General features: G+C 37.8%; 3 protein-coding genes across 10 annotated transcripts in view; 2 read left to right on the top strand and 1 right to left on the bottom strand.

Moving 5' to 3' along the window:
- LOC107796896 (transcription initiation factor IIF subunit alpha-like) overlaps window positions 1–4,201 on the top strand; it is a 6,312-nt gene extending 2,111 nt beyond the window's left edge. Inside the window, exons 2-6 of the mRNA XM_016619723.2 lie at window positions 201–407; window positions 537–617; window positions 3,010–3,216; window positions 3,534–3,619; window positions 3,862–4,201. Of these exons, the coding sequence (XP_016475209.1) occupies window positions 201–407; window positions 537–617; window positions 3,010–3,216; window positions 3,534–3,619; window positions 3,862–3,928 (648 nt within the window). The 3' untranslated portion in view covers window positions 3,929–4,201. The remainder of the gene's footprint in view (window positions 1–200; window positions 408–536; window positions 618–3,009; window positions 3,217–3,533; window positions 3,620–3,861) is intronic.
- A 27,946-nt stretch (window positions 4,202–32,147) lies between these two features.
- LOC107782156 (uncharacterized) lies at window positions 32,148–52,822 on the bottom strand. Of its 8 annotated transcripts, none has more exons than XR_012710553.1 (14): window positions 52,523–52,822; window positions 52,133–52,297; window positions 50,775–50,873; window positions 50,565–50,699; window positions 50,381–50,449; window positions 50,147–50,243; window positions 49,941–50,043; window positions 43,935–44,145; window positions 43,661–43,774; window positions 42,931–43,062; window positions 41,640–41,720; window positions 41,218–41,334; window positions 40,879–41,047; window positions 32,148–32,166 (listed from the first exon to the last, which is right to left on the bottom strand). XR_012710553.1 is itself a non-coding variant. In XM_075255053.1 (13 exons), the coding sequence occupies exons 1-13, from the start codon at window positions 52,637–52,639 to the stop codon at window positions 40,946–40,948; spliced, it is 1,542 nt and encodes a 513-aa protein (XP_075111154.1). In that variant the 5' UTR covers window positions 52,640–52,822; the 3' UTR covers window positions 40,807–40,945. The 8 variants fall into 8 exon arrangements, 4 of the variants coding, with proteins under 4 accessions (XP_075111154.1, XP_075111155.1, XP_075111156.1 ...); XR_012710552.1 differs by lacking the exon at window positions 32,148–32,166 and adding an exon at window positions 39,965–40,374; XR_012710551.1 differs by lacking the exon at window positions 32,148–32,166 and adding an exon at window positions 40,352–40,489.
- LOC107782157 (uncharacterized) lies at window positions 37,850–39,744 on the top strand. The gene has a single exon (XM_016603004.2). It carries the CDS (start codon window positions 37,981–37,983, stop codon window positions 39,604–39,606), a length of 1,626 nt encoding a protein of 541 aa, XP_016458490.2. The 5' UTR covers window positions 37,850–37,980; the 3' UTR covers window positions 39,607–39,744.
- Window positions 52,823–72,089: the final 19,267 nt, after the last annotated feature.

Here is a 72,089-nt window from a genome sequence, read left to right as displayed (position 1 = left end):
GTCCTTTTAGTCTAAAGAATCTAAGAAAAGAAAACTCTAAATCAGGAAGTTGATTCTTACCTCCGTTGAAGCTGACTCACTTGTATTATTTAACAAAGCTATGATTTTGAGACGACTATTAACTAATTCCTTGATTTTCTAAGGAGTGATTCTTTCTCTTCTTATATTAATGCCGATCTCATTCTCTTCATATCGTGCAGGATGCAATACCTGTGAAAGATGAATATTCATCTACTGCCAATAACAGTGTGCTCATAAAATGTGCATCACCTTTTCCCAAAACTACTCAAAGTCCTGCGACAGGTCCTGTTACCGAAGATGAAATTAGAGCTTTTCTGATGCAGAGAAAACAAGTGACCAAACTGAGTCTTGTCAGCAAATTTAAATCTCGTTTAAAATGTAGAGAGGTATGACAAGACTGGTTTGTCAGCATAACTGCATGTCAGCCAAGTTTTTAAAATCCTTTTACTTCACTTCTTGTGATATGGTAGATTCCTCCTTCCCTTACCTGATTTTATTAATTAATTTTGATGCAGGATAAGATTGCTTTTGCTAATGTATTGAGGAGGATCTCCAAGATACAGAAAACCGGTACAGCTAGCTATGTTGTGTTACAGGTAGGTTTGTGCTGAGTATTCATATTCTCGATCCTAACTAGTTTGGGATTGAGACATATAATTGATAGATGCTAGTAGTTTCTCCCGAGTGTTCGTCAAATTTTGTGGAAATCTTTGGGTTTCTTGGTTTTTGAAGCATTATGTCCTTCATTCTGTTTGAGGCAATTGGTTAGGTGGACATATGGCTAGGTTTTTTGCTTCTGCAAAGATATCAGTGTGTTTGAGTTTGATGGTGCTGATTTGACAGTGCAGTACTAAGTAAATGCTAGTTTTTCGTTGTTGTAGTTGAGAAATTCAAGACTTCGTGGATATAGGCACCCAATCTGAGTGCTAAGTGATAAATAAAATTGTATGGCAGAAGCAAACAATTTTTTGTCCTGCAAGAACATTCGAATACTTTGTCACTCAACAATGTGGAGTTGCATTATAGTTTGGAGAATTGATTTTTAAAGGTGATATTTTATCCATTTTTGTTCCGTAGGACTCATTTTATAAAAATAAAGCCTTATCTTCTGTTGAATATAGACAGATTCACGTTTTGTTTTTCTATATACAATGGAGGATGTGATGGCTGGTAGAAGATGTTACGGTAGTATATTATCCTTCCCCTCATTTTGTCTTCATTTAACCCAACCACCTCCGTTTCTCCCACTGAGATCAAGAGCGTCTGCCGCCCTATAATTTCTTCACCTTCCTTTTTACACTTTTTTGTTATATTCATACAAGTAGCTTAAAATAATCACACATACGTTAGAAGGTGCAAGTAGCATGTCTTGAGGATAAAATGAGAGAAGGTCGATTGAGATAGTATGGTCATGTCCTGCATCGACCTACAGATGCACCAGTTCATAGGTGTGAAACTGTAGTGAGTGAAGGTGTTAAAAGGGGGCGAGGTAGACCTAAAATCACATGGAAAAAAGTTGTCTCGAAATTTATACAATTCCTTAAGGATTAATACAGATTTAGCTAAAGACAGGGAATAATGGAAGAATAAGATCCATATAGGTGATATCTTCTATTTGGTAATAGGTTTTAGTCTTTTTAATATAATCCTAGATTTATATGCCAGTAAAAATGATAGATAACTTTATTATTATTATTATTATTATTATTATTATTATGTTGTTAGTATTATTATTATTTGTATATATTCAACTTATTTTTCATTTTCATTTTTGTTTGATATGATGATGACATGAGTTTAAAAGTTATTCATGCTAGAGAGAAGCCTTTATAGGGCTGTCCGTGCACAATTTATATGATTGAGTGAAATTCATTAATTTTTGGGGAGTGCTCGAAAAGGAAGAAAGATACATATTTTTCTAAAAGAGATGAACGAAGTAGCGGGAACAAATGTGAGAATAGTGGAGGAGATATTGAGTTTTTTAGAACCTATGATTTGTATCGAGTATGTAGTTTATATCCTAATTATGGATGAGGTAACTAATAGTATACAAATTGAGCGTTCATGAATCATTCATTTTGCAGATGATATTATGTTAATTGACAGAAGTAGCTAATGTTAACAAAGAGTTGGAACCATGGAAAAGTACTATGGAGCATAAGAGTTTTACGATAAGTAGAAGCAGATTGGAGATGTTGCAAGTTTACTCTCTATGAGAAAAATGAGATTAGATCCGATTGTGGTTCTTAAATGTTGACACTTTAGATACTTGGCATAGTCTTTCTGGGGCAATGGCACGATAGGCAAAGATGTAACACACAGAATAAAAATTGAATGACCTAAATATAGGAGTGCTTCACGAGTACTAGGTGATGGGGAGTACAAAAGAATAATTGTAAAACTATTAATGTTTCACAAATAATGTCTTGAGGAGAGAATGTTGGACTTCTAAGACCCAACTTGTCCACAAAGAGAATGTAGTGGAAATGCAGAAACCGTATGAAATTACTATCCATGATATTTATTTGCTTTAGATGTGTCCTTTGCATGAAAATTAGATGCTGTCCAAGGCATCTTAAGTTTCACACCCATCTAGAAACCCACTTTTGGTCCTTGTAATTTAAAGAAAAAAGGGCAGCCCGGCGCATAGGGGTTCGGGGAAGGGTCGGACCACAAGGGTTTATCGTATGCAGCCTTTCCCTACATTTTTGCAAGGGGCTGTTTCCACGGCTTAGAACCCGTGACCTCCTGGTCACGTGGCAGCAACTTTACCAGTTATGCCAAAATTCCCCTTCAAATTAAAAGAATATAAGAAAAGAAAACTCTTAATTGGGAAGTTGATTCTTGCTTCTGTGTCAGCTGACTTACCTGTACTGTTTAACAAAGCTATGATTTTGAGACTACTATTAACTAACTCCTTGATTTTCTAAGGAGTGATTCTTTCCCTTCTTATATTAATGCCGATCTCCTTCTCTTCATATCATGCAGGATGCAATACCTGTGGAAGATGAATCTTCATCTACAGCGAATCACAGTTTTCTCATAAAGCGTGCATCACCCTTTCCCAAAACTGCTCAAAGTCTTGCCACAGGTCCTGTTACCGAAGATGAAATTAGAGCTTTTCTGTTGCAGAGAAAATCAGTGACCACACTGCATCTTGTCAGCAAATTTAAATCTCGTTTGCAACGTAGAGAGGTATGACAAGACTGGTTTGTCGAGACAGATTTGCCTGTTTGTTGCTCACTGACCTATAGATTAGGCTCGTAAATGCAGGGAGGCATTGCAATACAAATTTATCGACTTAAAATTTTGTTGCTGACCAAATGCATCATAGAGTCTGAGCCTCTTCATATTTGAGTTGATATTTTGAATAAGCACCCTAAAAATGTAAAGCAGAACTAGATGTCCTCAGCGTAAATGCATGTCAGCCAAGATTTGACACTGCTCTTACTTCTTGTGATATGGTAGATTCCTCCTTTCCTTGCGTGACTTCATTAATTAATTTGATGCAGGATAAGGCTGCTTTTGCTGATGTATTGAAGAGGATCACCAAGATACAGAAAACCGGTACAACTAGCTATGTTGTGTTACGAGAGAGGTGAATGTTGATTTTGATGTTGATGTTGATGTTGATGTTTTTCCTAGGATAACATGATATTGCAGTCTGTTTTAATGGAAGAACAATCCCTTTCCGTTCTTCTTTCTTTTTCTTTTGTGTTTGATTCCTTCGTGTTTCTGTCTCTGTTCTTTCTCTTGTTCTATATTTGAATGTTGAACGGTTCTGAAAAAGGTAGATTACTTTACTTGAGTTTTGTTGATTGGCTTTGCTTGTGCATGCAGGCTGGAGTCAAATACACAAGTACATGGTCTGGCAGCCAAGATTAATCGTTTGGGCATTAATGATTAGGAAGGATAATGGGGCAGTGCAGATGGATTTTCCTGGTTCTGTTATAAAATGAAACATTCGCACTTTGAATATCCAAAGTGAAGGTTTCGACCTTTTTTTTAATGAAGCGAATCTGTAATTTTGTTTTTGGATTTTCTTTTATTGGATTGTTTATTCGCTTCATTGAATTTTCAATTGAAATATATCCAAAGATCAGTACAGTATATTACATGCTTAATATGTTAAGAGGCACAGTACAGCATGTCAAATAAACTAGTAATTGAGAATTACCAATAACTATTATGCTTTAATTCCAAATTATTTAGGTCAGTTATATGAATCTTCTCTATTCATTGTGGTTCATTTTATTTCACTATTCAATAGTATATCGTGTAGAACAAGTTATGGATCTCTAGAACAATTCATTTTTCAAATGTCATAGCTATCTTTACGTTGTCATACGATCTCCAATCCAACTAAGAAAACACATGTTGAACACCAAAGTTTATGCAATTGTATTAATAACGAGTAACTATAGACTAACTAGTAGGTATATTTTTTATAGTTATTAGCTACGGCTCATTTTATGTTAAGTCTGCATAGATTTTAAGTTACAGTAGGACATTTTAAGACAAACTTCTTTTTACATGATTTTAGGTCAACCTCGTTCATTTTTTGACACATTCAATTACTGGAGTCGTATCCTTGCTGCAGTCTTAAGTTTTATTATGCAAATCTTTTTGTTTCTCCTCTATATTTGACAAGACGAATCAATAGGACAAACGAAGATGTCATTGGCTACATATCGGTGGAGAGTTGGAGAATGTAAGAAGTTGGGAAAGAAACTGAACTTATTTTGAGTTTTGTTGGACGTTCAAAACCTTGTACAATGATTCAAGCTTTGCTTTGTTTGTAATAGTCTCAAATGATTTTAATAGATAACTGAGCCAAAAAATGAGCAATAAATCTGTGCAAAGGGTTGGGTACACTCGCAAACAAATGTATTCCTCGGAGAAAATGTGGCGTGAATCAAGATTAGTGTGAAAGGATTTTATGTTGTATATACTAAAGAGCTTTTATATTGCTGTAGCTTAACCACATCTCATCTATCATATTTGCTCGGTTAACTGCCAATTAGTTGATCTTGTAGGCGCAGCATTGTTTGATGCGTTTAAGGGTATGGTCTTGCGGTTAGCTGAGTTCTTCTCATGCCTAATAATCTTTGATGGGTAGAGCTATTTAGTATCTGTATAAACTGATTATATTTCACTTAATACAGTAATCTTTAGTAGTGAACCATCAATTGGGTAGTCCGAAACTTAAATAGTGCCAAAAATGGCACAAAATACGTTTCTACTGTTAAAAAAAAAGTTACATAAATACATAAAACATAGCATAATATTGCGTTTTACTTTAACGAAAAGTTAGCCGTTAAAGTTAAACGCCGTATTATACTGCGTTTTATTAAAAAATTAATTTTTTTAGGAAAACGCAGTATTATACTGCGTTTTCCTTAATCGCAGTATAATACTGCGTTTTCCTTAAACGCAGTACTGTACTGCGTTTCCCTATAAAGAACTATAAAATTTGGGCCCACCTTAATAAACTCGTCTGCAGAGAATATTTATTTTTTGTGTAAAACGTAGTATAATACTGCATTTTACACTAAAACGTATTATTATACTGCGTTTTACACTAATTTTTGGGTCCACCAAGTGTTCTGCGGATAACTGACATAACAATAATTAAAATATATAAAACGTGGTAGTATACTGCGTTTTACATAAAAAAATTCTGCACCCCAAGCTCGGACTTGCCTTATTTAAAGGCGTTTAAATTTTATGAAAATCCATTCAAAACTTTCCTTCCGTTCATACTTCTCTCTTCTTCTTATCAATCATTTTTTTTATAATGTCTGAAGAGCTAAAAATAAGGGTTTCATTATATTGGGGGGGAGTGGGGGGGTGAGGTTGTGCTGGAGAATAACTCTGTAAGGTATAGCTCACCTCCACAGTGTAATGTTAAATTGCCGCTTACAATGGGGTACGATAAATTTGTATCGTTGTTACATAAAAATATGTGTGAGAAAACGTTCGGTTAACCTTAAAGTAGCCGGTAGATTTTCGTATTCAGTGACCCCGCAGGGGTTTGCTTATTATTCTGAGTTTAACATCGAAGATGATGAAACTCTTAGAGATTTTTTGCGGATTTCAGATGAATACAGGGAATTTATTGTAATAAAATTATTGGAAATGTACGTCAAGGTTGAAGACGTTCCTAATAATGAGGGCGTGCATAGTAGGGATAACCCTTAGTCATCGGGTGGTTATTCTGGAGCAGTTTTTGCCGGACAGATTGCTGATGAAAGAGCTTGCCTTGATTTAAACTTGACACCACCGGCGAATGAGCAGCCACAAAATAATTTTTCGACTTTATATAATCCACAAGACGACTGGTAAACTTTAATTTTTCTACGATTTAGCGATGTTTATTTTATGTTTTAATTGGATTTGTATTAACACTCATATTTTTCATAGGAGGTACCGTCCGGATATGAATTTTACAAGTTATGACCCCGCCCCTAGTTGGAATATGCGTAGTTCTGGCGTATTGGACCATGGTGGTCCATCCGGGAGTCATCACCAACAAGAAAATATACATCATAAAACGGCAAGATAGTACGACTTGTAAGTAAAGTGATATAGCTATATGTAAAGTATTTATCTAGTTGGGTAGCTTATCATTTTGTTCTTTTTGTGCAGTGAAAACGAGCATCTTGATGTTCCTGACCTCACACAGCTGCCCATAGACGACGTACTGACTCGTGATTTGGCAGATGCACAGAGTCAGGAAGATGATAGTGATTATGACAACAATGCGGATGGGTCTGGAGATGACACACCCTTCCATGATGAGGGTGATGACGAGGAGGAAGTGGATGCCGAACCTGAGCTGACGAGGGAGCATGCTCCTCCACCTCCCGCTAGACCAAGAGTGTACGAGTCCCACGTGCCATTTCATGAGCGGAATATTCCCTAACTTGATAATTTGCCAAGTATGCCGGATGTGGATGCCCTCACAAGGGATGATGACGAAATTCGATTAGCAATGTTAGATGAGTCTAGACCAGCGGTGCTGGCAAAGGGCATGAATTTCCCCGATAAAGCTCGTCTAATTAGGGCTGTAAAAATCTACAGTGTAAGAGAGTGTTGTGAGATGCCGCACCAAACTATCCTTAATTAGTAATTATCTATGGGTTCTAGGCTCGATATTTGAGGCCCATTAGCACCAAGTTATCCTTAATTATTGTGTGTGTCAATTTCAATAAGTTTAAAAATTTGTTAGTTTAATAAATTAAACAATTAATTATTGAATTGGACTGAGTGATTATCTATGGGTTCCAGGCTCGATATTTGAGGCCCGGTAGACCAAGTTTTCCTTAATTATTATGTGTGTCAATTTCAACATTTTTAGAATTTTGTTAGTTTAATAAATTAATAACTAATTATTGAATTGGACTGAGTAATTATCTATGGGTTCCAGGATCGATATTTGAGGTCCGGTTGCACCAAGTTATCCTTAATTATTATGTGTGTCAATTTCAACATTTTTAGAATTTTGTTAGTTTAATAAATTAAATAATTAATTATTTAATTGGACTAAGTAATTATCTATGGGTTCCAGGCTCGATATTTGAGGCCCGATCGCACCAAACTATCCTTAATTAGTAATTATTTATGGGTTCCAGGCTCGATATTGAGGCCTAGTAGCACCAAGTTATCCTTAATTATTATGTGTGTCAATTTCAATATGTTTAAAATTTTGTTAGTTTAATAAATTAAACAATTAATTATTGAATTAGACTGAGTAAGTATTTATGGGTTCCAGGCTCGATATTTGAGGCCCGATAGCACCAAGTTTTCCTTAATTATTATGTGTGTCAATTTCAACATTTTTAGAATTTTGTTAGTTTAATAAATCAAATAATTGAATTGGACTGAGTAATTATCTATGGGTTCCAGGATCAATATTTGAGGCCCGGTTGCACCAATTTATCCTTAATTATTATGCGTGTCAATTTCAACATTTTTAGAATTTTGTTAGTTTAATAAATTAAATAATTTATTATTTAATTGGACTGAGTAATTATCTATGGGTTCCAGGCTCGATATTTGAAGCCCGGTAGCACCAAGTTTTCCTTAATTATTATGTATGCCAATTTTAACATTTTTAGAATTTTGTTAGTTTAATAAATTAAATAATTAATTTTGTAAAGAGTAATTGGATAGAGTTTGTAGTTAGTACACACTTAAACTACAGAGACTCTACGCTAAAAGGCTCTATATTTTACTACGCTAAAAGGCCCCTATTACATATAAAAACAACAAACATAACATACATATGAACAACAAATTAAATAAATAATTCAAGGCTAATAATTAACTATTTTTTGTCCCAAGGCTAATAATTCAATCCGGGTAAAAATAACATACAAATTTAAACACAAATATAACACAAATCAACGTGAAAATACATTCAATAAAACAAATATGTATATGCTCTACGAGTTTCGACATAAACAAAATCGAAATACCTCGATTTAAGTTTTTTGAAATAGATCCAAATTGAACTTTTCAATCCGAAAGATGGAATCCAAGGCTTGTGATATGTGCGGGACCCACACTCTTCGCTTTTTGTGTACGGGTGAGGCCCAAGAATTTCTTTTTTCAAATCGCGGGAGGGGGGGACCAACAGTGGTGGGGAACGAGAATGGCTTCTGTCGTGAAGCCAAGGAAGAAGAAGGGTCCCTATAATTTATTATAGGGAAACGCAGTACAATACTGCATTTAAGGAAAATGCATTATTGTAATGCGTTTTCCTATAATAAATTATAGGGATTTAAATGTCCTGCAGAAGTGGGCCCAAATATTATAGGGAAACACAGTACAATACTACGTTCAAGTTAAATGCAATATTGTACTGCGTTTCCCTATAATATTTGGGCCCACTTCTGCAGGACATTTAAATCCCTATAATTTATTATAGGAAAACGCATTACAATAATGCATTTCCTATAATAAATTATAGGGATTTAAATGTCCTGCAGAAGTGGGCCCTAATATTATAGGAAAATACAGTATTATACTGCATTTTTCTTAAAAAAATTAATTTTTAATAAAACGCAGTATAATACGACATTTAACTTTAACAGCTAACTTTCCGTTAAAGTAAAATGCAGTATTATACTGCGTTTTATGTATTTATATAACTTCTTTTTTTTAACAGTACAAACGTATTTTGTGCCATTTTTGGCACTATTTAAGTTTCGGATTCATCAATTGGGTACCAATACCACACATGTAACGCTCCAAAATAATTACATGTACTTTTCCTTAACTTCCTTTTTCCCATTATTTACTCTTTGTCTTTTTGTGTTTTCTCTTTCTTGTTTTTACTTTTTCTTGACTTTACCTTTCTCCCATTAATCACTTTATGTCTTTTTGTATTTTCCCTCTCCTATTTATTGCTCATAGCAAGTTATTCATCTATTTCATCATATATGTTTTTGTTTGAATTTTGAAGGCTTCAAGAGCTTCTTTGTACTCTTTTTCCTGTATTCATATATCAAGATTCCCCGATCTGTGGACAAGTTATGTCTTCAATCACATACAGAGGCGGATCCAGAATTTAAATTTAATGGATTCAACTTCTAAGATTTTAACATTGAACTCATTATACTATTAAAATTATGGGTTCAAATCTAGTACTTGTTGAGATTTTATTAGGTTCTTACATATAAATTCATACTCTATATCGGAAGTTATGGATTCAATTGAACTCGTACCGAAAGGCTACATCCGCCCCTGACCACATACTGCGATTAACTAACTCGAGGATAATTTTTCTCTCCCTCGTCTTGACTGAGGGCTTTCTCTCTCTAGCATGAGAGCTATTTCCTCCTTGTGAGGTCTCAATCCTTGCTGCAAATTTAGTCTCCACCTCTCAAACCCCACTCTCTAACACTTTGTCAATAGGAAACATAATAACTACTGATTTCATCCTTTGCGGGTATCAATTTGTGCAAATTCCCTATTATCTACTAAATCCTAAATCAATTTGACCCAACATTCAAATCGATCAAATCGCAACGAAATCAACAGGAAAGATCCGGCGATTCACGAAATTCACGGGCGAACGCCGGTGGCTTAGCGACATCCAAATCAGGTTCTGCTTTTATTTAACTTCTACTGGGAACAGGTTCGGTTCCACTCTTCTCTTTAAACATTGGCTCCAGTGAGTTCTGTTCTGGCTCTACTTTTCTCTTAATTATTGGGGCTTTTCAATCTACTCAGTTAGATTTTGTTAGAACTTTAGCTAGCAGGGCAATTGAGGCAAGAAAACATCAGTAATTGTGCCCTAAGCAGCTGACAACAAAATAAGGGTTTTCATCAATAAATATATTCGATGCCTGTAGAGCTAGAAGCTCTGATTATTTCCTCTAAATTGAATAAGTAAAACTAAGTTAATCTGTTGTAAGTGTGCATAACTCTTTAAAAATTGTTATGCCATATATATGAGTCTATCGATCTATTTCTCTATAATTGCAAGTAATTTCAAAAAGGATATTGTTTCTAGTAATAACAAATGTTATGAAGTCGAATATTTAGTAGACAATATCTAATATTTTAAACACTTAAGAGTGCCTTTAGGCTAGCTTAAGCACTGAATCAGCCCATCAATCCAGTTACTGCACCAACAGAGAACAATACATATATTTGGAGGTAATGTTATCACTCTCGTATCTCATCTAATTAATTGAGAAATAGTGAGTACTAAATTTGATATTAATTAAAGAATGCCTAGTATAATATCCAATGGGTTGTATTATTACTAATTTTAATTGGAACACTCTGTTCAGAAGACTAAGATGTTTAAGAGAGAGGTTTGGATGTTAACTCTCTGAAGGCAAGTACTTAAGTTAAATACTAGAAGAACCCTATCTTTTGGTGCAAACAGGTTAAAAATACTACCGACTCAACTACATAGGGGCGGGAATCCTTCCATTGGAAAGATGGCTGATACAATTACTGACCGCCTAAATAAATTTATTCTTACAGAGGAAGAAAACGATGTTGTAGCAATTGAATATCCAGATATTCAGTCAAGTATGAAGGATTGTGAGGTAAGTCTTTTTGGCAAGGTGATTTATGATAAAAAGTGAATTTTCAGGGAGTCAAAAACACCATGTCATTGGTTTGGGGGCACCCAGTAGGGCTGCGGATAAAGGAAATTGGATGGAACTTTTTTCAATTTATTTTCAAAGATAAGGAAAGTAAGGATAAAATATGGTTTGCTACACCATGGTTGTATGACAAATACCTTCTTAATATCCATCCTTGGGAACCAGATTTGAAGAGTGATTCCCAGGTGTTTAATATTTGTAATTTGTGGGTTCAAGTTTGGATTATCCCATTACATTGGCTATCAAAGGATGTTGGGCGTAAAATAGGGCAAGCCTTGGGAGGTACCGTTGATATTGTAATCCCTGACAATGGAAGCAAAGAGGGGCGATATATGCGGATTAAAGTTACAATGAACATTAACAGGCCATTACCTAGGGGAGAATTGCTCAAGTTAGGCTTGGAAACAACTTGGGTTGAAATAAGATATGAAAACCTACCTTATGTTTGCTACTACTGTGGTATGCTAGGACACAATGATAGAACTTGTGTATAAAGAGAAAAGGATATAAGATCAGGAAACCTCAAAAGTGACCAGTTTAGGACATGGTTACGAGCTGAGAATCCTTTACTATCTTCAGATAATCAGTGTCGTCAAGGTGTAAATACTAATAACGATGGGTATACTGGGGTGAAAAATCATAACCTTGAACTAGTTGAGGGAAAAGGCGGTGCAGGAAGTAGTAAAAGTCTGCTAATTTTGGCAGATGATACTACCTTGGTTGAAATGCATCCTGACATAAGAAAAGAGGATCTTCAGAGTGACCAAATGCAACCTATGGAAGCAACAAATTATGAATCTAGAGCGAAGGAGAGTGTCGAGGTTTGGAATAACATCGGGGCTGGAACTTCAAATGGTATTAAAACTACCTCAATGCGAGGTTTGAATATTGGCTTGGAGAAGATAGATGTGCAGGAGCAGTTGCCAGCGGATGACAATGTCACACCTCCTTTTTCGCCCGTGCCACCGCAAAGGGGCGCGGAAGGGAGTTTTTTCCAATTAAAGGACAATCGAAACGGGGTTTATTTATTTATTTCAAAGTCGCCACTTGGGAGATTTATGGTGTCCCAAGTCACCTGTTGAATCCCGAATCAAGGAAAAGAATGACTTTTGTTTAACAGTCTGCGCACCAGAAATCCGGATAAGGAATTCTGTTAACCCGGGAGAAGGTGTTAGGCATTCCCGAGTTTCGTGGTTCTAGCACGGTCGCTCAACTGTCATATTCGGCTTAATTATTTGATTTTATACAATTATGAACCTACGTGCAAATTTTTACTGTTTACCGCTTTGTTATTATTTATTTTAACAGAGAATTACAACATTGTGAAGAAACGTATCTCGAACCACGTCACATCAATGTACCCGTGGTTATCGACACATTTCGACTCTGTTGAGATTTGGATTTGGCTCACATAAATGTGCACCCGAGTTTAAGAAAGTAAATTGTTAAAGGCACAACTAAACTGACTAGTGTATCATTATTTTGGGTAAGGCCGTGAAATTCGCTAAACGGCCGATCCCGAAGTCTATACAATTATTAACCAATTATTGAGGGCCCCGCGACTTATGCATTTTATTGGGCGAGGCTCATCCCGTTTATTTTAAAAGGATAATCCTAAAGTGACTACATTTTTTTTATTTAAGTTCGTCTCTAAAAAAAGAAAAATTCTAATTAATTACATGCTTGAAAAGGCCGCTACTTATTTATCGGATTAAGACAAATGCAAACTGAAAATTGCAATCGAGACAAAAGGAGATTGTTTCATGCCTTATTCTATAATTGAATATTACTAAAATTGAAATTATAAATAGAATACGGAATTTACAAATAATATTACCAAAATAAACTAATTATCCTCTAACTAATTTAGACCCACATTGTTAGATGAATTGAACCGTTGGAATTAATTGTTTACAACTATTTGAAACTGGAATTAACCTTAATCACTAATGCTTATTCGAAAGTTTGTTAAACTTAATCGTTAACTCGTCTTGTTTGAACTCAACTCATGCCTATTGGATTAATGATCTTAGCAATTACTACTATGAACCGAACTTAAAATATAGTGGGCCTACTGATTCTACGAAATTATTGGCCATTTTTGATTCTGCCTAATATTTACAGATCTCCATTACTAACATGATTAAAATTCACAAGCTTTGACTCATTTCTATTCCAGTTTGCATGAATTCAGAGTTATACTTCACTGATTAAACTAAATCAAAATAATCTCCAGTAATGACTATCTATCAATTCATGTATCTATAGGCATATAGAAAACAGTTCAAACTACTTAAAATAATTCTAAGTACAGTCCAATTTTCAGTATAGTTGTACAATGTAAATACATGTTTAAGATGAGCATAAACATATACAATATTTCCTAATGTACATTCTAATACATTAATTGAACACAATTTAATAGGCAAGCTGTTAAGCCTTTTAATTCAGCATTTTTTTGCAGTTTGAAGTCACCTCAGAACTAATCTCAGAAATGTACCTGGAAAGGGACCACAAGGAAAAGGAAGAAAAGGATCAGCAAAAGGATCAGCAGGAGCAGGAGCAACAACAACAGTAACGAAAACAGAACAGCCCAGTAATAGTGTTTAATAAAACCAGCAGAATTCCAGCAACACCCCAATGAAACAATAACAAATAACCAACTAAACTCAAGGAACAAACCAAATGAAAGCCCAGAAACACCAACAGCAATTAATGGGAAGAAACAAAGTGAACCGGGAATGCAATAGGACAATCGATTTCCGACACTCTATCTTTCAGACTATTAAGGAAAGAAACTCAGAACTTCAATTCAAAAAAAAAACAACACTAATTCTGATTTTTAGTAGTCAAAGCAATACCTCACTCTTTCAGTTTTTAGTTCTTAAATTACTCACCTTTTTTAAAACTTAAATTGAAAGACCAGTTAATGTGTAACCCTTCAAAATCTGATCCCTTAACTTGTGTCAACCCCCTTATTTATATCCAAACTTCAAGCACTCAAATTAATTCCCACCATCTTCTACCCATCCCCCTTTTGAATCCTACTACTTAATGTTTTGTCCCCAACTATATTAAACAAATATTAATTCCCACTAACACATATCTTTTCTTTACTTAATTCCATTATTCCCCACTACCGCATGCTTTGTCCCCCACTATAATAAACAAATATATTAATTCCCACTACCACTTGTCTTGTCCCCCACCATGTATTAAAAAATGTATTAATTTAATATTATTAGTACTTAGTGGACAGAACACTCAAATTAATTATTTTTTAAAACTTAAAATCCCGAAAATGCCCCTGAAACTACTGAAATTATCATTCTACCCCTGAAAATACTGCAATTTATCATTCTGCCCCCATCAGCTATAACCAATTCACCTAATCAATTAACCAAAATACAACATCTATAACCAATTCCTAATCAAATTTCATCAACAAATTTAAGCTAGAAACTCAGATTATGTCAAATATCATCAAAACAAAGACTAAGGATTCAGGGAACCAAACCATATGATGAACAATAAAGAAACAACTGAAATCATTTTGACTGAACAACATTTTTAACTACAAACATACTTTCAGATTCAATAACAGTAACAAATTGAACATAACAAACAAGTAGATTCAAATCACTAAACTCAATAATCAATTGAACTTCAAATTAAATCTAACAACATTACAACCAAGATAAAGGATTCAAGTGATTAAACTAACACACTTTTATATTAAAACTAAACAAGAACAAATGAATAAAAACAAACTGAAGAAATAATCAAGAAATGATAAACAACGTACAAGAAAAGAATCAATATATACTAATTTCAGATCCGAGAATATCAAACAAAATACGGACAGAAATGAAACTTAAACCAACTAACCGGAAATGACCGCAACGGAACAGAAACTCGGACAACAACCTCGACATACCGGATCTCGAAGAACAACGACGACCTCAACGGAAATGGAAAACTCGAACCAAGATTGCCAACGACCTCGGCGGAACCTCGACACACTGCCTCGATGTATGATTGAGCATGACCTCGGATGGCTGGTGTTTGGAGACGGCCTGGGAGACGACTATTTCAGGTCGTTGGGCTACTTGAGGTGACGAACTGGTGGAGAAGAGGAATGGTGGAGGGGCGACGCTACTGGTCGACGAGCGGCTGGTTGACGACTAGTGGTCGCTTGGGATGAGGAGATGAAGCAGCAGCAATGGCTGCTGGACATGGAGCGATGATGGTGGTCGTGGGACTGTTTGGTCGACGGGAGGGAGGTGGTCGTCTGGTGGATGTAACAGAAGCAATGACGGGTTTGGGTGGTGCTCGCAACTGGAGGGTGGTCACGACGGACTGTATGTGTGCGCGTTGAGCAGACCGACAAAGAAGAAGAAGAAGAAGAAGAAGAAGCTATGGCGTCGTCTGGTTGGCTGCGTCGCTGGTGGTTATGGAGGTTGGGCTGTTGGTTCGAAGAAGACGAGGAAGAACAGCCATGGACGACGAAGGAGCTGGAGGGGTCGTTTGGAGAAGATGACGACGCAGCAGGGGTGGTTGTGAGGACGTGAGCTGTGTGTGCGATGAAGAAGATGGTGGCTGTAGGAGCTGGAGCTGGAGCTTGGGGTCAGCCATGGGAGGGCAGCCATGGGAGCTGGAGCTTGGGGTCGTTTGGAGAAGATGGAGAGAAGAGGGGGGAGGATGTTTTTAGGGTTTGGGGAAAATGAAGAATGAAAAATGGGAAGAGGGGGTAACTCGTTTGGGTTATGGGGCGGACCGGGTCGGGTTGACCCGGTGGGGGTTTGGGTTGGATAAGGGGTTATTTGGTTTGGGCCTGTGGTTTAAAATTGAAGAAAAGACCCAATCCGATTTTCTTCTTCTTTTATTGCTTCTTTTTTCTTCTTTTATTTTTTCTTAAACTAAAACTAAATTCTAAAAATCCTAAAGTATCCTATAGAACTAAATTAATTTATAAAAGTGTTAATTAATTATTAATAACAATTAACACACAATTAAATAGCAATTACGATAAAACCACACAATTTGGACATTAAATGCTAAAAATGCAACGTACATTATTTTTATGATTTTTTTGTTCTTGTAAAAACAAACTTAATTGATCCTAATTGTAGAATTAAATCCTAAATGCAAATGTGACATATTTTTTCTATTTTTTATTAATTTAACAAATAAACATGCATGGACAAATACAAATAATTATCAAAAATGCCACGGAAATTCTCAAAATTGCACACAAAGAAAAATTATTTTATTTTGAATTTTTGGGAGTAATTCTCACATAGGACAAAAATCACGTGCTTACAGCTGCCCCTCTTTGTCCGAAAACACAAAGAGTTTTCGTGCAAAGATAAAGTGAGCAGATACGAGCGATTTTTGCCCATCCGAGTACTCCGTGTGAAGCATTTTTTTTGAAAGATTTAACCGAGCCTTTGCTTCGAAGGTGTCCTACATATCCCTGGCTAAAAAGGAATCAGGTTAATGTAGTTCGGGAAGTTTTGGTAGCTGGGACTACCATGAGACTCCAATGTTACTGTTGTTGCATGTTGTTATTACTGCTTGCCGACCTCCTTATTACGCCATGCTGAAAGAAAACAAGAAGCTAGACTAAACTATAATCTATGAATTACAAAATCTTATCTAGATCTTCAGCCATGCTCTTGTGTCTTTTGTTGCTTTGATGTCTCGGTGACTCCTCTGGCATTTCTTTACTTCTAATTTATCTTGTATTCACCCTTGACTGCCGATCTCGAACTGCTCATGTCCTTCTCGGGAGCTTCGCATTATTTTTCCATTGAATCTTGAACTTCCTTCTTCTGCTGGGGATTTTGTTGTCTCCCACTGCTTTACTGACTTCAACAACAATTACTTCTTAAAATATAACGCCTCCATTCTCCAGCTGGGCTCCTGACTTCAACTACTTCTTCGAAATAATTCAGCCTCCATTCTCCAGGCGGGCTCCTGACTTCATCAGCAACTTTGAAAATAAATCAGCCTCCATTCTCCAGGAGGGCTCCTGACTTCAACAACAACTTAAAAATAATTCGGCCTCAATTCTCCAGGCGGGCTCCTGACTTCAACAACTTTAAAAATAATTTGGCCTCCATTCTCCAGGCGGACTCCTGACTTCATCAACAACTTTGAAAATAATTCAGCCTCCATTCTCTAGGCGGGCTTCTGACTTCAACAACTTTAAAAATAATTTGGCCTCCATTCTCCAGGCGGGCTCCTGACTTTATCAGCAACTTTGAAAATAATTCAGCCTCCATTCTCCAGGCGGGCTCCTGACTTCAACAACAACTTAAAAATAATTCGGCCTCCATTCTCCAGGCGGGCTCCTGACTTCAACAACTTTAAAAATAATTCGGCCTCCATTCTCTAGGTGGGCTCCTAACTCCAACTTAAAATTTAACAACCTCCATTCTACAGGCGGGCTCCTGACTTCTCCAACTTAGAATATAACAACCTCCGTTCTACAGGCGGGCTCCTGATTTCTCCAAATTTTTAAATGTAACACCTCCATTCTCCAGGCGAGCTCCTGACTTCTTCAACTGCTTCCTTCAAAACTGGTGTTTTATTCCTCTGAAAACTGCTGGGGATAACACCGATATTTTATTTCACCAATATGTCATTTTCCTTCTTCAAAGAATATTTCCTTTAAAGCTGGTGCTTTCACTTCCCTGAAACCTGCCGGGAATAACACTGCTGGAGAATTATCTTCCTCCTTTTAACAATGGTGGGGATGATATTGATTCAAAGGTCATTGCTTTTACAACTTTAGGTTATCTTGCTTCTTCCAAGATTGCTTTTCTTTTAAAACTTGTATCTCCCTTCTCGTATACTGCTGGGGATTTTACTTCCTTCAAAAACTTGTGTTATCTTCTCTCTTTCCCAAATGGCAATCTGATTTCAAGAAAATTTTCGTAATGAGAGAAAATTTTCTGCCCCAGTTTGATAATCTTTTTTGTGACCCTGTCTTTCTGCTGTCAATAATATTTCCTTTCCCTGCTTTAAATCAAAGAAAAATTTGTTAGTCTAAAACGGGGCGAGTGGTCGTGCCACTTCTGCTGGGGATGGTTTTTTCCCTTTTCTTTTCCCTGCTTTGCTATAAAACTTGCTGGGGATGATATTATTTGCTGGGGCTAATATTCTTGTTGGGGATGGTTTTTCTTTTCTCTTCCTTCCCCGCTCTGTGTTGTCCGACCATTGTGGAGCTTTGTCGAGAATCTGTCGGAGTTGTTCCTGTATCTCGCAAATCTGCTGGGGATCCTCTTGGAATTTGATCCATAACTTTGTAACTGTTGCTTTTCTGTTTTTCTCCAACTTCCCCTAGAAATTTGGTCCTCTTGGGATTTAGACCCATTCATCATTTGGTCTTGCACCAACTTCTTTTTGCTTTATCGCCTTATCTTTGGCCTGTCCTATTCGCATTTTGCTTTGCACCATTTTGGCAACTGGTAGTTAGCTCTGAAAATCCTTTTCAAAAACAAACTGCTGGGGAGGTAAAATCTTTAAACCAAGAAATGAAAAAGTGATGATTTCAAAAAATAGAAAAAGAAGAAGTCTTTCTGAACAAATACTGGGAAACAGGAAAGAAAAGAACTTATCTAAATGATATAACCAATCCCAACGATCATATCGTGCATTCCGCATTGATCAACCCAGTCTATTCGTATCAATCAATCTTTCGGATGGCCTCATCTTGCTGGGGATAAATAAATACTCAACTCTTTGCCAAATGTGGACCTTTTCCGCCAATCTTTCCTTGTCGCCTCATAGTGCCCTTCGAGGGGTTTTCACTAATAAGACTCTCTCATTTCTCTCAACTCCCGTCGCCTCATGGTGCCTGTGAAGGTTTTCACCGATAAGACTCTCTCATTTTATTTTATTTTTCAGCTGGGGATTGGAGTGTTGTCGATATGACTCTCTTTGCTGGGGATTCTTTCGCCTATCAATTCATTTCCAGTTTATGATCTTCTTCTTTGTTGGGGATCAGAGTGTTATTCCCGACTTCCATTTGCATTGACTTGGCACTTCTCAGATACTGATCGGGAGGTCTTTTTTGGACAACAATATGGGTTTTTATGTATGGCCAAAAGGAAAAAGGATATCAAAAGTTCAAAATAATTTTGATGGGTAAAACAATACAACTCTTGGAATCAAACTTTCTTACCAAAATTATAAATGCAAACTTCTGCCCCAGTTTTTCTTGCTTGGCGATTTTTATTTTGTTACATTATGTTACATTATGCACACCATGTTACACTATGACCGAGCCGTGAGGCACCTACGTATCCTTCTTTGAGGAATCAGGTCAAACGTAGTTCCCATTCCTTTATTTTTCTTGTGACTTTTCTTTATCATCATTATTTTTCTCTTTTCTTTTTCTTTCATTTTAATTACTGATCCCAAAAGAGGGATATGAAAGAATAAATAAGGCTCAAAAGGGGAAGCAAAGGTTAAAGTGTTTGGATAGAAGAAAGAATTGCCTCCGTCATTTCATTCTCCGATAAATGCCAACCACAAACAAACAACAATTACAATCAAAAGAAATCATACATAATATCTCTTAACTGCGTCAGAATTGATAGCCATGTCGACGCATTTCCCGTCGATATCTGTTAAACATAAAGCGCCATTGGGCAACACTCTGGTTATAATGAATGGTCCTTGCCAATTCGGGGCGAACTTGCCTTTTGCTTCGGCCTGATGTGGCAGGATTCGTTTCAACACCTGCTGCCCCACCTCAAATTTTCTGGGGTGCACCTTCTTGTTGTAGGCTCTCGCCATTCTCTTTTGATATAACTGGTCATGACACACAGCTGTCAATCTCTTTTCATCAATCAGGTTCAACTGCTCCAACCGGGCTTTGACCCACTCGTCATCATCAATCTCAACTTCAGCGACAATCCGAAGGGATGGAATTTCAACTTCCGCCGGTATTACTGTTTCAGTTCCATATACCAACAAATAAGGAGTTGCACCTATTGAAGTCCGAACAGTAGTGCGATAACCCAACAATGCAAATGGTAATTTCTCATGCCATTATCTGGACCCTTCTATCATCTTCCTCAGTATCTTCTTGATGTTCTTGTTGGCTGCTTCAATTGCTCCATTTGCCTTGGGACGATATGGTGTGGAATTACGGTGTGTAATCTTAAACTACTGACATACCTCTTTCATCAAATTGTTGTTAAGATTAGCACCATTATCCGTGATGATCACTTTTGGGACCCCAAATCTACAGATGATATGGGAGTGAACAAAATCCACCACTGCCTTCTTGGTTACCGAATTGAAAGTTTTAGCTTCAACCCACTTAGTAAAATAGTCGATGGTCACCAGAATGAACCTATGACCGTTGGTAGCTGCCAGCTCAATACGTCCAATGACATCCATGCCCCAGGCAACAAATGGCCATGGTGCTGACATTGTATGCAATTCTGTCGGTGGAGAATGAATCAAATCTCCATGTATCTGACACTGATGGCATTTTCACATGAAATTGATACAATCACGCTCCATAGTGAGCCAATAGTACCCTGTTCGAAGAATCTTCTTCGCCAATACATATCCGCTCATATGTGGCTCACAAACTCCAGCATGTACCTCTGTCATAACTGTCGTGGCTTGACTGGCGTCTATACATCTCAACAATCCCAAATCAGGGGTTCTTTTGTACAACACTCCTCCACTGAGGAAAAATCCATTGGCCAATCACCGAATGGCTCTCTTTTGATCTCCAGTGGCTGATCCGGGTATATCCCCATCCTGAGGTACCCCTTGACATCATAAAACCATGGCTCGCCATCCATTTCTTCCTCTATCATGTTGCAATAAGCATGCTGATCACGAACCTGGATATGCAATGGGTCAACATGAATTTTGTCTGGGTGATGCAACATTGATGCTAAAGTGGCCAAAGCATCGGCAACCTCATTGTGAACTCTTGGGATGTGTCTGAACTTCACTGATCGAAATTGCTTGCTCAGATCGTGCAAACATTGTCGATATGGTATGAGCTTCAAATCCCGTGTTCCCTATTCACCCTGAATCTGATGCACCAGGAGGTCCGAATCTCCCAAGACCAAAACATCCTCGACATCCATGTCTGCAGCTAGTCGCAGACCCAAAATGCATGCCTCATACTCAGCCATATTGTTGGTACAATAGAAACGCAGCTGAGTTGTAACAGGATAATGACGTCCTGTTTCAGAAATAAGTACCGCTCCTATTCCAACTCCCTTCGCATTTGCGGCTCCATCAAAGAAAAGCTTCCAACCTGGTTCCTCAGGTAATTCCAACTCATCTATATGCATCACTTCCTCGTCAGGAAAATACATCCTCAACGGCTCGTATTCTTCATCAACAGGATTCTCAGCCAAGTGATCGGCCAGTGCTTGGGATTTCATGGCCGTCCTCGTCACATAGACGATGTCAAACTCTGTGAGTAATATTTGCCATTCCGCCAACCTCCCTGTGGGCATAGGCTTCTGGAAAATATACTTTAGTGGATCCAAGCGTGAAATGAGATAAGTAGTATATGAGGACAAATAATGCTTCAATTTCTGGGCCACCCAAGTTAGGGCGCAACATGTCTTCTCGAGTTGAGTGTACTTAACCTCATACACTGTAAACTTCTTCCTGAGATAATAGATGGCTTGCTCCTTCCTTCCTGTAATGTCGTATTGCCCCAACACGCAGCCAAACGAATTTTCCAGGACCGTTAGATAAAGAATTAACAGTCTCCCCGGTTCAGGTGGAACCGACACAGGTGGATTTGATAAATATCCTTTGATCTGGTCAAATGCCTCCTGACATTCTGCCGTCCATTCTATCGCAGCATCTTTCTTCAGTAGCCAAAAAATGGGTTCACAGGTTGCTGTGAGTTGTGCAATAAACCTGTTGATGTAATTCAACCTTCCCAACAGACTCATTATTTCTGTCTTGTTCTTCGGCGGTGGCAAATCTTGGTTAGATTTGATCTTCAACGGGTCTAGTTCAATACCTTGCCGACTGACGATGAATCCCAATAGCTTTCCAGATGGAACTCCAAATGCACATTTGGCTGGGTTGAGCTTAATATTGTACCTTCGAAGCCTTTAGAAAAACTTCCTTAAGTCTGCTACGTGGTTTTCCTGACGCTTGGATTTTATGATCACATCGTCCACGTACACCTCAATTTCTTTGTGGATCATGTCATGAAACACATTAGTCATTTCTCTCATGTACGTTGCCCCAGCATTCTTCAAATCAAATGGTATTACCCGGTAGCAATAAGTTCCCCACGGCGTAATGAATGTCGTCTTTTCCGCATCTTCTTCATCCATCAGAATCTGATGATACCCAGACGTCCGGCACAATTGTCGATCAAGATATGGATGTTGGGTAAAGGAAAGTTGTCCTTTGGGCTTGCCCTGTTCAGATTGCGGTAATTAACAAACACCCTGATCTTCCCATCTTTCTTCGGCACCGACACCACATTAGCCAACCAATCAGGATATCGAGTGACATGAATAACCTTTTCTTGCAGCTGCTTGGTTACTTCCTCTTTAATCTTCACACTCATATCCGTCTTGAACTTCCTCAACTTCTGCTTGACGGGAGGGCATGCCGGGTCAGTAGGCAATTTATGAACCACTAAATCCGCGCTTAAACCCGGCATGTCATCATACGACCATGCAAAAATATTTTTGAACTCAATAAGTATTTTGATTAATTCTTCCCTGATATTTGGTGCAATGTGGATACTTATTTTAGTTTCCCTGATATCGACTGCATCCCCTAAATTGATGGCTTCTGTGTCATTTAAGTTGGGCCTGGATTTTTCTTCAAACTGGCTTAACTCTCTGTTTATCTCTTCGAAGGCTTCATCCTCATCATATTCCGATTCATTATCATAATCGACCTCTTATATAGTTAGTTCGGAATCAGATTGATCTTTTAGACTAGGTTGAAGATCCGTTGTGCATGCCATGTCGTTAAGACCAGTATAAAGAGAACTGTTCAGAAAAAGAAAAGAAGAAAAATAAAATTAAAAAGGAAAAATAAAATAAGGAATGAAAAAGAAACTTTTTATTTTATTGAATTATGGGATAACAAGGTTTCACACTTTGATGAACACAATAAAAATAAAAAAGGAATCCGGATTACAACCCTGGATTAATCCAGAAAACAAGAAAGAAAATCAGAGCCAACTACCAGGACTCCCTCCGAGTAGGAAGAGGAGTAGCTGTCCAATTGTTGACATTGTCCCTAGGCCCCACAAACTATATGTCTGCCTTACTGGAACCTTCTCCAGCTTCTATCATGTTGACATCGGCAAACAGCCTTTCAAAGCCTTCATTCAAATCTCCATCTGGCCCGATCAGTGGTCCGAGAACCTTCGGTACCGACAACTCTCTGATACCCGCTCCGACAAATGATCTGGATAGGCGCGGGATTGGCTTAGGAAGGACCCAGATGCTTTTCTTCAACTTGCGGGCCCGCTTTACATCCGCTGCGGTAGGCTTGAATCCCAATCCAAAAGTATCCAGGTTCTTGGGCAAAGAAACTGGCTGGACCATTCCCTGCAGATCAATCCCCAAACCTTTTCCTGGTACAAACCCGTTGTTCAACATCTCCGAGGCTATCATGAAGGTCACAGCTGCGATTCTGGGAAGTGGAAGGCCCCCACCCTCAGGAATTTTGTCTACTGAGACTGCGTCAAAAACCTGATAAACCCATGGGCCCTTTTCATCGTCGGTTTCTATGAAGGGCACAATGGCATCACTGACGGCATGTGTGCCGTCATCCCCATGTACCACAATCTCTTGTCTATCCCATTCAAATTTGACCATCTGATGCAGTGTAGAAGGCACTGCTTTGGCTGTGTGGATCCAGGGTCGTCCCAACAAAAGATTATACGACACCACCACATCTATCACTTGAAATTCCATGGTGAACTCGACCGAACCAATTGTCAATTCCAGTATGATATCACCCACTGCGTCAATACCGCCCCCATCAAAACCTCGGACGTAGACGCTGTTCTTGTGGATCCTATCATCAACAACCTTCAGTTTGTTCAGAGTGGCCAAAGGACAGATATTGGCACTTGACCCATTATCAATTAGTGCTCGAGTGACCACCGATTCTTCGCATTTTACCGTCAGGTAGAGTGCCCTGTTGTGTTCTGTACCCTCTACTGGTAACTCATCATCAGATAATGTCACTCGGTTTACTTCGAAGATTTTGTGCGCTATTTTCTCCAAATGGTTCACTGAGAGCTTGTCCGGGACATGGGCTTCGTTCAGAATCTTCATTAATGCCTGACAATGATCGTTTGAATGGATCAACAAGGATAGCAACGAGATCTGGGCTGGGGTCTTCCTTAACTACTCTACAATGGAGTAGTCCTGTGCCTTCATCTTCTTTAAAAACTCCTCTACTTCTTCCTCCGTTACTGGTTTTTTTATTGTTACAGGATTGGCCCTTCTCAATTCTGCGGGAACAAAACACCTTCCCGAACGAGTTAACCCCTGGGCCTCGCATACTTCTTCCACAACCTCCTTCCCCTTATGCATCACTGTCACTTGACTGTAGCTCCATGGCACATCTTTCTCATTTGTTATCGACAACTGCATTATTGGCCTGATAACAACTGGTTCTACGTGGAGCCCCTTCACCACCAACACTGGTGTGCTTGATACTCCCTGCAGCACTGCCTTGATTGACTCTGGCTTCTTCGCAGCAACAGACGAACCTTTCCCCACTACCACAAATGGCTTGTCATCTACTTTTCCCAATTGTACCACTGTCTTTCCACTGGTCGACTTTTCGTTGGGACTAGCACGAATCATCATTACCGTTTGTAAGGGTGTTTTAGGTTTCCCTCCTTCGTGCACTAATTCGATCAAGTGGGCCTCATGGTGCACCGGTAACGGGTTGTCATTAATGTTGGGTGCCTCTGGTGCCTGAACCTCGATCCTATTTGTGTCAATAAGATCTTGTACGGCAGTCTTCAACTTCCAACACTTCTCAGTATCATGCCCGGGAGCCCCCGAACAATATTCACAGCTTACTGAGTGGTCCAGATTTTTGGGAAGGGGATTTGGTAATTTGGGTTCAACAGGACTTAATAGGCCTAACTGCCTCAACTTGTGGAACAGAGTAGTATAGGTTTCTCCCAGCGGAGTGAATGTTCTCGACCTCTGCACCCTCTCGTTCCTGAAAGCCTGATTTCCGCGGAAGATTGGCCTTGAAGGATTCCTGTAGGCCCTTGGTGGTGAGTATGTGCTTTGCGGAGGTGGGTATGTGTTTTGTGGAGGTGGATATGTATGTTGGGGAGGTGGATATGTATGTTGGGGAGCCGACGCACGCCATTGCGGGCGAGCCGGAGGCTGGGTGTAAGTTTGGGCGTGATGGACGGAGAAATGTGGCTCTTGAGGTGGATAATAGGGTTGTGGAGGGTTGTATGGAGTGTGTGGATAATTTGGGTAATGGGGTCTGGGTTGGTAGCGAGGGGAAGGACCTTTGGATTTGGACCAAGTACCTGCTTCGACTGTTGCGACCTCCTCTTTTTTTTTCCGAGCGCACCTCCCGTGCCGCTTTGGATAGCCTGAGTTGTGGCCTTGATCGTCGAATAACTCACTATCTTGTTGGACCTGAGTCCCTCTTCAACCATGCCGCCCATTTTTACTACTTCATTGAAAGATTTACCAACTGACGTCACCAGGTGACCAAAGTAAGTTGGCTCCAACGTTTGTAAGAAGTAGTCCACCATTTCACCTTCCCTCATTGGTGGATCGACTCTTGCTGCTTGTTCTCTCCAACGGAATCCGAATTCCCTGAAGCTCTCTCCAGGCTTTTTCTCCAGTTTTAACAGTGTGAGACGGTCGGGGACGATCTCAAGGTTATACTGGAAATGACCTGCAAATGCTTGTGCTAGATCGTCCCAGGTAAACCACCTACTAGGATCCTGCCTCGTGTACCATTCTAATGCGGACCCGCTTAAACTTTGACCGAAATAACCTATCAGCAACTCATCCTTTCCACCTGCCCCTCTCATTTTACTACAGAAACCTCGTAGATGTGCCATGGGATCACCATGTCCCTCATATAGATCAAACTTTGGCATCTTAAAACCTGCCGACAATTGAACATCGGGGAAGGGACACAGATCTTTATAGGACACACTGACTTGGCTGCCCAATCCATGCATATTCTTGAAGGATTGCTCCAGGCTTTTCACTTTACGGAGCACTTCATCCTACTTCGGATTCTTGGCTGGCCTCTCAGTTTCTGTCGAGAGCTGAAGGTGAGGGGTGTAGGTGTATGGCTCGGGTGCTTTGAAGGTGAGTTCAGGAGGATAGTATTGATTGTCATGAACCTGAAACACTGGTTCATCAGATGATTTTTGCAATGTGGCGGGTGGAGGTGCCACGAAAACAGGAACAGCTGGTGGAGAAGGGTTTTGTTTGGGTGGTGAAGCTTGGGAATTATAGGAAGTTTCCCCTTGATAGTATTGGGCAACGGGGAAGCTCGTTGATGGACCAGTGGAAGGGTGTTCCGAAGTCCGAGCTGGTGAAAGGGTAGGAGTAGGGGGAAGTATTGGTGGTGTTTGTCCCTTAGCCCAGGCTAGGTGCATCCCAGCTATCTCTTGTCTCAACCTGTCTACTTCCTCCTTCATCATTTGCATCTCCATCTTTTCCTCCTTAACACTTTTGTCCGAACCAGACATACTTTCCGGAATGGGCCCTTTTGATCTTGTGTGGTAATGGTAATCTGCCAGAACGTTCTAACGAGCTAACTGTTTTGAAATCTCTTTCTCTGATATAAACAACAAACTTGTTAGCGTTAGAGTTTAACACATATTGCAATTTCACATTGGGGAATGCAATGTTCCTAGGCAGTTTAACCATTTCTAACATGTCTTTGCTTCGACTACATGCGTCATTCCGGCTTATGTATTTACTTTGCCTTTTCCCCCCCTTTTTTTAGTGATGGTCGAATCTTATGTGGATTGCCTACGTATCATGTCCCCGCATGAATCAGACCGGGCGTAGTTCTGCCACAAGTAAAGACATAAATTTTTTATTATATTTTCTTTTTCATTTTATTACCAAAATATGCTATTACAAGCTACCCATTTGAAAAAAAACAAATGAAATACAGACTCCACACTATTGACATTGTTTGATATGAAAAGAGAACAGAAGGGTAGACAACAGACTCTTAAAAACAAACAAGTACAGACTTGAACTAGGGATACATTAAGGCCTTGAATTTTGGTGCCCGCGAGGCATCGTTTGGCCTTTCGGCGGGCTTTGGTGCCAGGCCTCTTTGCAAGCTTTTTAATTCCTCCATGATCCGGTGGATATAACCCATGACTGAGGCAAAAAGGGTATCACGGGGCATTTCCTCACATGTTAGGCACTTCGTGGTGATGTAGTGCCCAATCACATCGCTCCTACCCCTGATTCTATCCCTTTCCATACACAGCTGTTCTATTCGTTGATTCTTTAATCCCAATACTTGAGTATTGTCAACGAGCTGATCTTGGAACCTCTCTATTTGTTCCTCCATTCGGGCTATTGAATCATAGCAGCGCTCCTTGTCCGTTCTAGCATCTCGGGCTTGTTTAAAGACCCGATCTCTGAGAGTGGAATTTGTTTCTCTTAATATTGCAATGATCCCATCATAATCCCTTCTCACTTGCCATAGGTGCTTTTTCCGCGCTGTTGCATCTTTTGCCCATCTGGCCCGCATTCTTGCTATGCTAGCCTCGGATCTTTCCAAGTCTTTTGAGCTTTCAATGACCTGATTCCTTAACCCTGCTATCAACCTTTTATCGGACCGGCTTCTCCGTTGGTTGTCGGCATCCATTATGACTTGTCAGTTTTGAGCTCTAAGGGAGTCATTTTCTTGGGCTGATTTCTTTCTGTCCCTTTCATCGTCCGCGGTCTGAATTTCTCTTTCAAATTGAAGATCTATGACCTGCTGCTTCAACTTGCCTATTGTGGCCCTGTATTCTTTTTCCTTCACCAACCAGTCCCAATGCTCTTGTGAGGACTTGGCAAATTCTTGAAGGTGAGGTCTTTTAGCCGGCCTTCCAGACGACAATTCCCCTTTGTACCAAGCCTGATATTCGGGTGACACTTCTCCTCTTGCCCGAGTTAGTACACAAGTATTTGCCTCCAAGTATTGACATTGGCTCCAAATCTGGCGGACCCTTGCTTCAGGAAACTGGCCATCGGAACTGATCTCAGTCACTTGGGTGCTCAGGTCCTCATCTTTCGGCACTATCTGACACCTCCCAAGTTGCCTCAAAACCCGATACGGCGCATAAGGTTGAATGCTCTTAAGCCCCATCAAGAGAAAATGGGGCCTAGCTGCTGGCATATATATGACTTCGTCGATCGGTAACCATCCCAGTGTCCACTGTATTTGACTGGCGTTGAGGGTCCGGAAGTATGAGGTCCATGCCGAGACTCCTTCAGGTAAGCGGACCTCATTAATTCTGGTGTAGAACTCCTCTATGCAGGTTTTCTCAGAATATCCATGGCTCAGGAACTGGGCTCGGTGACATAGGTGTTCGGTCATCCACATTTGCAATAACAAGTTACACCCTTCGAAAAAGTTCCCTCCGGCTTTGCAGGCCGTGAGAGCTCGGAAGATATCAGATACAATCATGGGCGCAAACGTGTTGTCATATTGAGTGAGCAAAGTACTGACGACCCCAGCTATCTTTATGTCAATATTCCCGTCTTTTCTTGGGAACACTAAAGCCCTAAGAAGGTTATCATGAAAGCAACCCGTCTATGTTCATCCCACTTTCTACGGTTACTTTTGCTGCACAACTTGTTTTCTGGCTTGTCGAATCCTCCTATGTGGTCATATCTTTGGTATATGAAGCTTAGAGTGCAAAAACCTTTTGCCAAGTCTGGGTTATAGATCGTTCTGACTATCTTTAACGAGTCCAAAAACCGGTGCACCGCTACGGCTCTTGGAGCAACCAGGTATTTACGCCTCAACGGAACCGTAGCACTGCCGATGTACCCTGTTATTTCCTCTAAAGTCGGGGTGAGTTCAAAGTCCGAGAAGTGGAAGATATTGTGCGTCAGGTCCCAGTAAGTGACCAGTGCCCTTATAATATACCCTCGAGGCCTGATACCCAACAAACCCGTGAGACCTTTCAGATGTTTCTTGACTTCGTCTCGCCCTTCTCCGCCATAGCCACAACTGGAGGGGGATTTTATTCATGATTGAAAAAGGTTCATTTTGAGTCGTGCTCATTCTGCACATTTATTAATGTGATTAAACAAAATAAAAATTTATTTGACTCAAAACTATTTGATTATTTTTCATAAAAGAAAGACCCTATTTTCCGAACACGGCCTTTCAGCACTTCAGGGACGAAGATTTTAAGGTTGTGCGAGTCAACCGATCAAAAATCCAAAAACAATGATAGGAGTGGCCGTTTATGCAAAGTCAGCCTTCCGGCGTCCCTTTCGGGAACATTCGGCTATTTCTGACAAAAATGGCATCGCCCGACTCTATGACAAAAATTAAAATTTGACATTTTTTGTTTATTTTTGCAAAATGGGAGGTTGGACCCGACGAGGGTTGCCTACGTATCTCACGCCCTGTGAGAATCAAACCAGCGTAGTTCGCCCAACATAAACTAAACTTGTAAACAAGACTCCTTTCTTTTCAAATAAATCAAACTAAAAAAAATCATTTTTCAAAATTTCGGTAGGGTTTTGACACTACTTGGACATTGATTTTATTTTTCTAAAAATAAGTAATTATCTCCCTACACTGCTATATTTTTTTTCTTTTTTTTTCACAATTTTTCAAAAATTCCCGATTTCAGAAGCCGGTCAGCATGCAGATCTAAATCAAATAAACGTGCAAAACAAACAAGATGCAACAGGATGGTTCTTTTTCATTTCAGGTTGCTTGTCCTAGACGGACCCAACCCCTGTGTTGAGTCCCCTAAGTCAAATGCAACATGATGCAAATAAACGTTCCTACTAGGGATCCAGCATGAAGTCAAGTTATTCTAGGTTCAACCTGGGTATATGTTCTAGACAGTGTACCCGAGCGGACAACTCGAGTTGAGGAAGGAGCTCCTTTCCGGGAACCAAAAGGCCAGCCGACTTAGAAGCTTTCCGAGCCTCTTTTATTTCAGGGTATGACACTAACAGAATAGGGAGTCTCAACCAGTAAGCACATCCCTAGAGGTGAGAAGAGAAGGTTTCGGCATAGTTTATATGTACAATTCAAATAATATCAATGCGGTAAAAAAACATCATTTTGCACATTTAGGCCAAAACATGTAATAAGATCAAATAATAAATAAAGCCAAATATAACAATTCATCTAAGCTCGAATTCTGAACCCTGAACCAGAGATTCTGGGTTATGTCCCCAGCGGAGTCGCCAGAGCTGTCACACCTCCTTTTTCGCCCGCGCCACCGCAAAGGGGCGCGGAAGGGAGTTTTTTCCAATTAAAGGACAATCGAAACGGGATTTATTTATTTATTTCAGAGTCGCCACTTGGGAGATTTATGGTGTCCCAAGTCATCGGTTGAATCCCGAATCGAGGAAAAGAATGACTCTTGTTTAACAGTCTGCGCACCAGAAATCCGGATAAGGAATTCTGTTAACTCGGGAGAAGGTGTTAGGCATTCTCGAGTTCCGTGGTTCTAGCACGGTCACTCAACTGTCATATTCGGCTTAATTATCTGATTTTACACAATTATGAACCTACGTGCAAATTTTTACTGTTTACCACTTTGTTATTATTTATTTTAACAGAGAATTACAACATTGTGAAGAAACGTATCTCGAACCACGTCACATCAATGTACCCGTGGTTATCGACATATTTCGACTCGGTTGAGATTTGGATTTGGGTCACATAAATGTGCACCCGAGTTTAAGAAAGTAAATTGTTAAAGGCGCGCCTAAAGCGAATAGCGTATCATTATTTTGGGTAAGGCCGTGAAATTTGCTAAACGGCCGATCCCGAAGTCTATACAATTATTAACCAATTATTGAGGGCCCCGCGACTTGTGCATTTTATTGGGCGAGGCTCATCTCGTTTATTTTAAAAGGATAATCCTAAAGTGACTATATTTTTATTTATTTAAGTTCGTCTCTAAAAAAAAGAAAAATTCTAATTAATTACATGCTTGAAAAGGCCGCTACTTATTTATCGGATTAAGACAAATGCAAACTGAAAATTACAATCGAGACAAAAGGAGATTATTTCATGCCTTATTCTATAATTGAATATTACTAAAATTGAAATTATAAATAGAATACGGAATTTACAAATAATATTACCAAAATAAACTAATTACCCTCTAACTAATTTAGACCCACATTGTTAGATAAATTGAACCGTTGGAATTAATTGTTTACAACTATTTGAAACTGAAATTAACCTTAATCACTAATGCTTATTCGAAAGTTTGTTAAACTTAATCGTTAACTCGTCTTGTTTGAACTCAACTCATGCCTATTGGATTAATGATCTTAGCAATTACTACTATGATCCTAACTTAAAATATAGTGGGCCTACTGATTCTACGAAATTATTGGCCATTTTTGATTCTGCCTAATATTTACAGATCTCCATTACTAACATGATTAAAAATTCACAAGCTTTGACTCATTTCTATTCCGGTTTGCATGAATTCAGAGTTATACTTCACTAATTAAACTAAATCAAAATAATCTCCAGTAATGACTATCTATCAATTCATGTATCCATAGGCATATAGAAAACAGTTCAAACTACTTAAAATAATTCTAAGTACAGTCCAATTTTTAGTATAGTTGTACAATGTAAATACATGTTTAAGATGAGCATAAACATATACAATATTTCCTAATGTACATTCTAATACATTAATTGAACACAATTTAATAGGCAAGCTGTTAAGCCTTTTAATTCAGCATTTTTTTGCAGTTTGAAGTCACCTCAGAACTAATCTCAGAAATGTGTACTGGAAAGGGACCACAAGGAAAAGGAAGAAAAGGATCAGCAGGAGCAGTAGCAACAACACAGCAACAGCAACAATAACGGAAATAGAACAACCCAGTAACAGTGTTTAATAAAACCAGCAGAATTCCAGCAACACCCCAATGAAACAATAACAAATAACCAACTAAACTCAAGGAACAAACCAAATGAAAGCCCAGAAACACCAACAACAATCAATGGGAAGAAACAAAGTGAACCGGGAATGCAATAGGACAATCGATTTCCGACTCTCTATCTTTCAGACTCTTAAGGAAAGAAACTCAGAACTTCAATTCAAAAAAAAAAACCAACACTAATTCTGATTTTTAGTAGTCAAAGCAAGACCTCACTCTTTCAGTTTTTAGTTCTTAAATTACTCACCTTTTTTAAAACTTAAATTGAAAGACCAGTTAATGTTTAACCCTTCAAAATCTGATCCTTTAACTTGTGTCAACCCCCTTATTTATATCCAAACTTCAAGCACTCAAATTAATTCCCACCATCTTCTACCCATCCCCCTTTTGAATCCCACTACTTAATGTGTTGTCCCCCACTATATTAAACAAATATTAATTCCCACTAACACATATCTTTTCTTTACTTAATTCCCTTATTCCCCACTACCGCATGCTTTGTCCCCCACTATATTAAACAAATATATTAATTCCCACTACCACTTGTCTTGTCCCCCACCATGTATTAAAAAATGTATTAATTTAATATTATTAGTACTTAGTGAACAAAACACTCAAATTAATCATTTTTTAAAACTTAAAATCCCGAAAATGCCCCTGAAACTACTGAAATTACTATTCTACCCCTGAAAATACTATAATTTACCATTCTACCCCCATCAGCTATAACCAATTCACCTAATCAATTAATCAAAATACAGCAGCTATAACCAATTCCTAATCAAATTTCATCAACAAATTTAAACTAGAAACTCAGATTTTGTCAAATATCATCAAAACAAAGACTAAGGATTCAGGGAACCAAACCATATGATGAACAATAAAGAAACAACTGAAGTCATTTTGACTGAACAACATTTTTAACAACAAACATACTTTCAGATTCAATAATAGTAATAAATTGAACATAACAAACAAGTAGATTCAAATCACTAAACTCAATAATCAATTGAACTTCAAATTAAATCTAACAACATTACAACCAAGATAAAGGATTCAAGTGATTAAACTAACACACTTTTATATTAAAACTAAACAAGAACAAATGAATAAAAACAAACTGAAGAAATAATCAAGAAATGATAAACAACGAACAAGAAAAGAATCAAACATATACTGATTTCAGATCCGAGAATATCAAACAAAATACGGACAAAAATGAAACTTAAACCAACTAACCGGAAATGACCGCAACGGAACAGAAACTCGGACAGCAACCTCGACATACCGGATCTCGACGAACAACGACGACCTCAACGGAAATGGAAAACTCGAACCAAGATTGCCAACAACCTCGACGGAACCTCGACACACTGCCTCGATGTATGACTGAGCATGACCTCGGATGGCTGGTGTTTGGAGACGGCCTGGGAGACGATTGTTTCAGGTCGTGGGGCTGCTTGAGGTGACGAACTGGTGGAGAAGAGGACTGGTGGAGGGGCGACGCTACTGGTCGACGAGCAGTTGGTTGACGACTAGTGGTTGCTTGGGATGAGGAGATGAAGCAGCAGCAATGGCTGCTGGACATAGAGCGACGATAGTGGTCGTGGGACTGTTTGGTCGACGGGAGGGAGGTGGCCGTCTGGTGGATGTAACAAAAGCAATGGCGGGTTTGGGTGGTGCTCGCGACTGGAGGGTGGTCACGACGGACTGTATGTGTGCGCGTTGAGCAGACCGAAGATGAAGAAGAAGAAGAAGCAGTAGCCATGGCGTTGTCTGGTTGGCTACGTCGTTGGTGGTTATGGAGGTTGGGTTGTTGGTTCGAAGAAGACGAGGAAGAACAGCCATGGACGACGAAGGAGCTGGAGGGGTCGTTTGGAGAAGATGACGACGCAGCAGGGGTGGTTATGAGGACGTGAGTTGTGTGTGCGATGAAGAAGATGGTGGTTGTGGGAGCTGGAGCTTGGGGTCAGCCATGGAAGGGCAGCTATGGGAGCTGGAGCTTGGGGTCGTTTGGAGAAGATGGAGAGAAGAGGGGGGCGGATGTTTTTAGGGTTTGGGGAAAATGAAGAATGAAAAATGGGAAGAGGGGGGTAACTCGTTTGGTTATGGGGAGGACCGGGTCGGGTTGACCCGGTGGGGGTTTGGGTTGGATAAGGGGTTATTTGGTTTGGGCCTGTGGTTTAAAATTGAAGAAAAGGCCCAATCCAATTTTCTTCTTCATTTATTGCTTCTTTTTTCTTCTTTTATTTTTTCTTTAACTAAAACTAAATTCTTAAAATCCTAAATTATCCTATAGAACTAAATTAATTTATAAAAGTGTTAATTAATTATTAATAACAATTAACACATAATTAAATAGCAATTACGATAAAATCACACAATTTGGACATTAAATGCTAAAAATTCAACGTACATTATTTTTATGTTTTTTTTGTTCTTGTAAAAACAAACTTAATTGCTCCTAATTGTAGAATTAAATCCTAAATGCAAATGCAACATATTTTTTGTATTTTTTATTAATTTAACAAATAAACATGCATGGACAAATACAAATAATTATCAAAAATGCCACGAAAATTCTCAAAATTGCACACAAAGAAAAATTATTTTATTTTGAATTTTTTGGAGTAATTCTCACATAGGACAAAAATCACGTGCTTACAGACAATATGTTGAATGACACAATAGAGCTACAACAAAACTTATTGCAAGTTGCCTCACAAATGCTGGATGCTGGCAATCAAAAAATGAAGGAATTGCAAGATAACATAGACAAGGTATGTCCCGGCCTTTTATTAAGCTCTCCTAAGTTACAACTTCATATAGTGAATAATTCTCAACTAATCAATAATTCAAAACAAAACTCTTTAACTGTTAGTAGTACTACTAATAAGAATACAGGGGACATAAAGAGAAAACAATGGAAACGAAAGGCTAATATTAGGGGTTGTCCTGAAGATGTTAAAGGAAATAATTGATAGGTTTAAATGAAAATCATCTTATTGAGGTTGATGTGATAGAGAAAAATATACATACGACGGGGGATAAAAGAAAAGAACAAACTAATTTTGATACTGGAACGGAAGTTAAAAAACAGAAAACAGTGGTGGAGCGGGAGGCCAGCCCTAAATGGCTTCCCTCCATGCAATGAAAGCTTTAGTGTGGAATTGTAGAGGCCTGGGGGGGTCCTTAGCAGTTCCCTTTTTGAAGGAGACAACGCGTCTCCACTCCCCAAATATGATTTTCTTAAGTGAAACAAAAAATAGAGATAGAATAGTGCAGAGAGTTCTGAGAGAACTGGATATGGCACATGTTATTACTGTGGAACCAATGGGTTTATCAGGTGGACTAGCCTTATTCTGGAATGACAACATCCAGGTATGTCAATATCACACTTCTTCTTTTTGTGTTGAAACTTTGATACATGATGTTTTATCTGATTGCCAATATTGGTGTATCTTTGTGTATCTAAGTACGAATAGAATTAATCGTCGATCTCAAATGCAAGAATTAATTAAAAAATCTTCATATTGGGGTACCTTCTGGGTTTTAACTGGAGATTTTAATGATACTCTTGATGATTCAGAAAAACAAGGAGGAAGAACTAGAGATCCTTGGACCTTTAGAGACTTTAAGGATTTTATTTGAAACTTAGGTGCAATTGATTTGGGTTACATAGGAAAATCTTGGACCTGGTGGTGCTATAGGAAAAATGAGGGTATTATTCAGGAAAGGTTAGATAGGGTCTTAGTCTCCCCTAATTGGAAAATAAAGTTTGAAGAAGCTAATTTGACTCATCTTGATACTGGGACTTCTGATCATTCCTTGTTAATTTTGTCTTCACATTCTGAACAAATTAAGAAGAAAAGATGTTTTTACTTTGATAAAAGGTGGGTTGATCGGGAAGAGGTTCAGAATATTGTATCTGAAGCTTGGTCCAATGACTATATTGGGTTCGAGCAATCTCGAGTTCACTTTAAAATAAAGAAGTCCCGTAGATCCTTAGTGGCTTGGGTAAGGGGAAGAAATGGTAATGCTAGAAAGAAAATTATTCGTATTAAGAAACAGATTACAGACCATAGAAGTGATGCTAATAATTTTTATTGGAATAAACTTAGGTTGTTAAAAAGGGAATTAAGCCAAGCTTATAAAGAAGAAGAGATTTTCTGGAAACAAAGTTCTAGAGCCTTATGGTTGCTGGATGGAGATAAGAATACGTCCTATTTTCACATGGCAACCTTACAAAGAAGAAGAAGAAATATAATTAGGGGTCTTCAAACAACTGAAGGGAGGTGGGTGAGTGACCAAACTGAAATAGTTCAAGAAGTTGAGGCTATTATGATACACTATTCTCTACATCTAACCCGACAAATTTTGAATGTATTCTAAATCATGTCAATGTAACGACTAGTGACTCTATAAATCGAGAACTCATAAAAGATGTTAGTGAAGAGGAAGTAAAGAATGCGGTGTTCGCTATGCATCCTCTTAAAGCGCCAGGTGTGGATGGAATGACTCCTTTATTTTTTCAACGGTATTGGAATATTATATCAAAAGAGATTTATGAAGCTATTGATAGCTTCTTCACTACAGGTTACCTAATTCCTTCGTGGAACCATACTTTAATCACTCTAGTACCTAAAGTTAAAAGCCCTACTTTGGTCTCGCAATTTAAACCCATAAGTTTATGTTCTACTCTTTATAAAATTATTGCAAAAATTCTTGCTACGAGAATGAAAACTCTTTTAACTAAGGTTATATCTCCGACTCAAGCAGCTTTCGTTGGACATAGACAAATCACTGATAATGTTATCTTAGCACATGAATTTATGCATCTTCTAAAAAATTAACGCAGAGGTAAAGAGAAATTTATGGCGATGAAATTGGATATGTCAAAAGCATATGACAGAGTTGAATGGATATATATCCAGAAATGCTTTTGCAAATGGGTTTTCATGCCAGATTTGTAGAATGGATTATGCAATGTATTTCTACCCCTACCTATAGTTTTAATATAAATGGGGAGGTAGTTGGATCAGTTAGGCCGACTAGAGGAATACGACAAGGAGATCCGCTATCACCTTATCTATTTTTAATATGTGCAGAAAGTTTATCTACTTTGTTGAAGATTTCTGAAACTCAAAATGAAATTTAAGGTTTAAAGTTAAATAGACATGGGCCGAGCTTAACTCACTTATTTTTCGCAGATGACTCTTTTATATTCTGTTTAGCTAACGCTCACAATGCAGTTCATGTAGCTGAGATTCTAAGAAAGTATGAGCAAAGTTCTGGTCAAGTGATTAATTTAGATAAATCAGCTATTTGTTTTAGTAGAAATGTAACGGAGGAGGAGAAAGTCGAGATATTTCCTTACGTGGACAACAACAAAGAAATGAGATGGGTATGTATTTACGATTACCAGCTATCGTGGGACGCTCAAAGAAAAAGATGTTAGAGTTTATTAAGGATAAAGTCAAGACAAAAATAAAAGGATGGAAGGGTAATTTTTTAAGTACAACAGGGAAAGAAGTAATGCTTAAATCTGTACTTGCAGCAATCCCTACGTATGCCTTGTCTTGCTTCCAACTCCCTGATGGTATGTGCAAGGAGATTACATCTCTTTTTTCTAACTTTTGGTGGGGACAAACTTTAAAAGGAAGATGCATATTGAGAAATGGGAAAGATTATGTGATTCTAAATCAAGAGGGGACTTAGGATTTAGGGATTTAAAGGCTTTCAATATGGCTTTGTTAGCTAAACAAGCTTGGCGTATATTGTCGTACCCGGATTCGTTGTTAACAAGAGTTCTTAAAAGTAAATACTTTTCACACTCAACTTTCCTTGACGCTTCTACATCATCTACAGGATCATGGATCTGGAGAAGTATTTTGTGGGGAAGAGATCTATTAGTTACTGGACTAAGGTGGAGAATCTCTAATGGGAAAAATATAAATGTTTGGACTGATCCTTGGATTCCAAGAAAGAATGGTTTTACTCCAAAAAGTATTCAAATGCAAAACAATTTAGATCTTAAGGTTGCCGACTTAATTGACGAAGATACGCATACCTGGAAACTTCATAAGATAAGTACGACATTTGAACCTGAAGATATAGATGCAATTTTGTCTATACCAATATCCATCATAGGTCTTAATGATAGATTGTTGTGGCATCACTCAAAATCTGGAAACTATGAAGTTAAGTCAGGTTACTATTTAGCAAAAGGTTTGGCCGGTAAGACTATTAGGAACTCGGAAGCCCAAGCGAGGAGTTGTCATTCTTTTCCTAAAAGCTTCTGGGATTCTTTGAGGAACTTAGAAATTAAAAATAAACTTAAACATTTTCTAAGGAAGTGTGTGATTAACTCTTTGCCCGTTAATTATACCTTAGCTAAAAGATTACAGAACCTGGATAAAACGTGTAAGATTTGTGGTCTTGAAAGTGAAGATATAGAACATATGCTATTTAGATGTCCCCAATCTCAGCTTGTATGGAAACAAAGTCCTATTAATTGGCCTGATATTGACAACATAACTGACTTTTCTATGTGGTGGTACAATTTGTTCTTAAATGCTAAGCACTTTCCTGAATCTACTGAATTATTAGATTTGAGTGTTAATCTTATGTGGAAAATATGGAAAGGTAGGAATGCTTGGTGCTTTAATCAAGAAATGTTAGAGCCAACTGAGATTGTTTCTAAAGCTCTTTTTGAGTATGGAAAATATAAAGATCTATTGACTAGTTGCCTCGCTGCACGACATTCAACTGGAAATGACTTTCTGCCTAAACTAACAAATTTTCATGATGATGTTTTATTATTTACAGACGCAGGATTACGGTGTGATGATCGACATGCGAATATTGGTGTTGCGACTTTGAATAGCCTTGGAAAACTACTTCATGCCCATGGATCCTCAATTCAATATGTTGGGAAACCCATGACTGCTGAAGCGATTGCCATAAGAAAGGCACTTGAATGTGCTATTACTCTTGGATGGAAAAGTGTGAAGATTTTATCTAATGCTAAGAATGTTGTTGATATGATCCAAAAACAGGTGGCTACTTCATGGGAGATAGAAGTGTTGTGTGAAGAATGGAAGCTATCAAGCATGTTAGATCACGTCGAGTTTCTTTATATTCCAAGGAAGTTAAACAAAGTAGCGCATAGTTTAGCTAAATTTTCTATTTCTTTGTTGAAGGACATCTCCCGGGAGAAGTTTTTCCCAACTTGGGTTGTCCAGGATGCAAAGGGTACATTTGAACTTTGTTGTTCGTTGATGCAGTAATGTGAAGTCTTTGTTTTGGAGAAAAGAAAACATAATAATGCCACCTAAACATAAACTGCTGCTTCAGAACATATAAAATCCTTCCAGGACAGGAAGATTCTCCGAAGCAACAAAAATTAAAACTAACCAGTTAGACAAAATTTATGGTAAAAGTTAGATTTAGTTACAACTTACAACCATAAATTCCTGTTAAAGTCTAATAGGAGAACACACTTGGGCGAAAGGACACTCCAAGTCTTGAATTAAGAAAAGAGTGACTCTTTGACCAAAATCCGTTTTTTCTATTTCTTTTGCACAATATATCCTATGTGGCAAAGGTTAAGAAACTGATCAAATGGAATGGAGGCAAGATTATTAGTACAAGAAAGTTGGGGCTTTAAATTAAACCACCACCACATCCTCCTCCTCTTCTTCCATTTTTACAGTATAATTGGATCGAAGAAGTCGAAATATAGTATACTGTAATGATTGTATCCAATATGCGGCCATTAAATTGGACGTCTTGCAGGACAATGCCCTTCAATAGAGATGGATCTCTGATCGACCAATGAGAAACTAACAATCGCAAAGACATCGAAATCACCCAAAAATGGATAAAAATTGTGGCATTCATGGCATATTGAGGAATTATAGTTGATTTCCTGATTCACTTCTCCAGTTCTCTGAACGGAAAATCTGTGTCAAGCTTTTATGTCGATGCTCAACCATTAGAGTTGAATCCCTGCTCTGGAACAAGCAACTTTAACCGCCAGAAGTTGAGGCATCATCCTTGAACCAAGGATGGAGTATATATTCACGTCAGTGACTTGCAGAGGGGCTATTTTCTAATAAAATCTCAAAGAGGACAAGCTTATTTTCATGTTTTGGAGGGTTCACACTTGACCTAGCACAGAACATAGTCATATTAAACAGCTATCAGCTGTCACCCAAAATGCAGGCTGCCTCTACTATAGGTTCAGTCTACTGAGTTTGCAAATTGGAAAAAGGAATCAAAGATGAATATGTGCCAGTGATTACTGGTAGCCACACACTTGCAAAAGTCAAAATAACTTGACTTCAGCTCAGCGTCCATCTAGGTGTAGATAAGGTTCTTCAAGTTTCTTTTTAAAATGTTCTTCCAGTTATGTAATCATCAGTATTTTGTTACGAGGGCTCTGTTGAATACCATAGAGTAAGGTGGGAGCAACAAGCAAACACCAATTCAAAGGGGAGAACATGCTTCATTATGAACGGAAATTGATCCAAAGAACAAAAGGAAGTGGCTATTTTTACCATTGAGGAGCTGAAAGATACAAAAATCTTCATGTTTGGCCTCAGTTCCATATGAAGCGTATAAAAATCATCTTCTACATGTTTCAGCAGGTTGAGAGGGCTGAGCCATTGAAAGTAGCTTGTATCGGTGTCCAAGATAGAATGCTGTCAGTATCCATGTGAAGCAGACCTGAAAAAGTAGCCAAACTTAAGTTGAACATTCAACCTTCATTTCTCTGAGGCTTTTCAATCACTATACAGAAGTGTGCATTAGTGGATCCAATCATCTGGAATTGTATAAACAGCAACAACAATTTCAAGACATTTGGAGTAGTGTTGTCAAGAGAAGGTTTTACATACAGGTAGGGCATATAGAGAAACAGCTGATGCCTTGCCATTGAGAGTGCTGAAGAGTAGCTTGTACATTCCAGCTGCTGTAGCATCTCCAAGTCTTTGAACAATCACATCTATGCATACCTGCATAGACACATTGGCGCCCACAAAAAAAAAAAAAAAAACAGAATCATTCTACTGCTAGGGATATTCAAGAGAACACTCACTGCCAACTATTGCAGCCACGAAAATCCTTTTGAGGTGTCGTGAAACACTTATGCTGACCTAATAAAAAGGATGTTAACCTACCAGCTTTGCCATATCTTCTCGAAAAGATCTAAGAAATGAAGATCAAGAAATCCTACAGACCGGATATTCATAATACAGGCCGCTGCTAATATATAATATGGAATTATGATAATCTTTCAGGTCACTATTTTGTGACATACCTTTGCTTTATACTTCTCATCCTGTGAGACAACAGTAAAAAGAAGTTCCCTTCCAGGCCTGGTAACAACATACGTGACCACCTAACCATAAAAGACAATAACATATAGGGCTCAACTGCATAAGTGTATCCCTAGTTATCTTTTTTTCATTGCAAAACCTGTTAGTTCCCTGTTAAACTAAAAAGGCAGAATACCTCATTACCTCCCTGTACTTGGCACGGTTTATTTAGCGCACACGGCACACCTAAACTTCACATATTTCTAGCTACCCCCCATACTTGGCTATCTGATAGTCTCGGCCCTCCTTGATGCTGATGTTGCAAGAAGTGTGGATACACTAAAATCGGAAAGTCAGCTTCCAGGTGGAGTATTTTCCAACCATTAGTTTTCACATACAATGGTCTGTTTGTTCCAATTGTGTATTTCTCCTTTCTTCTTTACTTCTTTATATACAATGCATATTTTTACACTAATTTTGTATTTCTTTTTATTTCTTCTTTGGAAGAAGGTTATTTGTTCCAACTATGTACTTCTTTTTTGGACCAAATATGTAAAAACCATGGCTGAAACTCTATTAATTTTAACCGAATAGAAAAGGTTTTAGCCAAAATAAATTCCATCTGTTCATTCCTTTTTATTTCTTCTTTAGATGCAATGACTATTTTTTTCAAACTGTGTATTTCTTTTTCTCGGGCCAAATCCATAAAAAATTTGGCAGAAATTCATTAGTTATTGCCAAATAATAACCAAAATAATAGAGTTGCAATTGTGTATTTCTTTTTATTTCTTCTTTGGATGCAATGAATTTTTGTTTCAACTGTGTATATCTTATTTTCCGGACCAAATCAGTAAAAAGTTTTGGCTGAAACTCCATTATTTGCAGTCAAATAAAGAAGTTTTAGCCAACATAATGGAGGTCTAGCCAAGTTCTTTACAAATTTCGCCTGAAAAAAATGATCAAAAAATTAATGAATTTTAAAAGGTAAAAATATTTTTTTTTTTATAAAAAATACAACATAGACAAAAATCCGCATGGCTGCGGTGGCTCTTACCTCCATCAGATTCAGGGAGGTCGAGGCTATCAACTAGCCAAATATATGGGGTAATAAGGACTACGAAAAGCTTAGATGTACGTTGAATGAGCTGTGCAAAGTTTAGGGGCTATTGACGTATTCCAACTAAAAATGGTACAAACCCCTGAAGGAGCGCTTCCTCCTTTACAACTTCTCTTGTCATCATTTTTTTATTACTTCTCTTTAGAGGTTCGGAAAAAGGTGTGAAGAAAAAATACCTTCCTCAGGGTTTCTGAGACAGCCACTGTAATCCATGTAGGCCATACTGCTAAAGCAATTAAATTTGTGAATGCAACAAAAGGTGTGGAGCAAATGGCTAGAGTGACACCAGCAAAAGTAAGGATGCGCCCCTGCAACCACCCAGTGAATAAAGACTTTTAAAACTTGTGGCACTGGAGATACGATTAAATGAATCATGTAACATGTTGTGAACATAGAGAAAAACAAAAGAAGGGAACTGCAATTCAAGACATTAGGAAACTGATCAACTTATAAGACTGTCCATATGTTATCACTTTAAAGTTCTACTTAATCTGACTTTGCATGCATGGGAACTCTTTGGGATCCTTCAAAATGCACCACTGATTCGCCTGGAACTGATATTACCCACGTGATATTAAACACTCTTACACACACCCAAGTGACAGATGTTTATATTCTACGGTGGAACTCAGATGAGGAAAGTGGTGCAATATGACAAGAACATCTGGAGAAGAAGAAGCCTTCGCCACAGGCTCCATTCAATCCCTCCATCAAATTTGAGAGCAGAGGAGAGAAATTTTGAATTAGAGTTGTTCAAGTAGCATAGAGAGATTGAACACACTTTTAAAGAATATGCCCTCAATACCCCCTTCCCCTCTTCCCCGGGTAACACAGACACATGCACAAGGGGGAAAAAAGGATTAGCTTAGCAATTAAACTTTTGCATGTTATACATCTACGCCATACCGTCAAAGTAAGTTGTCCAGCAAGGATAAAAATAGCAATAAAGCTATTGATCTGTGCAAATAATCTCCTTCTACCAGTGGGATCTGTTACTGCAGCAGCAATAACAGTTACTTTCTGCAAAAGAATGAAAATATGGGGGGTGAGGCTGCAGTAACCGTAAGCTGGTCTTTCAAAAAGGTGGTCATCTATGTGAGATCAGTAAATCACATAAAGGCACCACATTACACATGCTTATCCATTCTGTCACTTAAATCAAAGGAAATTCTTATTGTACCTGAAAGTAAAAAAACGAGGAAACAACCGCACTCAGCCAAAGGAACAATGATACGTGCAACAAGTACGCCGAAGATAGAATTAGCTTTAACCCATCCAATATAGCCCAGAGCTGAGGCTTTGCTACAGAAGCTGGCAATTTTGGGGAAGTTGTTCTCTGTGTGAGCTTTGATTCATTCTCGTCCTCTTTGGCTTGATCGATATCAGCTTCTCTAAACCCAAAACGACAAAGGTCAGAGACTACTGGATTATAATTACTCTTAATTATTATTTTTGGCGGTGGGAGGGGGGGGGGGGAGGGCAATGCAAGGACATTCATATAAAGCACCTCTGTTTCATTGCTAGTCTGTAAAATCTTCATGCTAGTCAAAAGGATTTATCTAATTTGTGTTCAACCGAAGTATAAACATTTTATCTAACTTGTGAGGGAGGTATTAATGTCTAGAGAGATGTATTCAATTGGTAAAGTGTAGAGGAAGCACATCAAAACAGATTTACAATCATTGGTATGTGAGTATGGTGTGTTCTTTAAGGAGTTAAATGAATGTCATCCTCTTTATACTCCAGGACTATCAAACTCTATGTAGTACAGATAAAAATATTAGGTTCATGGTAACTTGTAGGTACAGCATCTATCGGTTTTTCCAGTTTTTCTTGTAAAAAGCATTTCCTGCCAGATCAAACACTTCCGTATCCCAGAAGAAAATAAATAAAGGGAGCTGCGAAAGATCACTTGTTATAGAATGAATCTAGACACTTATTATAGGATGAATCTAGACACTTATTATAGAATGAATGTAGACTCTTTCTTGTACATAAATAGCATATTTGCAGGAATCTCTTTTATTTCTTTCCTTAGTTAGCATCTGATGTACATGTATTTATATTGCTCACCTCTTGGAATGATAACACAAGTTTTGTTCACATGGTATCAGAGCGGGTTCTCCGGCTTTACCGGAGTTAGATAGAGAACTTACCGAAACTGTCAGTTAGGGTCAGAATACTTTTGAAGAGTTTGGAATTTGAAATTTAACCATCTCTCCGACATCGACTTTACATTTTCATCCAGCTTATGGTGTTTGTTTGTTCAGGAAACCTCGGCTGGGAAAATCTCTGACCGTCCCAGGTTCGGTTCATAATGTCAAGGTTTTGTCACCTTTTCTTTGTTGTGTTCAAATTTTGTTTCCTTCTGTGATTGCATGATCCTTAGTAGTGAACCAACTTTATGTGCAGAACTTTAGCCCTTTTTTCTTTATAGCTTTGAGAGTAATCTGTTGGTTAGTGATTCTTGGTTACTGATTCTTGCACTATTGGCCGGACTTTTGATTGGTTATTGCCCATTAGATTGGCTCTATTGGAGTTCTGTTTCTTTGTTTCATTGGGTGTCTTTCCTTCGTTGTTTCGTTGGATAGTGTTATTCTGGTAGAGAACTTTTGAGCTTTATTGGCTTTTCTGACATTTATATTGATACTTTGTTTTATTAGTTGGAAATAGGATGACTATAAACAGTAAGCAAGGAGGAAATAGTGATACAACTTCTAGTCCAACAATCCTAGTTTCGGATGAGTTTCTTGAGTTCCTTCAATATCATAAATCAATTAAGGAATCTTCTTCAGTTACTGCTTTTGCCGGGCCAGATAAGACATGTCTTATCACCTCTTCAAATAAATGGGTGATTGACTCAGGTGCCACAAATCACATGACATGTAATCCAAATATTTTTTCTAGCTTTCGATCACACAAAGCACCCTCTTCAGTTACTGTAGCTGATGGAACAACATGTAGCAGTGTTGGATCTGGAACTGTTAAACCGACTTCCTCTATTACCCTGTCATCTGTATTAAGTCTACCAAACTTGGCCTTTAATTTGATTTCTGTTAGTAAAATCACCAGAGACTTTAATTGTTGTGTAGCGTTCTTTCCCAATCATTGTTTGTTTCTTGATCTTACGACAAAGCAAATTATTGGTAAAGGGTATTTATGTGGTGATCTCTATATCCTTGATGAATGGGAGTCACAGTCTATTGCATGCTCTAGTATCGTGTCTCCTTTTGAAGCACATTTTGATTGGGCAATCCCTCTTTGCCTTTGTTGAAGAAGCTCTGTCCTCAGTTTAAGAATATTTCTTCATTGGATTGTGAGTCATGTCGATTTGCAAAACATCATCACATCTCGTTAGGTCCAAGGGTTAACAAGCGAGCTGAGTCATCTTTTGAGTTAGTTCATTCTGATGTTTGGGGACCATGTCCTGTTGTTTCTAAAACTGGAACATAAGTATTTTGTTACTTTTGTAGATGAACTTTCCCGAATGACTTGGATTTACTTTATGAAGAGTCGCTCTGAAGTGTTTACTCACTTTTCTGCCTTTTGTGCTGAAGTCAAAACTCAATTCAATGCTTCGGTGCGTATTCTAAGGAGTGATAATGCTAAAGAATACATGTCAGAGTTATTTCAGTCCTACATGAGACAACATGGTGTACTACATCAGTCTTCATGTGTTGATACACCCTCTCAAAACGGAGTTGCTGAAAGGAAGAATAGGCATCTACTTGAGACAGCTTGGGCACTTCTGTTCCAAATGAAAGTTCCTAAACAGTTCTGGGCTGATGCGGTCTCCACGGCTTGTTTTTTGATTAATCGCATGCCATCTATTGTGCTTGGAGGTTAATATGCCTTACAGTATTCTTTTTCCAAATAAGTTATTATTTCCTGTGGAACCTAAGGTGTTTGGAAGCACATGTTATGTTCGAGATGTTCGACCATCTGTTACCAAGTTGGATCCCAAGGCATTGAAGTGTGTTTTTCTTGGTTATTCTCGCCTTCAGAAGGGGTATCGGTGTTATTCTACAGAACTTGGCAAATATCTGGTGTCAATTGATGTGGTGTTTTCAGAGACTATACCATTCTTCTATGCACCTCCCATCTCTACAAGTCAGGGGGAGGAAGATGAGTGGCTAGTATATCAGGTTACCCGTACTTTGATAGAGCAATCAGATGATGTTCCTTCATCTCCTAGCTCTTCTATCGAGCACCAATCGACTATTGTGCCTTCAACACCTGCTCCAACTGTGTTAGCAAGACCACCAATTGTTCAAGTTTACTCGCGCAGGCGAGAGACAAATGATACGTCTCCTGCACCAGTTCCTTTGTCATATGTTCCTCTTCCGCCTGATCCTCCAGAAGACCTTGACCTTCCCATTGTTTTACGCAAAGGTACACGTACTTGCAAATCCACATATTCTATTGCTAATTTTGTCTCCTACGACCACTTATCCCCCGCGTCTAGATCTTTGATTGCGTCTCTAGACTCCATATCTATACCCAAAACGGTGAAAAAGAGGCTTTCAATCATCCTGGATTGTCTGAAGCAATGCTTGAGGAAATACATGCCTTAAAGGAAAACCATACTTGGGATTTAGTGAATTTACCTAGTGGAAAGAAAGCAGTGGGATGCAAATGGGTTTTCACGGTCAAAGTTAATCCAGATGGCTCTGTGGCAAGACTTAAGCCCAGACTTGTGGCCAAAGGGTATGCTCAGACTTATGGAGTGGATTATTCAGACACATTCTCTCCGGTTGCCAAACTTAATTCTGTCCACTTGTTCATTTCTCTAGCAGCTTCTCAGAATTGGCCTTTGTATCAATTGGATATTAAGAATGCATTTCTTCATGGCGATCTTCATGAAGAGGTGTATATGGAGCAACCACCTGGTTTTGTTGCTCAGGGAGAGTATGGAAAGGTCTGTCATTTAAAGAAGTCCTTATATGGCTTGAAGCAGAGTCCACGGGCTTAGTTTGGTAAATTTATTGAGGTAGTTCAAGAATTTGGGCTAAAAAAGAGCAAATGTGATCATTCAGTCTTCTACGGGCAATCAACAGCTGGATCTATTTTCCTTGTTGTATATGTTGATGACATTGTGATTACAGGAAGTGACTATGCAGGAATCTCTTCTCTCAAGTCTTTCTTGCACACTAAGTTTCATACAAAAGACTTGGGACAATTGAAATATTTCTTGGGAGTAGAAGTAACTAGAAGCAAGAAGGGAATTTTTCTATCTCAGCGAAAGTATATTCTTGACTTACTGGCAGAAACTGGTAAGTTGGCTGCCAAGCCTTGCAGTACTCCAGTGGTTCCTAATTTGCATCTTATGAAAGATGATGGCGAGCCATTTAATGATCCGGATAGATACAGGAGGTTAGTTGGGAGATCAAACTATCTCACTGTGACTCGTCCAGATATTGCTTTTGCAGTAAGTATGGTTAGCCAATTCATGTCCGCGCCCACAATCAAACATTGGGAGGCTTTGGAGCAGATCCTATGTTACTTAAAAGAAGCTCCTGGACTTGGCATATTATATAGCAACCACGGGCATTCCCGCATTGATTGTTTTGCAGATGCAGATTGGGCTGGATCCAAGATTGACAGAAGATCTACTACTGGCTACTGTGTATTTGTTGGTGGAAACTTGATATCATGGAGAAGTAAGAAACAGAATATTATATCTCGGTCCAGTGCAGAATCAGAGTATAGAGCTATGGCACAATCAACATGTGAGATAATATGGATACACCATCTTTTAACTGAAATAGGGTTGAAGCATCCTACTCCATCAAAGCTCTGGTGTGACAATCAAGCTGCGCTCCATATTGCCTCAAATCTAGTGTATCATGAAAGAACCAAGCATATTGAAGTTGAATGTCATTTTATTCGTGAGAAAATTCAAGAGAACTTGATTTCCACTGCCTACATGAAGACAAGAGAGCAACTAGCTGATTTGTTCACTAAAGCATTGAATGGTACTCGAATTGGTTACATTTGTAACAAGCTGGGCATGATCAACATACTTGAGGGGGAGTGTTATAGAATGAATGTAGACACTTATTATAGGATGAATCTAGACACTTATTATAGAATGAATGTAGACTCTTTCTTGTACATAAATAGCAGATTTGTAGGAATCTCTTTTATTTTTTTCCTTAGTTAGCATCTGATGTAGATGTATTTATATTGCTCACCTGTTGGAATGATAACACAAGTTATTCTTTCTATTTTGTTCACATCACCATGAGAGAACTTTCACTAATAAAGAAGTGCACCACCCAGAGATGGATGAGACACCGATGCAACAGCAAAACAGGAATAACACCAGGGGCGGATGCACATGGATACAAGTGGTGTCAGGTGACACCTCTTCGCCGAAAAATTCACTAAATATATTTATATATGACAAATTAAAAAAAGAAATAACAGATAAATAAGTCTAGAATGACATCAATTGACCAAGGGAGGTGCTCCATTCCAGCAATAACATTGGATTACTACACAAATGTGTTGACACGGTTTAGATTCTTCGGCTGTGCTTCATCCAGTTTTTCTTTTCTTTTCATAACTAAGAAGAGTCCTAAAATAACATGTGCTTCATCAAGACATTTTTCCCTTTTTATAACTAAGAAGAGTCATGAAATGACACTGAACATGGAAAGACAGTTCAGAAATCCAAGAAAGAAAGTTAAAACAAAAAAGACAATCAATCATTGCTCTAAAAAAACTTCATTATTAAGGATAAAGAATTTAAAAATCCAAAACTCTTTTTCAAATTTCTCAATAAATTATTAAAAAATCCCGTATTATTTATTCAAGAAAAGAAAAGTCGTTGAAGACATATATTTTATAAATGTATTTGAATGTTTTTTATTAAGATAGTTTTTATAGTAATTTTTTTTTCATTTGTTCGCTTTATTAAATATGACACTGCTTACATAAATTCCTACGTGCACCACTGCATAGCACTATAACAGCAGGGTAAGAAACATGAGACAGACATCCAAAGGCTGATAGAGGCTAGAGAAATAGCTCTAAATGCTTGCATCAAGGAGCTATCGAGGGAGCTGATCATACAATTAGAGACCTCTTTCCCTAATCTCATCTGATGGAACAACTCTATTGCTAATAAACTCTAATAATACTCCCGATCAGGGTAGAACAAGAACAACAAGAAGAAGACAACCTGAAGGGAGATAGTTCTTCAGGAAGTTGTAAGACATCTTTCTTGATCCCTTTTGATGACTGTGCAGCAAGTTCCATGAGAATTGCTGAAACAAGAAGTAAATCTACAAGAACCAAAAAACAAACTACTAAGAAAATAGAAAGCAACAGAGCCTCAAAAGAATAATAAGAATAAGGAAGCAAGAAAAAACATAAAGAGACACACACGCGGTCCTAACCAAGCCATTCCCGTTGTAAATAGCGAACCAAGCAGCTGGCCAAGTGTAGCACCAGCACCAATAAACCCAAACAATCTTGAACCTGACTGCATAAGGAAAAAGTTAAATCATATCTCAAAATTTACTACCATTAAGACTGGTACTCAATTAAATCCATTTAACTTCCCTTCTGTAGGAGGTGATATCTGTTTAAACTTATTGAATCAATCGGAGGCATAATTACCTCACTATCCATCACATCAATAACTCTAGCCCAAGTTGAAGATATAGTAATAAGATTAAGCAAAGCAACCTGAGAAAAAATGATGCAAGAACCTTATTCAGGAGACAAGCATCAAAGAATCGATAAAAAAAAAATACTACTAGAAGTTTTTGCAATAGTTGAGAATTAAAGCCAAAGCATTTACCCAGAGAAACAAGCCAATTCTCACTGACACGTAAAACCACCCATGGTTGCTCCAACTCGCCGATTTTGGAGTATCCGTGTGACTGGCCTCCACTTTTAATTCCTGTTTTATGGTTGAGGACACAGAGAACAGTCCCTGCATTATTACCATTTTTCATCAAAACAGTTGACTGAATCATCACAAAGTGGCGGCCAAATCGTGAAGTTGTACCTTGATATTAAATGGTGAACTTCCGGGAGTAGAAGAAAGCCACAAGACGTAGAATGCAACAAGAGTGACCCCAAAAAACCTGTGTATCAAGACCATAGCCTGGAATTTAAAGAAGCGACCATTACACATGACATATAAAAAGCCCAAAACAACCCTAAATCAGTTTCCAAAGTTCCAAGTTGGTTTCACCACGCAAGAAGGCACTAAGTAACTGAAGCTAATTCACAGCATTAGACAACAAATAGCGTGTATAATTTGATATCCTTATGTCGTAGAGTGTCAAGATTTGCAATTTCTTGCTTATCATTATAAATACAGCCAGATCATTTTCCTATCAAAGATAAATTCAATATTATACCAACTAGGCAAAATTATCATTTATCAAATACATATATGACCCAATAAATTTACAGGTACAATACAATAGTCTATTGTGGTCAAATGGAAACCACCAAAAGAATACTACTTCATGCTTAATACTGATGGTGCTGCAAACAGCCAAACACTAATCTTAAGCATGGAGGCATAAGAGGAGTTATTCAAAATGCAAATGGGGAAGGGCTTGTAGGCTTTGCTCAAAGCCTAATAGAGACAACACACACTCGTGCAGAATTACTAGTACTCCAACAGGGCCTAAAACTAGCACCTTATGGAAATTAAATCCACTGGTCTTATCTGGAAAGCACAAATTTTCACATACTATCTCTAACTGCAAGTGCCTGCTTGAGCAGCAGGGTGGTGGTGTTGTCAAAGACGAAAAGCTCTCAAAAACGCTACAAGTCTACTGGGGCTTTAAGCGCAAAGCCCGATTAAAGTGTGGGCTTTAGGATTAAAAAAAGGCGCAATGTAGGAAAAAAATAAAAACAAAATGTAATTCAAGAAAAAAGTAACAAATGCATTCATAACGTTTTCTTTAACAACTAATACACTTATTTGCCAATTATATTTGTTGTTTAGTACCGCTAGCTTCAAGATAGAACTCATGGGCAATGAGGCGCACAACTTAGTGTCTTGCCTACATCGAAGCGCAACTTAAGCCAGGCGAAGCGCGCTGCCTGAACTTTTCTGAGCTTTAGGGCTTAAGCGTGCCTTAAATGAGCTTCTGACAACTTGCTGCGTATCAAAAATTAAAACTTATAGCTAGTAAAGGAGTGTGAGGCTCGATGCATATGAAAAACTTATGATGTATGATTCTCTTCCCCTTTTGTTTTGAATATTTTTGTAAAAGACATACAAGGTGGTAAGTATACTAGACTAGTCCCTTCATCTATGTATGACGCATATTAGATTAACAATATTATCCTTTTCAGTGAAAAGAAAACATATATAAATGAAGGAATTAGTCAGTTATTTATTACCTTGGACTTGGAAAGATTAGGCAATGCAAAGATTAAGGTGGAAACAGGGGCAGCGACCAGTGTGAGTAGCAAGGATCCAACAAACAAGCTCGGGAGATTTCCCAAGCCTAAAGATATAGCTCCTTCATCACGTAAAGGAAGCACCACGAAATATGCACTCAAAATCTGGATATATCAAAAATTAAAAATTAAAAATCCAATTTGATGATTTAAATACTGATTTCATCTGCGCATAGTATTAATCATCAAATGAAGCAAGTAAATCCGTTAAACCACGAAGAACGTTGACTCAAATGAGTCCAGAGAAAGATTGGATAAATTATGTTTTTGAGGAATTGATGCTGAAATGAGATTCGAGACGACAGAGAGAGAGAGAGAGCTCTTGCTTACAAAGAAAAAAGTGGAGGTGGAGTAAAGCAAAGCGGAGAGCTCGTGGGGAAGAAGAGTGACGAAAAATGAAACAAATGCCTCAATTCGATCTCTGCCCATCAAATTCATCGGCCTCATGCTCTACTCCCTTCTCTCCTTGTTTATCACACTCTTAGCTGATTGACTTGAAGATCATGGAAGAGAGAATGAGAGATCCGCCGAGCTGAGAGTCGACAACTGACCAAAGTTCAGATTTATCAAAGGATCTGCGGTTTGCGTCCCTTCTTCCCAATGTCCGCCAAGAAAAAATGTTTTGATATATTTCGCACGAGTACTCCTTAACTTCTTTTTATGGAAAAGGTCCAAGCTTAATATTCAAAAAGGTTATACATGTGTAATATGACTTCCTACATTTTAAAATAAAAAATATATCAAAATCTTACACAAATATTAGTTTGAATAACATAATTATTTAAAAAGGATGTTACGTCTTAGTTTTCATAAACATGAGATATATCTATTAGTACTATATTTTCCCCTTTATTAATGAGCGACAGTTTAAGGAGCTTGGGGTCGTCCGGGGTATTTTGGGGAAACTGTAAATATTTTGGCAAAAGTCACGTGTTAATCCTACTTTAATTGGGATAATTTCAGCCCTTGTCACTTGGTCTAACAACCCAACAGAAAATGACCCATGTTTGAAGTACTTACCTAGTTTGGCCCAGGTTGTACATAATCTGAAAGAAAATTTTCAGCCTTTAGCCACTATTACAAACACACTTTTAGGGTTTCTTTATTTTCATTTCCTCTAGCACACTCTATACTCTCAACCCGCCTCTCTTTGCTTTCTCCGTTCTTTCTCTTCTCTCACTGACATAGATCTGAATATTTGTAGAACTCAAGCTTGATTTAAAGCATTTTCTCTACTAAGTTGCTTAATCTTCTTAATTTTTTATAGATCTCAAATATTGAATCTCGATTTATGTGTGTCCAATTTTAAATTGAAGTTTTGTTGCATCCATATTCTAAACTCCATTAAAGGAGCTTTGAAGCTCTAAGTTCAATTCAGATTTGGAAAATCTAACTCTAAAGTGATGGGTTAAGTTAAAAATTATTGTAAAAGCTTGTAATGATAAGAATCTTGAGTGTTGGGTTAACTGTGTTTGATTAACATTGGTTTTGGGAACCATACTAGTTGAAGAAGGAAGGTTAAGATGAAATCCAGTTTTGTATACACCGTTCTACAATATTATACAATATTATACAAAATTATAATAAAGGGTATAATATTGTATATTGGGTGTGAAAATACTGTTATACAACATTGATCTTTTCTTTGAAGTAAGTTTCTCTTTCATGATAGTAATTTTAGTTTTGTTGCATGTTTTTTATTTTTAGTTTTTCTAGTCCTCTTTTGCTTTTGTTTTGGTTACTTTTTGTTTAGATTTTTCTTTTTGCTTTTACTTCGTATTCTATATGTTTCCTATTAACACCGAGTTTGCTTCTTTTTTTTGCCAGCAAAATACTGGTATACAATATTCAACATTTCATATACAAGTTTATACAAACTTATACATCAATATACATTATTGTACAGATGCAGTTAAAACTGAAAAATAGAATTTTTGTATTTTTCTCACTTTTATCTAACAATTTATTTGTAAAGTTAATTTTTCCGTTGATTTCTCTATTAAATGATGAATTTTCAAGTTTTTCTTTTCTTATTGAGTTTTCTGTCAAATCAGAAACTTTGGAGCAAACTATCTCTATATAGAAATTGGAAAATAAGAGATTTTAGGTCTGTTTTTTGTATGTTTATAGCTGGGATAGGAATGTATAAACTTGGGTATGAAATAGAACAAAAAACCATGAAAAATTTGCGTCAGATAAAAAGGGCATCAAGGTTTTTTTCAGATCTGAGCCTAATAATATTGGGCTACATATTTGTAAACTTAAATCTGGGTCATCCGGTTGAAAAGTTAACTTGTGGAGTGTATTATTATGTAATTCCGTCACTTTAATTTTGACACGTTGCTTTACACCGCTCAAATGAACATCTCATCTACACTTTGTTTCCTCCCGATTTGCACAGTCTCTACATAACTCAGAATGGTTTCAATCTCCCAGGCTCTTCTTGTGTATGCCCTTATTACTTTAATTCTTTTACATTCTTTATTTCCAATGCATGAGATCTCTGTAACTGTTTGTAATACTTGATAAAATCACTGATTCTAGAGCTGCCAACGGAGATTCATCTGTTCAAAAGAGTAATACCAAGTCTCACCCTACGAGTTGGTGGTTTGAGAAAGATAGCCTATTTATTTTAGATAAGGAGGAGCGAGCTGAAAAGCAGCAGCGCGCTGTTGCTGCTTCAAAAATTCTCCACAACTTCTTTATAATGAAGTTATCATGCGCCAGCATAAACATTGCTTAGGAACTTTATTCCAATGTCAGCCAAATTATGTTACAGGTGTGAAAGAAGCTCTGTTTGATATTTATGTCACGACTTAATTTAGGATCATGACCGGCGCTTAGGAGCAAGTGCTTCCAAGTAAGCATCATCGGTAATTTTACAGAAAATAGGATAGAGTTTCCCCTGTTCTTGGACCATCCCAAAAATTTTCCTGTCTGAAATCAGCAACCAAACATCCTAATAGCAATTCAAATGACAATGACTTTATCAATTAACCAAAATAAATATTTGTCTTTAACAGTCCACCCACTAACAATTAGAAATACTACTTTATCTCCAAATTTGATAAGAATGAGTGTTACTCAACATAAGTCTATAATAACAAAGACTACTCAAGACACTAAAAGAATGACCATGGAGCGACTCTAAGAGTTCAAAGAAAAGATCATAACAATTAATAAAATTCCCGCCCACGCGAACAAGTGGAGGCTCGCTAAGAATTATCAACTTGTGTGCTCTAATTAACGAAATCCTTGCCCGCATCAACTGTTGTCTCTGTAAAAAAACAATTAGCGGGGAATGAGTCGCTAGATTAGTGAATAATACCACTTAACCACAACCGTTTTTATTGGGGACAAGTCAGAAAATATGCTCGTATATTAAACAAAAATTATCATAAAAATATCCCTTTCAGAAACAATAAACAATTTTCAGTCTCATCATGTTTTTCTTGTAGTATAATACGATTGGCAATTCTGTAATAAGCTCGGTAACCATTATATAATATCAATATTCATATTTTGGGAGGTTTCAATGAACAGATCATGTAATCGGTATAACTGTGGACTTCTTCGCAAGAAGTCAAATATAACGGTAGTCCCTACTCGAGGGAAATCGGTAACGACATGCTAGTTCTACCTTTCCACTAGCAAGGGCTATAACGGTAATCAGTAATTACAAGGTGCACCAGGTCTAACGAACCTGTCGTTAGCTACGGGATCCTTCAATGTCTATTCCCATTTATACTTGTCTCTGTAATCCGTATATACTCGTAAAAAATATTTTAAATCAATATAAGGCATTTCGATTCTTATCAAATCATATAATTTCATATCGATAACAGTAAATTCAAGTAACGGTAAAACAGATCTAATAACAACGGAAATATTTAAAACAACGGTAATCTTCACAAATAACTATTTCGGTATCATATCGAGTAAAAGACTTGTCCCACACGCAACTCAAAATAATCGGTAACATATAATTCATATTAAAAATCATGTGTAAATCATGCAAGTTATGAGAACACAAATTGCAGTAAGATTACTACTCACAGTACTCGTGCCGAAATACCAAATGCTTCATCTCGAGCAATTCGTACAACTTCCTCCAATCAATCTATAATTACATAATATCGATCTCATGTTAACTTTCATGTTTAGGCTAAATCATAGTTAATTTAGAATACCCAACCCTCGAGGTTTCATATTTGACTATTAATTTGCCGAATTATATTTACCCACATATGAGTAATTACTAATTTATCAACTCCAACCTATTCAGATAATTTATTAACCCAATTTCATAAAGCTCTATTGATTCTTTAGGAAGAAAATTCTCAATTATGTGAATGAAATAGTGTAATTTTTATTACTCTGTAGAATCTTCCAATCGTGAGAATCGAAATTAAAATCTGCCAGAAGAAAAAGTTCAAGAAATACCCGTAAGACACAATTAGTGCTTAAGATTCTCAACAGTTATAGCTATGGTTCCAACGTACTGTGCCAATTTCTTCCTCCCTCTTTTCTCTTTTCTTTCTTTCTTCCCTGCTGGTTTGTTATTTTTGTCGATTCCTTTTAGCTTCTGTTAGGGTTTGCCTTTTCTATTGAATCTTTATCATTTTTTTTTGTTTTTTTATTTGTTAAATGACCAATTTATCCTTGTTTGAAATTTATGGGATCCTCCCCACCATATAAAATTCGGTCCCCAAATTTAACTCAAGTACGGACCTGTAGACTAAAAGAAATGGGGGTACTTGACTCGCATAGTATCCTCTATTTCCCAAATAGCTTCTTCAACTGTATGATTTCGCCATAAGACTTTCGCGAACTCAATTTCTTTTGACCGTAGCTTCCTTACTTGCCTATCAACAATAGCCATCGGTTCCTCCTCGTAAGACAACTTCTCATCAAGCGGTATAGCAGGTGCTTCAAACACCTGAGATGAGTCTGATATACATTTTCTTAGCATTGAGACATGAAAAATTGGATGAATAAAGGACAACTCAGGGGGAAGTGCTAAACGATAAGCCACCGCTCTCACTCGGTCTAGTATCTCATACGGTCCTATAAACCTGGGGCTCAACTTGCCTCTTTTCCCAAACCGCATCACACCTTTCATAGGAGAGACTCGTAGGAACATTTTGTCCCCAATTGTGAACACTAAATCTCTTCTTCTCTTATCCGCGTAAGATTTTTGTCTGCTTTGAGCTATAAGCAATCTATGTCTGATCAACTGAACTTTGTCCATAGCTTCTTGTACTAAGTCGGGTCCCAATACGTTAGTCTCACCAGCTTCAAACCATCCGATAGGAGAACGTCATCTTTTACCATACAATGCTTCGTACGGTGCCATTTGAATACTGGACTGGAAGCTATTGTTGTAAGCAAATTTAGCTAAAGGTAGATAAGTGTCCCAACTACCTCCAAACTCAAGAATGCAAGCTCTCAACATATCCTCCAAGATCTGTATAGTACATTCAGACTGCCCGTCTGTCTGTGGATGAAATGCAGTACTAAGATCTACTTGTATACCCATTGCTTCTTGAAAAGATTTCCAAAAGCGTGAAGTGAATTGTGATCCTCTATCAGAGATGATGGATACTGGAACTCCGTGAAGTCGGACAATTTCGTTCATAAATATTTGTGCATACCTCACTCCACCATAGGTAGTCTTCACTAGCAAAAAGTGTGTTGATTTCGTCAGTCGATCTACAATCACTCATACAAAGTCATAACCTCTAAGGGGTCATTTGGTAGGGTGTATAAGAATAGTGCGGAATAATGTGCATTAGTAATGCAAGCATTAGTTATGCAAATATTATTTCTTATCTATTGTTTGGTGTAGTGTATTAAAATTATAATGCATTGCATAATTTTTTTAAAAAAATAGTTGCTTACAAAAATACCCTCCATATTCTCTAGTTTTAAGGGGCATTAAGGACAATTTTGTCTTTAACCATGCTAATGCATGCATTAAAGCCTTGGTATTACTAATGCCATGGTTTTGTATGCATTACTTATGCATAGGATAATTCCAAGTATGATGTATAACTAATACAAGTATTAGTTATACACAAGTTGAAAAAAGGTACCAAACAAGGTATTAGTAATGCATAGAGCTAATGCTTGCATTATTTTTTCTAATACCTCCTACGAAACAACCCCTAAGGGTTCTTGGTATCCCGATGATAAAATCCATAGTAATTCTTTTCCATTTCCACTTTGGAATCTCAATTTGTTGTAACAGTTTTGCGGGTCGCTGATGCTCAGCCTTGACCTGCTAACAAGTCAAACAACTAGAAACAAAGTTAGCAACATCTTTCTTCATACCTTCCCACCAAAAAAATTACTTTAGGTCATGGTACATTTTTGTGGATCCAGGATGTATAGTGTATTTAGAGTTGTGGGCTTCTTCAAGAATAGCTTGTATCAACCCATCTACGTCTGCTACACATAGCATGTTGCCTATTCGAAGAATGCCATCACTTTCAACCATCATATCCTTTCTTTTACCAGCCAAGGCATCATCTCTCTATTTGTATAATCGTTCATCCTCATATTGGGTGGCCTTAATGCGCTCAACTAACGAAGACTTAGCCTGAGCACAAGCCAACAATGCCTCTGAATTTCCAATACTAAATCTGATACCTGTATCTTCTAGTCTCTGAATATCTTTGGCCAAAAGTCTCTTTGCAGGAGCTATATGTGCCAAACTTCCCATAGATTTTCTACTCAATGCATCAACCACCACATTGGCTTTTCCAAGATGATACAAAATAGAACAATCACAGTCTTTGAGTAGTTCCATCCAATGACGCTACCGAAGATTCAGATCTCTCTGCTGAAAGATACACTTCAGACTTTTATGGTCAGTATAAATCTTACAAGTTTTGCCATATAGGTAATGCCTCCAAATTTTTAGAGCAAATACCACTGCAGCCATCTCCAAATTATGTGTAAGATAGTTTTGCTCGTGCTTTTTCAATTGTCTCGAAGTCTAAATCAAGATTCTTACGTGTAAGAAACTTACCAACTTTTGGATTAATTGAATTCAAAATCAGCGCAGACATAACTTCATTTGGCCTCATATAAATACTATTCCCAATTAAAACTTGGAAAGCAGACGCTACATCTAGCAAGGTTTCAGCAAATTTCTTACGAAAATTACTAGTTCCTTGACAATAAAAGTTTTGCGGTTCTAAAGGAATACGATGCAATCCTTCTCAAGAATATCATATGAATTTTTCCCTACTTCGATTCACCGTTATGTATTCCTTGAAAAAGACGTGTGTTAGAGAAATTGTCAAGAGAATCGGTCCAGGTATGTTAAGGCCATCCCTTCTTTCTTTTGGCATGATCCATATGATGCAAACGTAACGTACAAATGCACAACTTCCATAAATGACTCTATTCATAGAAATGCTAGAAATGCTTATGTTCTTGATTCTCCATGTGTCATATTATTCTATCATCTGTTCATGGGTCTCAGAAAAAAATACGTATTTGATAAAGTTTATCTGAAAGGCGTATTGAGTTTTATGACATTCCGAGAAAATCTTATTAACGTATTTCTTATGCATTTCATACATTTACACGACTAGATGGAGTTATATAAGCGTATATATGTATATTATATTTATATGGTATATGGGAAAAGGTTACGGCGTTATATACGCACCACCACCTGATCAGCTGGTATACATCGATGATTTTGCTCATAGTGGCCGAGATGATATGATGGGATGCCCTCAGAGGCCTGATGATATTATGAAACATGTACCTATGCACGACATGACATTCATATGCATATGCATGACACTATAATTATTTCATGATTTACAGAGTTATCCAGACTTATAGGTTGAGTCATTTACTCTATATTTCTTCCATGTCTGTTATGTACTTATTTATGTACTTTACATATTTGGTACATTATTCGTACTAACGTCCCTTTTGCCTGGGGACGCTGCATTTCATGCCCGCAGTTCCCGATAGACAGCTCGAGAGCCCTCCAAGTAGGCTATCAGCTCAGCGGAAGATGTTGGTGCGCTCCATTTGCTTCGGAGTTGCTTGTTTGGTTAGTATGATTAGATGTGTATTATTTGGTATGGCGGGACTCTGTCCCGATCTTTATGATATTACGTATTCTTAGAGGCTTGTAGATAGATATCATGTATACGGATACTTGTATGGCCTTGTCGACCTATGTTTTGAGTATATAAAGGATCATGCCGGCCTTATAGGCCATACGTCATATGTATAAGTTTGGATTACATGTTGGATCGTCCAATGACTGTTGATACCCAATTTTTCCCTATATATTTTCAATATGCAAATAACTTCAAAATAACATATATAAGCATGTCCAAGTATTTTATTATTTTTCCTATAATTTTAAAGGTTTAAATTAATTTATTTTCTCCCTTTTTATCCATAAAATCCCCAATAATTATTTCCAAAATTATGTTTTTGATAATTCATCTATTGTATATTTTATATTTATGCCAAAATATAGCTAAGGTAATTTTTATATATTTTTACAATTTTATTTAGTATTTTTAAAGCTAAATTGCACATAATTGCAATATTAGCCATTTTAAGGTTTAATTGTGTTTTATACGCATAAAATCGGATCCTATATTTTTAAATTATTAATTAGGTATTATAAATCACTTTAGTACTTTCAATTTATTTTTTAGAAACTATTTACTACTTTTTATAAATTAAAATGGGAAAACTGGCTATTTAAATAACAACTCCTTTTGTATTTCAATTCTAGCCCAAACTGGACCCCAATTTTCCAGCCCAAATTTTAATTTAAACCCGACCCACACCCTTTAAATCCTACCCAAAACCGGATCCCCACCTACCCCATTCAATCTGGACCGTTGATCATTCAGATCAACGGTCCCCAACTCCCCTTCCTAAATTAAATAAAACGACCCCCAAACCCTTTCATTCCTCACTCAACCGACTCCCATTGATCTCTCTCTATCTCTGGTTCTCTCTAGAACCTTCCCCTCTCCCCTCCTCTCCGATGAACTTCACCCACTTTCTCCGGCCATCTCCTTGCTTGAATCTATGGTGGTCTCACCACCTACCAGCCTTATGGCTCCCTCTTGAATGTGTGTCACCGTTTTGAGGCTTTCAAGTGAACCAGAGGTGGTTCACTCGCCTCCCATGGTTTCCCATGCCATTTTCTGGCCATCCATGGCCGTTCGAGTAAGATCTGTGACTCTTCCGGCTAGATCGGTAACTTTTCGAAGTTTTTTCACTTTTCTAGGTTCTCCGAAACTCTAACTTTAAAGACTTTCCTATTTTTCTTTCAGATCTGTCTTAGATCTGTGTATGTTATGAACCTCTTGGTGTTCTTCTCAAAGGTTTTTCTGGTCTTTGTTTTTTCAAAGTGACCCACAGTCTTCAAAATTAGGGTTTTCTCAACCTCTTTTAAAAGACTTCTCCTCTGATTTTCAGTGTTGTCTTATGATTCTACTATTTTTAAATGGTTTGTTTATGTTTTCTTCTACCTGGTTCATCGTGTTGAAAACCCTAAGTAATTTTGGTTTTATCCGGGGTTCTGGAACTGTCTTTGTTCATTTTGTATGCATGCTTATTTCGATTGAGTTCTTTATAGTTAGATCCTTTTCTTCGTTTAACTTGACTGATTCTGAGTTCTTACCGTTTCTAATTCAACTTTGTTAAAACCCTAATATCTTAAAGATTCTCCTCACCTGTTACTGTGAGTTTTAAAGACTTCCTTTAATCGTTTATGTGTGTTGGCCTGATCTCTTTTACCTGTTATTATGTGTTAGACTGGTTTCTTCATTTTGGTTCTATGTGTTAGCCATGACTACTCGACTTTATTGAATACCATGCTTCAAGTAGTCCTTAGCCCACTCATGTCACTTCTGTATGTTTGTGTTCATCTAGTTTGCTCATTTTTGTCAATATGTTTGACTCTGCATGTCTGATACGCCTGTTCATTCTTTTCTATTTATATGTCGAAGTGCAGAATCATGACTCCTTCTTGATTGATCTTTATTTCCTTAAGTTACGGTTTGATTGCAAGGTTTTCTTATAAACCCCTAATTTTACTCGTTTGTTTAAGTTGATTGATTCCCTTCCTTTATTTGCTGTGATGTGTCACCCCTGCTGAATCCTTTCCCCAAATTAAGTATATTCTGTACCTAGACTAAATTATATACTCTATACTTTTACTATCCCTTATATGGTAAAAAATCAATCTTTCTCAAATTGATTTTCGTTCCTTAATTATCCCTGTTAGTATCCGTTTGAGCAGTAATTCCTTGGTTAAAGGAAAGTACTTGTATTGATTGGATTCTAATGGTGATTACTTCCATAATTGTGCAAAACCTTTACTTGTTACTTTATTTTCTACTCGTTTTCAAAGCTATAAATACTCTACCCTCTCTTATCTAAAGACACGAACATATAGTTCAGAACACACACATACACACTCAAAATCTCTCTTCTTTCTCTGCTACTTGTGCTACTGCTTGTCTAGCCGGCTGAAAGCCAAGGCTAGACTATGGAATTCTACTTGCTTTACTTTTCTGCACTTTGCTTCTTTAACTGGTATGTCCTAGTTTAATTCTAAAGCTTCAACAACAACATGCTTCTCTTATTGTTTCAGTTTCTCTCATTTTTGGTCTACTTCTGCTTGTGGTTCTGTTGTGATCCTGCAGTTTAGTTACATTACCAGCATGCTATAATGTCTCCCCTTCCCCTTTAGATTAATGCACTCCCCTATGTGTGTTTCAAGGCATACTTTGTCAATCACTTATTGTGTACTTACCATCTTATGAATTCCAAGTCCCTATCCCTTCAATGTGTTTATGTTCTTTCTAACTAGTTTGTGATTGTGCCAGTATCAACTATTGTTGTGCATGTCCAAACCAGTCCTAAGACCTTTGATGGGGTTATGTGTTTACAATCAAATGTCTGTGTATCCCAAATACCTTGACCCCCTTGTGTGACTATTAATTCTGTGTGTGATCCCCTCTTAAGGTGTTTGAGTTTTGTTTGCTACTACAACGACCTTCAATTATCTCTGTTACTGATTGCTTTCAAAGTGGACTTGTTAGTCCAATTTTTAAACACTCTTTTCAAACTATATCGAGCACTCTCACATATATTCTTAGGCTACTAGGTTATGCCCCTTTTGTGTGAGCCTTGCTTCGGGACCCTTGAACTCCCTCTGAACCTGGACATATAAGAGCTGGCCGTTCCACACTGCACTTATTCTTGGTTATGCAATCTGGGTGTAAGCACTGTCTGGGATCCCTTGAGGTCCTTAGACACACCTAGATATGAGAAAGGCTATGAAACAATATTGGCATTTGAGGTGGTTTATTACGTAACTCAGAGAGAAAGTCAGAATCAGGCTTCCTATAGTTGTAACTTCTTATTTTACATCTCTCATGTAATTCAATCACATGGTCTATAATAATTTGGAAACAAGTTTTGGGGTGGCTAGTGAAAAGGGATAGGGTGAATATGCATGCCATAATTTGTTAAGGGTAGAAAACATGCTATTAGATTTATATTCCTATTTATGCAATAGAAACCATGCTTAGGATCCATACGATGCATTAGAAATCATGTTCTTAGGACTTATGTTTCTTGCTTCAGCACCTCATTCATTGATCCATGCTCTATGTCTATGCATTTAGAAATCCTGCTCTTAAGGAAGTTCTGCAATCCTACCATGTGCATTTAGAAATCCTGCTCTTAGGAAATGCTGCAACCCTGTCCATATGCATTTAGAAATCCTGCTCTTAGGAATTCTGCGTCATGAGTTTCATACATGCACTTTAGACACCATGTTTTAGGATATTATTTGCACTCACATTCACACTTAGTGTAAATTGCTAATTATAAAAGAGGTAAAAACAGCTTCACACTCGATTATCCTGTTTAATATAACTAGTAATAACCACTGCATTCATATTAACTAGAACCACATGCTCCTAGTGTAAATAATTTCCAAACCCTCTTTTAATAATTTTGAATAACTACTGCATCTTGCTTTACGCCTAGGCAAGCCTTAGGTAATAACTTAATAAAATTGGAACTGCCTTTGTCTAATTATCAACTATTAAAATCAGTAGGTAAACCTAGTTCGGACTTCTTTTCTGAGTCATGTAATAAATCTGGTTCTAATGTTACCAATTAAGCACCCTGCTTTAGGATTCTGAATTCAGACCTTAATTGTGTATGAGTCATGCTGTCTATGTGCATTATTTGTGGGGGCATATCTGAGCCTTCTGCTTGTTTTCTGTGTTTCCCCCCTTAAATGCAGTCCTACTTGTTTTTTATGTCGCCTTAGTATTTTTCCTTTAAACCTGAGGGTTTGCCTAGAACCTCCTTATAGGATAGGAGTCCTAAATTACTCCGGGACTGATAGGAAGGGACGAGTAACAACATGTAATAAGAGTTGAGACCAACCCTCACTTTAATTACCTTCACATGCTGGCAAGGTTAGATATGGATATGATGACCGGTGCGCTAATACCACTTGTAGCCCCTCTTTTGAGGAGTGTCATACCAGGTATTGCATTGATGTGATCCATATTACAAACAAACCTAGGACACCCCCTTTACCTTCATAAGCATGCTTAGATTGTAACTCTTTTTCAAAACCTTGCTCTCATTAATCGTTTTCAAACACTTGTGTATTTAAACTTAAATCTCCTATTATTTGAGCCCTACATGTCTATTTGCAAATTGCACAAATTTACAAAAATCTGTCTGGCCGAGAACCACACTAGTGGATCCTGAGGGGGTGCCTAACACCTTCCCCTTGGGATAATTACAAGCCCTTACCATGTCTCTGGTTATCAAGCATAGTTGGAAATGAACCTTATGGGTGCCCTAACACACCTTAAAATCGTTAGGTGGCGACTCTTCAAAAAATGCAAACCCCGTTCCCAAAAGGAATGAGTTGTCCCATACCCAAAATGTCATGAACCCGATTTTGTGAGGAAAAAAGGGGGCGCGATAGCATGACGACTCTGCTAGGAATTTTAGGCTTTTACCATTTCAGATTGTTCTTGTGAATTTGTACCTCCCTATGTGCAATTACTTTTTAAAATTTCTTTAAGCATTTAATTTCTTTTTCAAAAGCAAAACTGACGTATCTTTCTTATTTCCTTCCTTTACTACTACTTTAAATTATAAAGTTGTTGTATTTATCGCTTTCTTAACGTGCAAATACATGTCAATATGCTTTTAATTATTGCATAATCATGCTCAACATCATACTTCACTCGTGCCAAACAAATATTATAGCAACACTTGATGAGTGGTTGCGCTCTTCCTATATCATTACCCCCTAAATTCAAAAAGGCATATTTGTGGTAAAACTAGTCGATCAGCGGTGCAATCGACGGTTCCGTGCCTTTCTCCTTGAGTTGTCCGCTCAAGGGTACCAGTGTAAAACCCCATAGAAATCTTACTCTGTTTAAATTGTGCATGCATCATGATCAAACCTAACCGGGTTAGTTATGTTGTCCACATAATGATCCTTTAAGATAGCCTTGTCCAAAAGTCCACTGGGTTTCCCTAAACCCAAACGGACATTATTACGTTCTGTGCATTTATTTAATCTCACATGTCATTCATGATGTGGGAAGTACCTGTTACAGCATATAGGAACAAAGGACTTTGAGAATGATTCTAAAGCCAAACCAAATCAGTGAGTACAACAGCAAGATCAGCAGTAAGATTCAATCAAACAGCCTCCAAAATTCAACCAATTTCACTCTTTAAGCCATTTTTCACCAGGTAAAAGAGGAGTTCTTCAGAAATTGAAAATATTCAAAAATTGTAGAAGGAAAGCAATGGAACAGTAGTTTTTTCAGCCGTTTTGATTTCCAAAATTTTTCTCTTTTTTCTCTTGAATGGCAAGCTTTGATGCCTTTATAAGCACGACATTTGGGTAGCCCCCTAAGAATCAGTACCCAAATTAGCCAGTTCGAGGTGAGTAATGATTGTAAATGATATGGGCTTTACATTTAGTTTTGAAAATTATTTTTCCCGAAATAGCACCCCGCACTTTAGCCCACCTTATAAATTCCTGTAAGATTAGGGATATGTAGGAAGCTCAAAAACCAGAGCACAGTCAAATTCTTCAAACCATCTCGTTCGATCAAAATTGGCCATCATATCTTTACCCGACAACTCTTTCATCCTTCTCGGGTAAAGAGGACAGTTGTTGATACCCAATTTTTTCCTATGTATTTTTCATATACAAAATACTTTCAAAATAATATATGCATGCAACATGTGTTTTTATTTTATTTTTCATTTTAACAAACAAAGTAGACATTTACGGACATAACACAACTCTAGATCTGGTGTGATACGCTGATGATGCCAGTATGAGCGAACCAACCTTAGGGGATGAGAATAAAGAATAGAGAAAAACAAAAAGGTAAATAAGTCAATAAGGATTCTGAAATGTTTGCAATATATAATCACATATTGCGGGAATGTAAATTCGTGTCCTAATTTGGGTTCACCTCCAATCTTCCTCAAATTTTGTATGATTTATCTATATGTTTTCAATTAATTTCAACTATACCCATTGAAAAAGTTCCTTTTTTGCTTAGATTTTTGGAATATTGTATATTTTTTTGTATTTTATGAATTTATTTTCTACCTCATCCATGAAATTTCCTTTCCGTCTTGCATCTAATGTTGCTAATCACGCTTAAAAATATGGAAGGAGATTTTTGCATGATATTCTTTGAAAGAAAGGAGCTGTTATTCCGATAAGTTTAAAATAACACTTTTTAAGGCCAAGGGCCTTCGCCATCTGAAAAGAATGGTTCGATCGCGATCGAACGGCGACGGGCTGTTATTTTGATGAGTTCGAAATAACACCCTTGTTTTTGGACTTGTGTGCATGTTTGGTTTGGAGCCCCGAGGGCTCGGGTGAGTTTTGGATAGGCCACAAAGTAAACAGGTTCTTTCATCTCTACTTGGGTTTCTTTTGAAACCCTAAATTTTGCTTATATCTCCTAGATCTGTACGATTTTTAAATGATTTGAGTCTGTTCCTTTGATGTTTTGCACTGTTCTTGAATCTCTTTTACAAGAATCATCAATTTCAAGTTGTTTTCACCTTCTTCTAAAATTAGGGTTTTCAGAACTTCTTCTAAAAACCTTGTTTAAACTGATTCTTTATGTTTAAACTTATAGTTCTTACATATTTCGACTTATTCTATGATTTTTCTGCTTTTTCATCTCGCCCCAGCTAGTGGCCTCTTAGGCCAGAGGTCAAATGTTGCGCCTAGTTCATCCAGCCAGCAAGGGGATTCCATAAGTTCCAGGGTGAACAAATTTCTTCAGTTAGACCCTCCAGTATTTACGGGTGCCAATCTAGAAAAAGACCCTCAGGATTTAATTGATAAGATACATAAGATAGTCAGGGTTATGCATGCAACTGAGATACAAAAGAAAAAAATGCCTATTTCGAATAAACGTTTCTGCTCCGCATGCTAATTTTAACATAGCCCACCTTGTCTCGCCATGTGTGCAAATAATAACATAATAAGTGCCCGCCTTGTTTCGCCACACTTTCATCATAATGTTCCCACCTTGTCTCGCCACATGCGCAACCCACATATAAGCATATATACATATCCCGCCTTGTCACGCCGTATGTTCAATATATTAATAGTTACAATAGCACGGCAAAAACCTCGTGCAACCCCTTAACAACAATCCGCACAGCAGAGACCTCGTGCACAAGACAACACAATCGCACGGCAGAGACCTCGTGCACCAACACAACCACCACAACAACAACAATGACAGTAATACAAAATATAACGAGTCAATCCACTCCAAAACTTCGAGTTTTTTATATATGAGATTCCAACATAATGTACTGGAATTTCATAATATGTTGGAGTTCCAACATAATATACTGAAAGTTTATACGCAGGAGTTCCATAATCCAGCATATCAATGCTGGAAATTTTCGTATGGTGGAGTTCCAACATAATATGCTGGAACTTTATACACAGGAGCTCCATAATCCAGCATATTATATCGGAACTTTCCGTGCTTCAGTAAAATAGTGGTTATTTTCAACGACTTTGCAAATGCTGCTATTTTTGTATATCTACAATTATATTAAAATATACTTATTAAACGACAATTGAAAGTATAAATAATTTTTTAATTTATTGATTTTATGAAACTTAAAAATTAGGATAAATGTTTTTGTTGAAACTTTTTCTGTTACGTCTCTAATTAATAAAGAGAATAAATATTTTTTGAAACAAGAAAATCATAAATAAAAAATTAGCATAAGTTACTTAATAAGATATACGAACTATTAGTAATAACTTTACTTGCACTTTAAACATGCAAGCTAGTTTATTTGATTATATTATTTTATTATATTGAAATTTTTATTTTAGTTAATTTTTCTTCCGCTTCAAAATTATCTTAAATTTACTTCTTTAGATGAATTTTTATATGTGTAGTATTTTCATTATATAAGAGGTTCTTTGTAATTTTAATTTATTTCTAATAATTATATTTTAATATAGTTTGTTGTAGATATTCACAATGTCATGAAACTAGCCAAAAAATGATGATATGAGGTATCAGTAAATAACAACAGAGACTGAGATATGATATGCATATGAATGCGTATGACTGAGTATATAAAGTAATGAAAGCAAATAACTCAACTACAGAAACGACCTCAGTGGGTCCCAACAGGATAAACATGTAGCCTAGACATTCTCCTTACTTGTGTCCACCTCCTTTTCTTTATAGCCAAACTTGCAGCACTTAAATTAATCCCACCATCTTCTCCCCATCCCCCTTTTGAATCCCACTAGTTAATGTTTTGTCCCCCACTATATTAAACAAATATGTTAGTTCCTACTAACACATATCTTTTCTTTATTTAATTCCATTATTCCCTACTACCGCATGCTTTGTCCCCCACTATATTAAACAATGTATTAATTCCCACCATTATGTCTTGTCTCACAGAATGTATATCGGGTGTATACTTCTCACTCCGCCCCCTCTTTTTTTCTTCTCTCTATCTAGTTTTTCCTCTTTTTTCCACCCTTCTTCCTAAATTTTCTCTTCTATTTATAGCAAAATTTTCGAAATTTTCAGATTTGTTTTTTTTATTATTTTTTTATTTTTTTAATTAAAAGAAATCCCACTTACAAATTGCTTTTATTTTTTTAGAAAAAGAAATCTCACCTTTATTTACTTTTATTTTTAAAATTCCAACTTTAATTACTTTATCTTTAGTCCCAGATGTTTGTGAGTTTCAAGAGGTGTTTCCTACAAGCCTGTCAAGAATGTCACCTGATAGAGATATTTTCTTCTATATTGATTTGGCTCCAGGCACTCAGCCCATTTCCATTCCACCATATTGTATGGCCCATCGGAGTTGAAGGAATTAAAGGAGCAGTTGCAAGATTTGCTTGATAATGGATTTATTAGACCTTGTGTCTTGCCTTGGGGTGCATTCATGTTGTTCGTGAAGACAAAGATGGGTCGATGAGGATGTGTATAGACTATCGACAGTTGAACAAAGTCCCGATTAAGAACATGTATCCGTTGTCGAGTCAACTTCAGGGTGCCAAGTTATTCTCGAAGATTGATTTGAGGTCTGGCTAACTTCAGTTGAAGATTAGGGCATTCGATGTCCCTAGGATTCCTTTTCAGACTCGGTATGGGCATTTTTAGTTCCTAGTGATGTCATTTGGGTTGACAAATGAAACACAGTAGTCATTGCTCTCATGTACATTGCCCCAGTGTTCTTCAAACCAAACGGCATTACCCGGTAGCAATAAGTCCCCCACGGCGTAATGAAAGCCGTCTTTTCTGCGTCTTCTTCATCCATCAGGATCTGATGGTACCCAGCATAACAATCTACAAAAGAACCAATCTCTCGTCCTGCATAATTATTGATCAAGATATGTATGTTGGGTAATGGAAAGTTATCTTTTGGGATCGCCCTGTTCAGATTGCGGTAATCGAAATTGTTGATAGTCGAGTTTGGTGGGGGTAAGGGCCTAACCTTGTTTGTCTTGCAGAAATATGAGGCACGAAGTCCCCACATTCGGCATGGTCACCAACATCCACCCAAGATTGCTAAGCTAGTGGAGATTTACATTCTAGTGATCAAACCCTCGTCAGAAAATATCTGGGTAATCTACCATTCCTCCTGGAGGTCCAGCCTAACAACATGATCATAGAAGCTGCTACATTATTTTGGGATTGTGAAAGGGCCGTGTTCCGCTTTGGGGACATTGAGATGACACCTTTGCTAGAGGAGATAAGAGGACTGGCCGGTCTAGTGTGGGAAACTTCGGGTTTGTTAATGCCTGAGAACCGCAAAGGCAAGGGTTTTCTTAAAATGACGGGTTTGAAGAAGAATGCAGAATTGGTATGCCTAAAGGAATCGTAAATCCCTTTTGACTACCTGTATGAAAGGTACGGTCATATCAAATCATACCGTACCTACCCTGATGAGTTCGCATCACGTCCTTGGGACACATCCATCGTAGGGTTTTTGTCTTCATGTTTTACTTCCTGGGTCTGATCGTGTTTCCGATGAAGAAAGGGAGAATCCATACTAGGCTGGCTATGGTAACCAAAACCCTAATAGAGGGGATTGGTAGGCAAACATTCAACATTGTACCCATGATCATTGCAGACATATACCGAGCCTTAGAGAAGTGTCAACGAGGAGCAAAACACTTCGAAGGCTGCAATCTACTACTTCAACTCTGGCTCATGGAACATCTCCAAAAGGGAGAATACCGACAAGAAATTCAGTGGAGGGACTGGGATAATCACATCGCTTTCCACCATCCAAAGTGAATGAATTACATCCCCGACATGTTTGCTCAGCCGGAGAGTGCCAAAGAATGGGTTGAGCTCTTTGATAATTTGACTGAAGAACAGGTTCAATGGATTTTCGAGTGGTTTCTGACAGAAGAGTTCATCGCCCGATCCAGAGATGCACCTTTCCTGATCCTGATTGGTCTAAGAGGAACCTACCCTTACGTCCCTCTTCGAGTTATGAGGCAAGCTGGTAGGAAGCAAGTTATACCCAGGGTCGACAAGATGAGCCATTTCAAAGCTGATTTCCAAAATGATGATAGTCCCTACAAGTGCCAAGCCCAGCATATGTGGCACTGCAAGATCGTAATGGGGAAAGACACCATCAAGCTAGACAGATATCATGCCTCTTGTACCCCTTTCTATTCTGGGTGGTTGGAAGACAATCATGATGGTCTGAGCTAGCCAGGGTTCGTTCGAGGTCACAAAATTATAGATGAAAAGGCCGAGGCGCAAGTCAAGTACAACTAGCTGTGCAAAAGGATCCGTGAATGCGAGAGCGAACATCGAGAGATATAAGAGTCTAACTAGAAGCTGATTGAGGAATGGAATGACATGGATATCAGTGCTAACAAAAGGCTAGGATACTTGGAGCGGGGCATAGTAGAACTGGAGAGAAAATTTCTCAAAAGGGTTGAAGATTGTCAAGAGGCTGAGGGGACCGAAGATGGACATCTAGCAAGAGCGTACCTGTTGTTGGGACTTTATAAGTTGGTGAAGCTGTTTAACGGAGCCAGGGATGCCGAGTCTGGGGAAGGTCCTTCTGGGACCAAGTAGATAGGAGTTTATCTTTTTCGCTTTATGAATGTAATAAGGCCAATAGCCATTAGTGACTTTTATTTCTTGCTTATTTAGTGTCGTTTTGGGATTCGTCTATAAAATGAGGCATTTAGCATTCTATGTTCTCCAAATCAATCTGTCGCTAGGCCTACCTTGGGCATAAAGAGGTTCCCAAATTAGGACACGCTTTACATTCCCGC

The sequence above is a fragment of the Nicotiana tabacum genome, chromosome 6 (assembly GCF_000715075.1).
Source record: "Nicotiana tabacum cultivar K326 chromosome 6, ASM71507v2, whole genome shotgun sequence".
Lineage (NCBI taxonomy): Eukaryota > Viridiplantae > Streptophyta > Magnoliopsida > Solanales > Solanaceae > Nicotiana > Nicotiana tabacum.
The sequence above is the reverse complement of the archived record's forward strand: the minus strand, read 5'-3'. Positions and strand labels throughout refer to the sequence as shown.

Coding starts and splice junctions, on each gene's coding strand:
- LOC107782157 (XM_016603004.2), top strand. CDS start 37,981: ATGCATATTGAGAAATGGGAAAGATTATGTGATTCTAAATCAAGAGGG.
- LOC107782156 (XM_075255053.1), bottom strand. CDS start 52,639: ATGAGGCCGATGAATTTGATGGGCAGAGATCGAATTGAGGCATTTGTT. Junction 50,700..50,774: donor GTTCACCATTTAATATCAAG/GTACAACTTCAC, acceptor GTAATAATGCAG/GGACTGTTCTCTGTGTCCTC. Junction 41,721..42,930: donor TCTCAGAAACCCTGAGGAAG/GTATTTTTTCTT, acceptor TTTTATGGTTAG/GTGGTCACGTATGTTGTTAC.